Below are 72,089 nucleotides of genomic sequence, written 5' to 3'. Positions count from 1 at the left end.
TCATTCTGGGTCACTTTTCCTGAAATGTCAAGTCCGGAAAAGGTGAATTTTTGAACCTGGATTTCAGTCCGAGCCGGTGACATTGTAATTGAAGTCAGGATATCCCCCGCCGGTTGCCTTTCTCTTCTAATGATGACTTTTGGGATTCGGAATCGAAAACTCATCCGGGTGTTCCATGAACCTCAAACTGAAACTCAAACAGTTTATTTTACACTTGAATTTATACTAGCAAGCATCTACCTCGAAACTACTCGTCAACCACACTTAAAGCCAACAACCCATTTCCAAGTGGAATTGATGACACGGATGTCAATTTCTGGCTAATCTGTGAAGACGGACAAGGATAGATTTTCCCAAATACTAGAATGTCCATTGAACTTCTTTTAAAAGCATGCTTGCAGACACAAATTTCAATACTCTTTTCACTTTAGCTTCTTCCAACGAGCCCTTTGTGAAAAATTCTAGTGACAAGATATCATTCATATTTTCTATGAATGCATAGATACGATTGCTTAACAAAATTTCATTTATATTTTTATGAAAGATAGGTTTTCCCAAACGCTAAGAAGAAAGCTACGCTTTTTCACAGAATGTCTTGCGAACTGCTTCAAATGCATGCTTGGAGACGCAATTTACAGTAGATTTTTCACTTTATCTTTTTCAAACAAACCTTTTGTGAAAATTTCAAGTGACAAAATTTCATTTATTTTTGAATCGGTTTCACAACTTTAATAGTAATTGGATCAAGAATTTATACACAGCGAAAATAGTACGCTGTCAAACAAACCATACCAATGCGTGTGATCGCCAAGGTTTATCTTTCGGACTTATAATATATGCAATAATTTTTTGTCCAGAGTAACTTTTGACTTAAATATGGAATGTCAATCATAAATTTTAAACTGAATTATAGACACGCCAATTAAAACCAGTTTTGTCTTCGAAATATTACAGTCACGCCAAACGTTAAAAGCAAAACTGCAGAGGCCTAAAGGTGCCCCTAGTTTTTCAGAATAAATATGTCATATGTTATATAATTCTAGTATAAACAGAAACTACACTTCAATAAAATTTGGTCGTATTTATGGAATACAGCTTAATGAATAACGTGCAAAATCTAAAAGCGATTTTGATTTATTGTCATAGTATAAAAAGCAAATAAGCTTACCATTGTCATAAAGTTGAGAGAGAGAGAGAGAGAGAGAGAGAGAGAGAGAGAGAGAGAGAGAGAGAGAGAGAGAGAGAGAGAGAGAGAGAGAGAGAGAGAGAGAGAGAGAGAGAGAGAGAGAGAGAGAGAGTCTTAAGTACAGAAAGGGAGACACAGAAACAGGGTCAATCTTATTGGTTTGAATGACTCATGTGATGAAATATTGATCACTCTCATATGCATTCTGTTAAAATCAGTATAACAGAGAATACGTTCACACGTCAAAACTGGTGTACTGATAGTCAATCATGTGACAATGTGAGGAATTTTGTCAATATTGACACAAAACAGTCGTCCGCTGTGATCCTCAATCTAGTGAGCTGTTTGATTTTTTTACTCAAGATAACAACACACACTTCAAATCACCTTTCTTTTCTGTAAGGGAATTCAGCCTTTACGTCTTTGAGTGCTTTTTTCACTGAAGCATGGTCAACGGAAACAAATTCGAAAAACGAACTTTGCATATTGTTTTTACTCTCCGCGACAGAATTTCGATGCCCCCAAGATGCAGTCATTAACTGGCAGGAAATCGATTATACGATGGTGTTTTCTCTGCGACACGGTCATGATGACGTCAATATCTACCTTAACGTGTCAGCCTTCAATAGATATTCAAAGGCAGGCATTAAAGTGAAATACCATGCGACAAGGAGTCTCTTTTCCGGGGTCTTTCTGTACTTTCACGAATGCCAATTATATCGCGACAATTAGTTTCAGCAAAGTATCTTGTGTTTTGTACTCAGAAGTTAAGCGGAACTTAAGATCAAAATGACTTCACGAGTAGCAAGGTTAACGAGATACAAGTCTTGTTTGCCGTACATAGTTATAACTTCATCAAATCTAAAATTTTACGTGGTTGAAATCACTACATACATGGCATATACTTCCTTCCGAGGATATCTAAAAGTAGGCCTAAGGCTGCATTTACAAACTGCTCTGGATGGCTCAGGAGATTCGAAAGAGTTCTCAGATTTTTTCAAATACCCGTAACGAACTCACAATGCGCTCAAATTTCCCCTTCTGACTTGTTAAAGTTTTGAAGCCTACAAAGGAAGGCAAAATGTGGATGATATAGTGCTTCGTCCAAAAGTATCACATTATAATACATGGGAGTCTATTAGGCAAACTACTAACATATTCCCATAGAAACAACTATATTTCTACATTTATATGTATGTGATAATTCATGTAAATGAATTTCGCTTGTAGTAGCAGGTAAAAAGTGCTTGTGTTTACAAAAAAATTGATTTTGGAATTTCACTAAAGATGTTCATTCACTATACATTGGTGTCTGAATATTTTTTGCAATACTAAACTATTAACTAAATCTGTGCTTTTAGAAGTGTTTGATAATTGATACAAATGTAATTGATTCAAATAGGGTGATTTAAAATTCAGATGTGGACAACAAATATGATTTGGAATTTTATTCAAATTAGTATTTCACTTCTCATGCTGGTCTACTAGTAGACTATTAACTATTCCCCTGACAAAACTTGCTGTACCTGTAATATGCGAAAAGACTTTGTTATTGTTATTGAGGACACATGAATTCTAGTCTTGACTTGAATTCAATTTCAAACAATAACAATGCTGGCTGTACACATATGGCTGTGCTGGATTTTTCATCATGCTTGAGAATACAACAAAAACCTGCAGAGAATAAAAAAAACAAAACCACCAAAAATTAGCCAACGTTAGTTTGAATTGACAACCCAACACATATCACCGATGATCCCTTATGTATAGAACTGTCCATATGCTTTAGAGACCCATAAATCATAAGATCATCTGAAAACATATTTATAATTAAATATTAAAACTCGTAAATTAAAGTTATATGGCCATCTCTAACACCAAAAGATCAACATCATGGGTTCTTGTCTCAATTATTCATGCGCAAGTTTTCTGCTTAATTTTCAATGATTGTTTATTAATGATGAAGAAGTGTCCCTAATGTCTCGTCGTAGTCGTTCAACAGATGGTGAGGAACTGGGATAAAATATCAGCGATATGAAACCGATTCTGATAATATTTCTAGTGGTGTTATACCTGTCACACTTGCTACTATTTTCATAAATACCATAACCATTAACACAATTATTATTGTCATTTTAATATAACATGTATACTAGAATTATACTCAGAACGCAACCCTTAACCAGTGAATTTGAGCTGCCATAGGCAGCGTGATAAATCCAATAGATTTCGTTGCTAAACCGTCACACGTCATTTCTGACGTTTATGTGAAGTCGGGTTATTTAATTGCTGCTAATTTCTGGATTTAGTAAGTAATAACGCCTACGCCTATAACAACTGCGACAGTGACAATAAAATATGACAAGTTCCCTGGGTGACTAATTAATTCTGAAAAAAGGGGAAATTCGACTGCCATTTACGAAACAAAATCATCACAGCGGTAATGATGTCGTTATATTACTTATCTTTTTAAAATGACAACCTTTTACAATGGAGAATTTGGTGAATTCAGAATGACTAGTATCTCGACAGCACATAAGACAGTTGAGTTATTTATGCTGACAGCGCATAGAACGCTCAATATTCTATGGTGCCTTACATCGGCGGCCATTTTGGGGACCGCAAATATTGTATTTACATATATATTGCTTGTATGTGTGAAATAAGCGTGGATTCACAACTCCCACTGAGTAATATAGTGTGGCATACGCTTGGTTTGAAATTAAATTGATTTAACCTATGCGCAGAGACGAAGTGAACAGGTTAGAAAAAATATAATGGTCCCTCAGGGTACCGACTCTCTGTATTGGTATATAATGTTCATGGGAGAGAGCATCAAATGTAATGTAAGTTTCCTGACGTCATTATTAAACAATCAAAAACTTGCATAAAGCGTGTACATGAGTATTATGTGTTATGGCACTGTTGATTGAACATATATTATCTTGTCCATTTTTTGCTGTAATTCGAAACCTCCCAGAGTAAATTTAATCTGCGACTAGGACGTCAAAGCTTTCGTCGGTGCAAGGAGGTGGTCTCGCACTATAGTCCAGTCAATTTAGGGTTTAACCTAGGACTAATTGCAACAGAAATTATTTCTTCACCATGACCTTTGGAAAGGTCTCACTAATGACATATTAAAAGTATAGGAAAATATAAGAGGTGCAAAATTGGTTAAATTTGCATATATTCAAATTAGCTATATATCGCCTTTAAAATGACTGCTATACTCACATTTTGGGCATGTAAACTGAATTCAAGTGACTTTTTTTCATTGCAACACAATTTAGCAAGGTTCAATGAGTTATTTTCTAAATGTCTTGAACAATAAATATCATGCAAATTAAGTAATTTGCATATATTCGCAGTTTTTCCATTATTTCCGACAAAATGAATATTTAAGCTCATATATAAGCACATTTTTTCTCTATGAGATTGTTAAGGTTTTGCAAGAATTATCAGATCCATCCCAAAATTTGCATGCTAATTTGAATGCTAATAATTTTAAATACAAAAGGCCTAATTTGCATAATTGAAACAAACTGTTTTCTGAATACAATACAATACAAATATAATAACTGCCATTGACATTTTCTGGTTATTCAGAAATGCAGTGAATAGTGAGAAGAGTTTCTTTTACGACGTTAATGTTAATAATGAAAAATCATTGGACTTGTTCAATTTTTTGACATCCATTGTCAATAGTTCAGTCATTTTCTTCTACAATATCTTCGATTGCAGTAAAATTTTAGAAGGTATTTTTATGCTTTTCGTAACTTTTTTCAATGACGATGGAAATATTCAGTTACTAATAAATGGTTCACCACACTTAAAGCCCCCTTCAATTATCATATTTATCTAATATAAATATTATTTACTTGATGACATTTTCGATGGAAAACAAAAGAATGACAAACTGTTAATGGGCTGTTGACACTTGTGCTAATGCGAGAACCTGGGATTGAGAAGGACGCCTTTAACAGTTGTGCCTGTGAATCATCTTTCTCATTATTGAACTATCATTGGTATCAATACGAGCATCATTTGACTCACCATGATGGTGTTGGTGATGATAATTGTTATGATGGTCATTATCATATCATAAATTTCTTCGTCTTCCTCCCTGTTCACATCTTCCTCTAGGAGGTTCATTTGTTTACAGCCAAAATCCTTTCGTTGACAACAGAAAGTCTAGACTTTGCTTATTGCCGGGGTTATTGAGGCTGCTGCAGTTCATCGTAGAACCCATAAGAATGGGGAAGGGTAACTCAATGAAAGTTGTGAAGCAAGGGATAATATAATTGTACTGCTTATCACATCAGATCTTAGATATGCAAGTATCACTCATGGGGCTGTTTATGTAATGGACTTTCCATTTACAGATTATTAGACTTTTGTATCATTACCAATAAGATCGGTCATTCAAGGAATTGACAGTCTAGACAATCTGAGGTGAGACTTCCATAGGGTTCAAAATACAGGATGACCAATTATATGATAATTATTTGATGTCAAAAATTTGACATCTTAATTAATAAACTCGTTAACGGCAACTTCTGTGATGCAAATCCCTTCACATTTTGGTTTTCTTGTTTCACGGTTATAAAATTAGAAAGAGCAGCTAAACCATGTAACATTATGAAAAGTATCCATATTTGTTTTACCAGTTATTTATATTATCATGATTCAGTCCAACAGAATTTTTTTTCAGTTTTTCCTTGAATTCTATGGCTGTGAACTGTAAGATTAAACCGGAAATCTCTCTCTTTAGTCCATTATATGACTTTATATTAATTTTCAATTGTTGTCTTTAAGAAATTTCAAAATTTTGAGAAATGCAGTGTCCTTTGATTATCGTAATATCTTTCAGCTGTTTAAGGAACAGCTTTGCTCATTACATATTTCATGATAGTTGTTAAATTGTCGGTATAGTATAATAATTGTACCTCTATATTATCATGATCATTACAATTGTATTTCTTTATAAATATTATCATAAATTTCTGTACGTAGCATTAACAGGCAAGTTGCACACAGTCAAAAGTATATCTGATTTACCATTGATCACATAACCTGGTCTTTAATTACATTTTACCAACACTTAATCTATATTAATAATACCGGTAAGGGTAAAAATAAAAGAAACCATTAGAGCTGAAACACAAATTTTCTTCAGCCTCCCTTAGTACAAAGCGTTGGTTATTTGGCCAAGCATTTTGGTATGCATTAACCGCCAGGAAGTTCCAAATATTATTGGCAGGTATAAGGATTACATTGTCTTGACATTATGCAAATTCTCTAGATAATTGAAACGAATTATACGAATCAATCATTGTTTAATTTCTCAGGGCTTTTCTTTCTGTACGCCTTATTAGTATACCATCATTACAATGAGTTAAAATTCACAGAAAATAAATAATCATGTCAATTCCTTGTACTGAGCAAAATGTTCATTCAAGTCATAAAATGATCATCTTTCGATAGGAAGTACTTAAAGTAATAAATAACTTAAACAAGTAGTTTTTCTTAATGTAACTTCTCATTTTAATGATAATATAATTAATTAAAATAAGTTGACGTCAAATTGAACAATACATGAAAACTATTTTAATGATCATCATATAGGATTTATGCACATGAGGAATCGTTGAAAAATAGGTAAAATATATTTAGCAATTTAGTAAAAAATTCCAATCTCTCTTTACGATATTGTATAACATTTCAAGTTTCAAGTATTACTTTTAATAGAATGTAGGCATTTCGTATAAAATCTTTTACAATAAGCCCTGTTGCAAAATGTAGATTGTATTAGACTTTGAATATACCTTTTCTTGGGCCTTTTAAATATTTAAGGTGAAGAAATAATTGATGTTCCAATTAAAAAAGGAAGTGATATGGTTGACTTATTGAACTTATGCAAATAAGAACTTTTTTATTGCTGTAAGATATATTTGAAAACATTGCCTAAATTAAAAACACAAAAATGATCTTACATAGTCATTACAATGTCAGCTGATCTCTTAAATGACTTTCGTAAATAGATTATCAGCACCAGGTTTGTATAGATCTATGACCCGTTTAGCCTTTGGGTAAATTAGCTGTCTTATGCACAACTTCATTAAACTTACGGTATGTAATTTTCATGACCCTACTAAAACTTACAATGAAGAAATAGTTCTAATGATCTCTGTTGTTTTTTAACATTATATATAGTCATCTATAGGTCAAAGAAAGGGAAAGTAAAGTGGTAGGAGGGGCACATTGTAGTTATGTAAAATAAGGAATCTTTAATTATATGATGCATTGCCTACACACACAAAAATACATTAAATAATCAAATTGCTTGAATAAAATGTCAATTGGTTCAATATATTTTTAAGAAATCTATTTACAGCAACGATTTTGTTCCCATTTCTGAGTTTTACATTTATTCAAATTATGCACTGTCTCACCTATCCCTGTTAGAGTTAACTAGTCATTTTATTTTTCGTTCTGGGACCCTTCCGAAATACAGAGTGGAAACATAAACTACTTTTTGTGTAGATTAATATAATTTTTATGTGAAATGCAGTGAAAAAGTGAAATACAGTGGCAGCCATACTTGATTTACGCAAATTAGGAATATTTCTCGGGAGATAAAATATATTCAAAAATATTGCCTGGACAAAAAATAAGATAAATGCATACAATGCTTGAACATAATGATGCGTTTTCCTCAATTCAATTTGCATATTTCATTTATCACAGAATGTAGTGCACCCATTATTCGTTTACATCTATACAGATTAGGTAATATTATACCTCTTAGATTTTATTGGACTTTTAGTATGTCATTCTAGGACCTCTCTAAGATACACAGAGAAAAAAATAATTCTATTGCTGTCAGAAGTAGCTTGAAATAGTTATTAATTAGGGATATTCAAAGAAAAACGAAGTGTTGTGGCGGCCATATTGGATTTATGGAAATGAGGAATATTTCTATGACGACAAAATATTCCCATCAACATCACCTTAACCAAAAAAACAAGGCAAATAAGCCGAAAACTTGTATATATCATGTTTCTACAAAATGTTTTTAGGAGAAACATTCTATCAGCACGACAGTTTGTAACCATTATCTTTTTACATTTATGCAAATTATGCATTCTTTACATTTCTAGATTGTACTCGGCTTTGAGTATGTCATTGTAGGACTTCTCTGAAATACACAGTGAATAAATTATTCTATTGCTGTCAGAAGTAGCTTATAGCTTAAACATAGTCATGAATTGGGAAAAATACAAAGAAAAATGAAAGTTGTGGCGGCCATATTTGATTTATGCAAATGAGGAATATTTCTATGACGACAAAGTATTTCCATCAACATGAACTAAACCAAAAACAAGGCAAATAAGCCAAAAACCTGCATAACATATCATGTTTAGCCAAATATTTTTAGCAGAAACATTCTATCAACACCAAGTTTGTAACCATAATCTTTTTACATCTATGCAAATTAGGCACTGTTTACAATTCTAGATTGCACTAGGCTTTTAGTATGTTATTCTAGGATTTCTCCAAAATACAAAGTGAAAAGAATTATTCTATTGCTGTTAGTAGTAGCTTGAAATAGTATTAATTAGAGAAAAACAAAGAAAAGTGAAGTGTTGTGGTGGCCATACTGGATTTATGCAAATGAGGAATATTTCAATGACGACAAAATATGTCCATCAACATTGCCTAATCCAAAAATGAGGCAAATAAGCGAAAAAAACTGTATCAAAATCATGTTGAGCCACATATTTTAAGTAGAAACCATCTATCAGCTACAATTTTATACCCATGAGCCCCCCTTTACATTTATGCAAATTAGGCACTGTTGCACCCCTTAGATTTTAATATACTTTTAGTATGTTATTACAAGGACCTTTCTAAAATGCACGGTGAAGAAATAATTTCTGTTGCAATTAGTCCTAGGTTGACCCCTTTTTTGGCCTAGATAGACTGGACTACTAGGGTCGAGTTCGAGAAGGCTACTTTTGCCCCGTGTCTCGAAAGCAATGGGTGCATTCGGTTTTTCACTCAGATTCCATTTACATTGACCTTCAATTACCCCAGTATTGTGGTGAACTCAAAAGGAAAAGACAGTCTATTCAAAAGGTAACACATTGAAGCGCATCAACAAAATGTTTTTACTCTCCCTTAGAAAGTGACGAAAGTCCAAAAATGTACCATCGTAGTAAACCACGCGCCTCTTTACGGCAACAGCTCAGCGCTACCCGTCAAGAGACCGTGGTTGATTACGCAGAGATTCGCGGATCTATCGCTGGTTTCCAGCGCTGGCTGAACGGAGCCAATCAGAAAGTAGGTCTTATAAACGCACATAAATTATTGTAATGAGCAATGCACAACGACATGGGCTGATCTTGGTGCTCAGCACGACACAGCGTTCACTGTCGACGAAGAGCGCACAATGTGTAAATGTTTAATGTTTTTGGACACAACCGCTCTATTCACACCAAAAAGACGCCATTGATGATTATTTTACAAGGAAAAGATGGGTTTCTTGCATGAGGACCAGCGGTGCCAAGTCTGTATGCTACCAGGCATGGCAGGCCGTCCCGGCCCATCGTGTTTCACGAGCGTTGTTTTTATATCGAAGGGTATCGCATAACTGGAGCATCTGGCCCCACGCCTCGGTAGTGCACAGTGTCCGACCCAGGCGTAGAACAACACCGCTGTGTAAAACCCGTTAGTCAAAACTATTGATCATAAATTTACTTTACCACAAGTTATGTATAAACGTTTATGCATCGATCTCTTCATTTAGTTTCACACTGAAAGCTTTCTTGTCATGCTATGGGTATACATGGAGCCAGACATATGAATGGTATATTGGGCCCTTTCATTCGAGCGTGGAGGTAGTCGAGCTGGTGCTCCGCGATACAAATCACAAATGTAGGCTAGGCTCCCGATCGTCTCAACACTGCCGAAATCACAGATCTGGGAAAATTGCGTAGTTGTTCAAGTCCGATTATGTTTCATTAATTCTTCACAAAAGTTACGCTAACAACGGAATCAAACCAAGAGAAGTTTAGTTTGTTGCATGGGTTTGCAGTTCAGCCGGGTGCGAACAGGTATATGCATACACTCGCTCAGTGTGACCTGGTGACAGTTTTCGGACAGGGTATAGTGAATTTCGCCCAAAGCCGTTTCACAAATGACGAGCAGCAGTACGAAATCTTGTTACCATACCCTTCGAAACTTTATTGTGTTTATCCTACACAGAAGTGGTATTTAGGGGGTCAAAGTTGCCAAATTGTTGACTCCATAGTGAGTGCGTAGTAATCGGACTGCTATCGCAGTAATCGGACGTCGTATTTAGAATGTGATTAAAGGGGCTAAATATGGATATTTTGAAACTTCAAACCCTCGATTTTCAATTTCGACGTGTTTAGAAAACTGTTTGTAAAAATTTTGTGATAAATAAGTTCCGTTCAATCCATTACTTACATCGGACATGGGCTGTCTCTTTGTGTTGCTTTCGACACCTTGTTGTATCGTACGGTGTGTTAACTTCGCGAAGTTTTATAGCGCCCGAAATAGCTTCTACCGAAAAAACTAACTATTCAAAACGGGACTGCAGCGTCACCTGACCTAATATGCGGTATCATGACTTGTAAAACGCTATCAATACGGAGCGAAGTGAGTACAACGAACAGCATGTCTTTAAATGTCCTAACTGAGATCGTCCGAAAATAGTCACACTGAGTGTACGGGGCCAGGACGACCTTGCAGTGGGACCGGCGGGCCGGGTTCGTTGCTGGCCGTAGTCTGTGTACATACCGAAGCCATAGTATTCACATGGTGTCGCCGTTGCTCTCGATCATGACAGAAAAACTGTCAAAATTTTGAAAGCTGTCGGATTTAATGCAACATATATCGGAAGAGATGCAACGGAACCAGAGGATCTCAGGCCCTGAAAGCTCGATTGTGTACACACAGACAATGAGGAGCTTGTCTGTTGTGTACGACCCGACATGACTTTGTAAAACAGATTCGTGATTGGCTAATTCTGATGATATGTTCTCATGAATAATTAATTAACCCCCATTCATACTTCCGCAGTTTCCCGGCGTAATCTGCCAGAGCTTGATTTTTGCGTAGGTCAGCGGAGCGGAAATTATTGCTCTGGCTTGCGAGAATGAAAATGTACATTACAACTAAACGGCCATATGCCGTTTGCAGTGTTTATGGTCACTCAATACACACAAGCAAATATATCGGGAAATATGTCTATGATAGCCAAAACGATGGTTTTAAAAGTCTCTGTGAAGGAAATGTCTACGAGAGCGGGATATTGGTAAATATTAACAAGACGTCTTATATACTGCCAGTAACAGTATCCTTTTTCTGATTGAGTACAAAATGCTATACCTGTCATACTTTATACGTAGTGTAAAATGAAATCAAAATCGAAAAAATGCCTCGAGCATTTTACAGTCTGTTGGTTTCGGTATGCGTGGATGTGCACTGTTTTGATTAACAACCATTTAACCGAAACCATTGACCTAATGACATTCCTGAAGCGCTATACATGAACTTCTGAACATAATTATTCTCTGCCTTTTGCCTTTAGGTGATTACACTTCTACCGTAGATCGACCTATATCTTTCAGTACATGTGTCGCCGCCCGCATGGATATTATGAAAATTCATCCAAGACCGATGATATTCTACTAGGATAAATCCAGTACAGTCATATGTCTTCAGTGATCTCTAGCAACAGGAACTAAATAATGAAACAAGCAGTAAATTCATGAAATACTGTAGTATGTCTGTCTTTTTGCTAGTCTAACTATCTATCTGCCTCTCTGTTTGCATGTTTTTATTTCTATCTGTCTATCTGTCTATAAGTGTCTTTCTGTCTATAAGTGTCTGGCTGTATGTATGTATGTATGTATGTATGTATGTATGTATGTATGTATGTATGTATGTATGTATGTATGTATGTATGTATGTGCTTGTGTGTGATAGGTAGGTAGGTAGGTAGGTAGGTAGGTAGGTATGGAGGTAGGTATGAAGGTATGTATTGAGCTATGTATGCATGGAGGCACGGTTACTCTACCCCGCACGGTTACATAGATGTAAGGACGCGTGATTTCGTGTTTTTGACATCTTTTTATTTGTAAGTGAAATCTTCATGGTCTCTACGCAAAAGGAAAGCAACAAATCAGATAAAGTACCGTTTGTAAAGCCTTAATTTCTATGTTGTAAGTGCATGGGAGGTGTGATTATAGGTAACAATTATCTTTAGCATACCGTTCTTTGCTGTTTCACATATTTGTGAAACGACAATTCTACAAAAGCGTGCTAATCTCTCTAATATACATCTATTTGCAAAATAATTAATTCTTATTTTATATGTTTCTTTTAAGGTCCCTCTTTCTTATCAGATTTGTCTAACATGCAAATTATTTTTTGGCAAAAATCTCAATGCAGAACAAAAGATTGACAAAACCTTAACAAACACTTCACACATCCATAAATGCGAGATTAAGGGATTGAGGTAAGATTCTTATGTTCCAGTTGAGACCCTTTCTCGGTTATCCCACAATACATTGCAGTGGCGGTATCAAACACCGTATACACACTCAAAACAACAAACACATACTGATTTTCGTGTACAACGGATTGTTATACAAGAATGACACAAATTTGCCATGCCAAAAATGTCTTGTGTATTTTGTATCCATCGCAAGGAAAATGTAGGTTAGAGTGTAACCTGCCATACTGCCATACTGAGTGACAATGCCCTACTACTGAAAATTTCTTCGAGTAATGTACGTTTTGTATAAACTATCGCGCCTTGCATCATGGAACCGGTAAAAGAATCATATAAACGATAGAGATGTTCGAACTAACAACTACTCGACCAATATTTAATTCTGATATTTCAATCATTTATTTTGATATTTGAAGGCTATCTCTGGTCATCTTAAGAAGCAATACATAATTTATTCTACTTTGGTAAAGTCGCACAAACATGACACGTTATATTACAAAAATATGAATCATTCATAAACAGATCATGTTTGTACTAGAGTTACAGAGCTGTTTATTTTCCCCTGCATTTTTACTGTTGATCAGAGTTGAGTGCATTGCACGAAAAGTCGTCGTTTTACAACAAAAAATGCCAATGAACGCGCACCGCAACTGTCGATAAATCTCTAGGCAACATATTGAAGAGAAACGTGTTTTACGAGAAAGTATTGCTCTGTTTGAGCGTTAAGCGAAACCAGCAACCTGAGCTCATAAATCGAACTTGGTGCTTGCGTTCACACATGCAGCTTAACACTGACCTATTGTCACTCTTAAGGCCAGATGGAATTCAAGTCGGCATCAGTATTATGTTGCATGTTAATAATTTAGAAATATAGATTTTTCGGCTTTTTACGTCTTAAACCCGTCATGTAGTCAGGTTTAAATCTTGCTTTGGAAATCCCTTTCCTTAAAGGGTACTTCTCTATCCCTAAAAAGGTCACATTAAATTGTAATTTCTATGGGCTTCAAATTTCATTAATTATTCTCACTTCAAGAATAAAATGATAACTGTATTCACCTGAGGAACATCAAAATGCAATATCGCTGACGATGATATGCGGATTGTTGAGTGATCGTGTTTGCAAACGAGTTGGCAGATGCGCGATGGTCGATTGGAGGTCGCATTTTAGAAATTTTCCGTCTCATGCTGTCTTGAAACTCAGTATGAGAGTTTTGTATTTGATATGTGATGAAGCTGCCTCGTGTTGTGGTTACATTGTATTTCAAACGAGGGAAACTTTATCTTGGAGGAGCCTATTGCAGGATTTTGAACAACCTTGCAAAATTGATCAACTGTAGGCGTCAGGTATTGAACAGACGAAATCATTTGCAGAGAAGTTGAAAATAATCCGAAAATGCGGTGAAGGTAATACGCGCTAACTTGTGATGTTTTCCAATATTTTTTTTTATCTGACAATATTTTTGTCTTAACTCGATTATTTGTTTTAAATTGCTTCGTCTTTAATTTGTCAACGAGGCTTGTACGTTGTGTATTGAATTTTCGTGCGGATTCGAATTCATTTGTCAACAACAATTTTAATACTGAAAGCTGATGTAAAAGCTATTACTTGTACTGCAGCATACCGTAGGCAGAATTGTAGATCAAAAATATAATAAATTGAAAATACATTCAAGTTACAGTCAGCTGAGCTTTACAGGAGCATAGTGACTTTTATAGACGTTCGTTAATATGTTTGTAAATATTTTGGATGTTACACGATTGGGACTAATTTGAGGGAATAGGATCTTTTAATTGTTCAAAATTTATCAAAAGTGTTAGGTGCCCCATTACTGAAAGTTGCAATATTACAAATTATCAAAAAAAACAAAACGAAAAGTAGATGAGCTTAAAATCGCTCAGTTCCGCACGTGTTATGTGCGCGTTAGTTCCATAATTACGTCGAAACACCTAATGTTAAACTTGTCAACACAACTTGTCTGGGTATTATCTCTATTGTCATTTCTAAACCATACATTTTTATGCAGTCTAGCATATTTATTTTTCAACAAAACAATTTTATATAAATAGTTTATCTATGTGAGGCTCAAATTTTATATTTCAATGCACCAAAAGAAGAAGAATAATAAAATTTATTTGTCGTACATAAAATAAAAAGTGAAATATTACCAAAAGTTAAGTATACAATGTATTTCCCTATTTCAACCCAGCCGGCGGTGGACAATGGTTCTTCCTTCATTCACAATCTTGTAAATCGACCAAACATGAATTTTAAATATAAGCTATGCTATATCGTGACCATTAAGCTGAAAGTTACCATATGAACACATGTGAACTACTGCAATAATAATGTAACTGTCAAAATCGCGTCTCCGACGAACTTTGAGATTAGGTCCTTGGGAAAAGTCGCGTAAGGGATCTTTCAAATTGTTGCGACTCGATTGATCGTTAAGTGTTTTAGACTTCGGCAAAACTTAGATCGCGGCGTTTGAATACCTCACTGTCGCACTGCAGTGTCGGCTTAGGTCCATATGGTCATGCGCTTTACCAGAAGTACAAGAGAGGGATAGCTTTAGAATGATGGTCCTCGCATACAACCATTCCACGTCAATACTCTCCATAGGAACTAAGGGTCTTTAAGTGCCAACTTCTTAAACAGATTGCGGGATTGGTTTCCGTGGCAACGTCCTCTAAAAGCGATAAAATGTCCCTTTTCAGAATTTGATATCCGGCTTGCTTACTGCGCTGGCTGTATCTGGTTTCAATTAATTTCGTTTCCTATCTTATAACGATTTGAGAGAACAACGCGTTAACGATCAGTAACGTCATTGACATCTCGGCAGACTTTTCCATCAGGTAAAATGGAATTTTCAGACAATCATTAAAGGTATACTGTCACCTGTTCCAATTTTGCCACAGTTACCATGGAAAGTGAAAGTCTATCCAATCACAGATTTTAAGCGGGTGGCCGCTTTTAAAAACAGCGCCTCACATGGGCATTTTGAATACCAAGGAACGCCCCTTTGACCATATATGGGCATATTTAGATTACAACTGACTGTATACCTTTAAAGTGCATTGGCTACACCAACACATTACAGACAACATCTTGGGTGACAAACGCCATTGTAAAACTAAGACACTGAAATAGTCTGGGAAACGAAACAAGTTAACATTTCAAATTCTAGTAACACGGGCATGACTTTTACGAGGCATGACTACCAGACATTTGTTTAGGACACAAGCCAAATCAAAGGCGACAATTCACTGGGTGAAAATTAATTATTTCTGAACTTATTTTAAGAAAACGATCTACAAAAATACCCAGCAAATATTAGTTGGGAAAAAAACATTGGCTAAATCGAAAATTTGTTGATTTTATAGCAATCTATTCTATAGAAATCTCTCACAGAACTAGTAGTTTGCTGTTTTAGCTACATACCCTATTCAAAGGTTTCGCCTTGTATAAAACAGAAACGGCTCTGAAAATATTATATCTAAAACGACTGAACTTTAAACCTGTGTAAAATTGGAAAAGATGGTACCTTCACGAATCATGTTGATGGTTGTTCAGTGTTACTGTTCTTTGTGGTCGTCTGCTTCACCTAGAATTCAATTTGCTATGGCGTCATGACGACATGTCATTTTCATGATACTTTATTTGTCGTCTTTTCACATGTATCGCGTTAATAAAAGTAAAAAAGAGCGATACCGACTAACCTATTATGTTCCTCGAACTCGAACACTTATATTTATCTTCCTCAACGAAACTTTAAATGATTCTCTTCAAAAACCAAAACTAAAAATTATGGTCACCGTGCAACTTTTGGTATTATGGGAACAAATTATCATAGTTATTACATTCACCGATATTTGAAATTCAAAATGGCCGCCATCGGGAAATTACATCAGATTTTTACAAAAAAAGAGCGGATGAAAAGAGCCCGAGAAGTAGTAGACCAGAAAAGTATTGCAAAAGTTTGAAAGTCCAAATATCTGACCTAAGTGGAAAGCTGCTACTGAAGATCTAATCAAAAGATATATTAATTTATTAATCTATTTCTCTTTTTCAAATGATGCATAAAGAATGGCACGCGCCCGGAACTATAGATTTGATATACGTAGAATTACTCAGAATAACACATTTGCAGACGTGTAAAACGACTTCCCTATACAGCAGAGACTTCAAATTAAAAATGATGTCGTTGCATTTTTGATGAAATTTCCCATTTCAAAATTGTCAAAAATAGACATAAACATACGTGTCTTTTTGAAATTCTGTAATTGTCTTTATTACAATATAGAGATCGATGAAGTAAAGCATTTATTAGTCCATAACATCTGTATAATATATCTTTAGATAGGGTTCTTCTAGACAGCAGACAATTTCAACTAGACCGAAAATTTAAGAGGCTACTTACTCTGATACCCCATGTGCTTGAGGACCTTCTGAATTGGTGCTTGTTTTACTAAGTATATCAGGAAATATCGTTCATAGGCAACGCGGAATCTTTCAGTGGTCGTTGAGACGTCATTGGCATAGCCTTTCTGGAGATGTAGCATCGAAAATGCAACCCTCATGATAGCAATGATACCACAAGTACACGCTAACATTAAGTGTTCATAGCCTTGACTAATCCACTCACCTCTATGCTACATTTGGATGACGACGGTAGAATTTCACATCGGAACACAATGGCAAATGAATACTTTAGGTTGTCTTCTGAATAAATTAATATGCAATGGCTCAACGACTGAAATAATGTGAGTTTAGAGCTCTTGTAATTAAGTACAAAACATAAGCAATCCTAAAAGTAATAATCTGGACCGGACACCCAGCAGATGTAGGGTTTATGAAATTTGATACGGATTATTAAAGACGCTAAAATGCGTCGATCGTTAATGCCATGGTGCATCAGGGGCAAAGCTTAATTCAGACCTAAAGTAAACTGGGTTACACCCTGCTTGTGGTAGAAATACGGTAAGGTTTGATTGCACTATATATAAGTATAGGCAGGTATTTATATGGCTTTTTTGCAAGTATAACAATCTTATTATCCGGGATCAACTTACAAACATCTTACAGGTGCAGGCAGGCTCGCTGGTTCACGCACACACATTTTATTCGACTAGAATGAACTGTATTTTGCGAAGAACTTCTTCGTGATTTTCACTTTATAGTCAGTCACAACTTAAAAACTTAATAAAAATGCTACGAGCATGATAGGTATTGCAAATTAACCAGACCGGGCCATAAATTTCTTATCGTATTAATTGTACATGTTCGTTTTGGCATAATTTCGATTTGATATTTTCACGGGCGAGACCACAGTGGCAAATTATTATGTATTACATTGTGTGTCAGTCGGCTGATAAATCAGTAAGAGCTTTTTGGTTTGTAAAAGGTCAGACGCTATAACTTAAACCCTTCACCACCGTTTTTTTTATTATAAATAACAGTATTCAAAAACGAATATACTCAGTTAGTCATTCATATCTCGGACGAGCGATGGATAATTCTGATTAAATATCAAAAATGGGAAAACGTACGTCTAACCTGGTAAATATTTTTTTAATTATATTCTTCAACTGTCTTCATATCATCCTGGCGAAGGTTTTTATATTTACTTGATTCGCAAGCTTTGCTGTGCCTGTTTTAATGAATGTGTATGATTGCATAATAAATATCACTCCTCTGTGTCTTTCTGTATTTGTATCTTTCCATCTGTATCTATCTGCCTGTGTCTCAAGCAAAACTCACAAAAACACTTCTCCATAAACTATCCATATTGTGAATCGTCTCATATAAATAAAAGTGCAATATCACAAGTAGTTGAATATTTAAGGGAAATCAATCGCGAGCGGTTTTCGATTTGCGCACTGAAGACAACTGGAACTATAATCCCTACAAGCTTACAATTCACAAGAGGGCCAAGGACATTTCACGACTTTGTATTTAATTTGTTGTCGACAGAGGTAGATAGTGGTTGGGAGAGTCCGGACTGCCTACAGAGACTATCAATGTGTGATGAGGCATTTCTCCGATTGGACCTTGATTGCAACAAAGGATTTTCTCCATCCGGGATTTTGCCTCCGAGCTGTGAATCGTACCAATGTTAAATAGTTCCACAGAAGAACGATGTATGAAATATTTACTACACGGCGTTCTTTACGTCAATGGCATGTATTAGTTTCAAAACCTCGTGACAAGAGGTGACGCGGTATTTCCCTCTTACATTTCCAGATGTGCATGGCCAAACAATAATGCTGCGTTCACAAAAAGTTATGTGAGGCTGGGGAATCCAGGGGTGGGGGGATTCAGAAATTCTTGGGGTTGTCGAAGGGTGTGACTTTAAAGTTTTGCTCTGCCTACAGGGAGGAACCTGAAAATATTTTGGTTCCTAACATTTTGATATCATCTAATGGTTCTAATGTTCGTAATAATTGAACAAAATCTAGAACCGTTTTGTCGCATTTTATGATTTTAATCTCGAAATGTGAGGCTATATGTAATGGGGGAATTAAACCTGGTTGCTTCTTCAGGGCAGTGTCTAGAACCTGGACTGGACTCATAGATACAACTTGTGAGCTGACTCATCTCATGGACTGGACTCAACCAGTTTAATAATTACATTAATTAATACTGTTGTTGTTGTGTTGGTAGATATAATAGTTGGTGTGAAATGATGAGTGTGCCGAAACCGAAATCGGTTTTTGGACTGCAGTATCTTGCATGTAATGTTAATTTTTTCTTAGCAACAATGGATACTATTGCACACTGGTGTGCACGACCAACTCGGCAGTGTCTAAAAATCTCCCATTGTAGTTACATACACCTGAGCACTTCAAAGCTGTTACCCTTTGAATTCGGTAAAACCTAGGATATTGGAAGAAAAGGAATGGAAATGTAGAAAGGAGAAGGCCATTTTCCTATGGTAGAATTGGCAGCTTATTCAGCACTATTATACATCATTTGACTTTGTACTTTCAACGTCACCGCAGATACCTCTCTTTTCATTTGATAAGTTCAAATGATCCATGAGATCCTAAAGATTTATCCTACATTGAGGGGAAAGCCAAACACTCCAAATCAGAGATAGTTCACTTAAGCTGAAGTACACCTGTTGTCATAGAGTTTTACATCAACTTACGTCATACGCGTCACTGTGCAATAGTATGTCTATTGTTGCTAACAAAAAATCAATAATACATTCAAGATTCTGAGTCTGAAAACCAATTTTGATACTCACCATTTCCAACGAACAACTATATCTACCACAACAATGCAACAACAACAACAACAACAACAACAACAAAGTATGAATTAATGTTTTTCTTAAACTGATTGAGTCCAGTCCACGAGTCCATTCTATGACTCCAGTCCAAGTTTTAGACACTGCCCTCCTTAAGCTATATGTTCTGAACATCAGTTTCCACATTTTGTTTGATTTTTGACTGGCTTGTATTTTTGCCGTACTTCTGATATACGTTGGTTCAAGATGGTTCTTTCTGAAATCGTCATGTTTGTGTTCATGCGACCTGGTAAATTTGTTACCTTCAATAATTTGGATTATTGGGTTTGTTTTGACGTCATATTGCAAGTGAACGGTCATATCGAAAATAAATATTTTCACTTGAACAACTGGACGTGCCTTTATATCATCTGAAGGCCAATTTGAGGTATCTTTGTCCATGTCATACTAATGGGGTTTATAGACTCGACGTGGATTTTTATTGATATCACGCACCTTTAACAAGCCTGTCTAATGTGATATTACGTTGTGATATGCCACTTTTACTTGTCAAGTATAAACTATTTATCTTAGACGTTAAACAGCACATTAGCAGGAAAGAATTACGTTGACCTTTTGATTACGTCTTCATTCGTCACGCAGTCATCGTCATGCAGTCTAAGTAGAATGCTGGTTTATCAGTTTATCATTCTGAGCGCCAATCATTCCTTGATGTGACAGCTTCATCGGTAGATAAAGCTTTTTCCTTGGTATGCTGGGAGTGTCACGTGAGGGATCAATTTGTTCTCACATTCCTGGCCACTGGGAGTGTGGGATCGACGGTATGGGGAAACTCGACCCCCAGACTCTCAAAAATCGCCCCTCACTGTGCAATATATATTACACGAGTACTAATTGGATTATAAACAGCCTTGTGTTGAACGCGCAAAATATTATCCAATGGCACGCTGAGTAACACGCGGACCCAAACTACAAAGTAAACAGATCAGATTACAGTGGCAGACGACAGCAATGTCACAATTTTTGATAATTTTGTACGTCGTTGGTGGCATTCTCACAAACGACGGCCCAATTTTCCAAATAAATGGTGAACATAGGACACTTGGAACATACAGCCAATGTTTTTCTGTTGGACTTCTTATCCATAATAGTAGTTAAAATATTGGCAGTGGAACTAACCATGCCTTTATATCGTCTGAAGACCAATTTTAGCTATTTCTGTCCATGTCCAGCCAATGCATATTCAGAAAAATGCGACATAGGTTTTATTGACTAGACGTGGATTTTTATTGATATCACGTACCTTTAACAAGCCTGTCTAATGTGATATTACGTTATGATATGCTACTTTTACACGTATAAACTATTGATTTTAGACGTTATACAACACATTAGTAGGAAAGAACGGCAATGACTTCTTGATTATGTCTTCATTCTTCAGGCAGTCATCGTCATGCAGTCTGAGTAGAGAGCATTTAGTAATCGGCGCAATCTGCGCAATACGCAACATTTCGCCACGGACGCAATAATTTTGCTACATGCCACAGCGCCAAATGGAGTTGGGTGATACTATGAATGATGGAGTTGGCAGCTTGGCATTTCATGGCGTATTTTTCGATGTAGAGCACAATAACAACCAAATTACTCATCACTTTGACAGAAAAAGGTGTGATGTAGGCTTAATGTTAAATAAGTTCAAATTATGAATAGAAATGAAGTTCATGGAATCGCATTAGGACGATCGGTGCTTGATGGTCTCCGTGGCTCGTAGCAAAATTATTGCATCCGTTGGCGCAATGTTGTGTATTGCGCAGAATGCGCCGATAGCTAAATGCCCTGTAATCTGACCTGTTTATTTTGTAATTCCGATGCGTGTGTTTCTGATCGTGCCATTGGATAATACTTTGCGCATGGAACGAAAGGCTGTGTATAATCCAATCAGAGCACGTGTAATATATACTGCAGAGTGTTGGACCGATTTTTCCAACAGCGTCAATCCAACACTCTTATCGGCCAAGAATATTAGAAAAAAATGATCAAGCACGTGACACTGCCAGTGTAAGAAGAAAGCTATGTCACTATGTTCGAACGTTCTGATACAAAGCGATCGGAACTAATTTGGGATAATTGGATGGTGAAGTAATGTCGATTTATTGTACAAATGTTATCTCATCTGCTTTTCTTTTTATATTACACACTTGTTTTTATGAGTAATTTGCGATATTGCAACATTCAGGTATATGGTACCTAACACTTTTGAGAAATTTGCAAAATATGAAAATCCAATTATCCCAAATTAGTTCCAATCATGTTATACATAGACTACGTATCAGAACGTCAAAACATAGCATATAAACTCTTAAAGTTCACATCATGCGGTATGATTCACGTCTGTGGTATAATGTACAATGATAACGATAAATTGAGTTTAGAGCGATAGGATATACTATTGAAAGGCTGTTGAAAGTTGCAGGTGCACAGGACTGCGATTGTCAGATGTTGCTTCTCGGTCATCACTGAACGCAGGGCACACCAGAAATGGTTAAATTTAAAAACGAATACCGCCAAGCACCGATCGTCTTAAATTCAATTTCATAAACTTCATTTCTATTCATACTCTGAAGTTGTTTAACATTCAGCCTACATTACACATTTTTCTGTCAAGTTGACAAGTAATTTGGTTGTTATTCTGCGCTACATTGAAACAATACGCCATGGACTGCAAAGCTGCTAACCCCATCATTCATAGTATTACCCAACTCCGTTTGGCGCCGTGGCACGTAGCAAAATTATTGCGTCCGTTGGTGCAATGTTGCGTATTGCGCAGATTGCGCCGATTACTCAATGTCCATTAGTAGTGTTGAATTCTATAAGTCCGCCAATGGCCTGAAGCTCAAGTGAGACAAATATATCCCTTATTCATGTGAGAAATCTTATCACAGATCCTTAGGGTGTGAGATCATGTTTGTGACACGTTATTGACACTTCATGTGAACAACAGAAAAAACATGTCTGCCAGGCTGCCAGTAAAATCTCATCCGGAGGCGGTAGTATAATTGTTGTTTGTCACACAGGTATTTCGATCGGATAAAGTAAGTTACAACAGTAAAAATAATGTTTTATCTAGTTCGAACTCCTCTTCGCAACCTACCATGCGACACAACTATCACGGAAATAAGAGCCGTAAATCATTTTACTATACATGTATTTCTACTGCCGAAATATATTCAAGAAATATTATAGTATAGCAAGTCTATTCACTAGGCCTACACAGAACACTACGGTGATGTTTTTTTTTTCAGAAATTGGTTTAACAGGAATCTACGTTTAAGCAGATGATATTCTATGGCTGATTCAGTCTCCAAATTTACAATTTGAAAAGCATAGCATGAACCGTATGCTCAAATAGAGATTTCCCGTGCAATTTTCGTTCGACTCATATTTCAAATTGTATTCACTGGATCCATGTACAGTGACAATACCACGTGCTGTGTGCTGTCGTGTGGATCCATTTCCTCGTCATTTGCATGCCATGATGTATCTTTTCTTGAAAGTGTCAACATTCTCATGTAAAGTCTCACATCTATTCATGTTTTTAGACGAACAGACAAAGATAGCATTGCTAAGGGTAAGACGGTGACGTATGGACTTGGGCTCGTCCAACACGTCACGCAAAGATGTGGTGAATGCATAACCGCATTCTGAAAAAAAAACTCTCATAAATGTTATTGTAGCTGTCTGAATTGTTCGCAGCGATCGTAAAACGGGTGGCCTCTTCGCCGGAAAGATTGAAAATAGCCAATCCGGCGAAATGAAATATCAACGTCAACAGATCATAACATGTTTTCAGGGATACTTGCATATCCCTAGTTCCCGCGAAACATCACGAACAGTTGTTGTGATGGTGTTTTGTCTTCATTGGACTAGACTCCACTATACATGAAATCTGCCGATGTTGAACGTCAGAAATTTGTGGCGGGCTGAAAATTACATATTATCAAAATTAACAGATAATCGCACTGTTTTAACACGCGAAGATATGTTTAGTTGCCGAACCATTACCTGATTGTTGAAATCTATAATAGTACTGCATCTAAGCAGGATCATTTTTCCTTTTCCAGTAAAAAGTTATTATGCTTGTCAGAAAACTTGCTTCGGCATCATTTTCCTAAGCAGAGACTGTCAAACCTTTTTAAACTGATATGCTTTTGATAGAGGACAATATTACACAAACACCCAAGCAGTACAAATCGTTTCTTAAGCATAAATGCAATATAGCAATTTGAACTGTACCTTTCTGTATAAAGTCCCTTTCCCTCGCAGACAAAAGTACAGTAACATTCATTATCGGCCGTTGTCCTAAAACTCGAATGGCAACGAACGCTATCAATATGGACAATTGACATTGCATGATAACTACATTTCAGCCACAGTATTACAAGACTACTTGGGCAAATGACTGATGAAAGTCCTTTTGATGTGACGTGTAATTTATCGTCTCAAATTTATACCTTGCATTACTTTGAGCGTCTAGCAAATAATGAAAACAGCAAAAAAGCCTCATTTATCTGCACAGTATCAACATTGAAAGCAAGAGTTCAAATCATGGCATGCAGCACATAACGACTTAGTGGCTTTTACTATGATCCGACCACGACAAACACAAGCTAAGCGCCGCGTAGCTAATGGAAGTAGCTGTACAACATTGAAGTGATACTCTCCCTTTGTCATAAACATATGATTTTAGAGAGCCCTTAGTTCAGTTAAAATGAGGGATAGGGTATCCGCTTAGGTTAATTACTTCCCTGGAGGACCTCTGCGTAGGTGGTCGTATAATTGCGACTAGGCATCCAACGCCTCAGCATTAACTACAAAATGGTGGGTCGGTTCTTTCAGTGAACATTCTTTATATTGATAGTAGATCGACATGTAACAAACTTGTACTTGTATTTTCATATTATGGATGGTGCACATAACTGGACGCATATGTTACATTCACGTAGCTTTTCATAATTTTCGAAACCTGAACCATGTCTCCTCTGATTTTTCTCTCAACTAATCGTCTTAACGACCGACTGATTTAGCTTCTGTAATCTTGATTGCACAGTTACGGGACACAAGGAGACAGAGCTTGTATTGTACATTTCAAGAATTGTCTGGCAAGTTGCATGTATTATCTGAACGTTAATGTCTCCTTTTATTAGGCTAAAGATACGTTTCTCTCTTTGCAGTTTCGCAGGGCCGTAGCCTGCCCCGAGGAAATTTTCCACAATGTCAATATGTAAATTTATGTAAATTACCAAAATCCTAGTCAAGCTAGGTTCTGTCCCTTGACGATACGGTCTACACTCTTGGTTTGAATGCGCTCTTGTGACCGTTTTTGCTAATTAAGCTGTACAAATGGTCGTAAATCTTCTTACATTGCCACATACATTTCTAAAATAGTGCATCGTCTACATTACTAAATCACGTTGCACCGTAGGTGGCGCTATACCGTTCGTTCCTGATCTTACAAATAAGTTATATATATTGCCTTCTTCGGTGCGATCTAATACTAGGCAGACAGTGTGAACATATGACCTCTGTGACCTTATTACAGTAAATAATCAAACATTTAAAAGAACTTATAAGCTTCATGCCATTTATATTAAAAGCCACCATAAATACAACAAAGTATAATCTAATTCATCTATTGTATCCAATTTGATGACATTAGCATTGAAATTATTGACATTTTTCTAAAGCTAAGTTATCTTGCAAATTATGCTTGATTATGAAATTAATGCCAATCAGAAAAAGGAAATTATAATCTAGAAACATGTCAATGACTTCAATGACTTTTAGCCTTACGTTTTTACAGATGTCACTAGAATAAATGTGTTTATGGTCGCCGGACGGACATGCGATGCATGTTTGTGTCACCGACACATAACTCTCAAAAGTCTACGTACTTTTCCTCAAAACATAGTTCGTTTTGTGAGAAATATTTATGTATTAATTAGGAAGCACTTGTATCCTAGTTCGAACATCCCTGACACAAAGTAAAAAAGAAACGACAGAGACTCTTCATTATGTTTTGTCTGAGACAATAAGAGGTCAAAGAGTATGATCACCTATTGTTCGTACTTACCAGGAACAACTTACTTCAAATACCAAAAAAGTGGGCCTCACTCCAACTCCATGCCTATCATTACCAATAATAGTATTCTAATAGTTGTCCTTCTGGAGTTTGCTGTACAAAGCATCGTGGTTGAAGAATGTCAAAGTCGTCATGGGTTATTAGATATACATACCACCATCGCAAAATAACGAGGTCTCGTAAAATGGTTAATGTGAGGCACAAAACATCTGGCGTTTTGTAACTCAGAATTATTCGTTTGGGAGAAGATCATCATCGTCGTGAAATACTCCTTTTAATGTTTGAATCGAGTATGAAAGGACACAAAATGGAGATTACACTTATTATTCAACACCTTTTCGACCGGGAAACGCACGAAGCTGTTTATGAAAATGTAGTTTTTTTGTTCAGATTCTAAACCGTCAGTTCTTGGCCATCGGACTCAAACACTGACGTCAGTCGCTTCTTTGCATTCGTCATGCTCAAAGTGAAACGACTCTCTCGATTACTAACTTACTAACTTAAGTTTGGGTTTAGACGAGCGATGGTAAATTGTTCATGCATAGAATCGAATGCAACAAATCTGTTGACTTTTGTAAGAATCTACGAAGCTGAGTGTGAGGTTCTTCAGACAGCTGCTGACGAAGGAGAAATCGCATACTGTAGGATTAATGCACCATAGTTGTTGGCAAATTGAGGGCGATGTTTACGAGTCATGACTTAAGTCTGTTGTTATATTACAAAGGAATCTTTTCCTCTCACTTTTTTCACTTTCGTCGCTGAATAAATCGATCAATTTTTCTACCTAATTATATTCTTCTCAAACTTAAACACATAATTATTTGTTGCCCTAAGAAACATTTGTGAAGTGTGATTCACCTTCAAAGGGAACATGAATATTCCTTGCAACTATATAAAGGCATAAAAACATGTGCACACTCGGGGGACCTTTCGCGTTACCACAGAGTAACATCATAGACAGAGTGGCAACAGCTATTGTTTAAGGCGTGAAGCGGTTACGTAAGCAATCCATGTTTGCCTCGCCTCACGAAGCTCTTGGCTCTCTTTTCCGAAGAGTGCCGACCATGCACCTTTCGGTAATTTTCGGATTTTCACCAATTGTTAAGCCAAAGTATGTTCGACAAAGTTTGTGTTATTGTTGTTGTGTGGCGCTGATCGGAATTGATGTGCCGGCAAAAACGGGAGTGTTTTTGAGCTTCAGGAAAGTGGGTTTTACCGTTTTGAAAATTCCTCTCATATTTTTATGAATATATAATGAGTGTGTTTGAACCAAATTTGAAAGTCTTTTATCGATACTGTCTGGTTTTACTCAATGGTTTACGGTCAGTCATACCGTCTTTTACACGTGCGTCAAGAAAGGACATGTTTATGAAACTGCTGGCGTGTTATGTTTTGATTGGCGTGAAGCAGTGTTTCTGGCCTGAGAGCTCACAAAGTAACTATGGTTGCTACGCGACTGGAAGTACGATGCCATCTCGTCGTATGTTTCGCATAATCTCGTGTAATTATCAACCACAAACAAAGTCTCCAAAAAGTTTAACACCTTTGAAGCTCATTTTAATATGAAAAGCCAATAGTCTACCGAGACGACCATGGAACAAAAGGCATGCAAGTGTTGCCACTCTGTCCATGTTACCCTGTGGCGTTACATAACATGGTACCACACGTCCTTTTGTGTTCGTTTCGTATGAGGCGATAGTGATTGACCGACACAAAAAGACAGACTATAACGCAGAGACCAGAGTTACCGCGGTATAAACAAAATTCCCACCAAGACACAATAACTATTTAAGAATGAGCACACTTTAATTGACGCCTAGGTGGGATAGGTGATTGCGTCCAGTCGTTGGAAATTTTAATTAAGGAGGCAGAATCGGTGCTTGGCATACTAAAATGTATGCCTGTAGCCTTGACTCAACTATTAACAGCATATGTAATACATAAAGAAGGACTGTTATGAGGAAGGTCATAGTTTATTGGATACATCGGGGTCAGAACTGTATAACCTTTAATGCCATGCGATCTCTCAACTCTAGTTTGTCCATAGTCTTGCAAAGAATAAGATAAATATGTAAAATCTGCTATGACATAAGGCACCATTTTACAAGTGGTATAGCCACAAACTGATGACGTCAAAATCGCCGTACACAAAACACAGACGCCCAGTAATTGCGGCACCGACTAACTAATAAGGTTAAAATAATATAAATTTGCACTTTCTTCAAATCACTGTCACTGTCTCCGACTGCTTAGTTTTTGTATTCGGTGAAGTACAGTGGGGCCAGGAATTGGGGTTAGCTGACCAAATTGTCGGAACGGAGCGAGCGAAGCGAGCGGAGTTCCGACAATTTGGTCAGCTAACCCCAATTCCTGGCTCCCACTGTACTTCACCCAACACAAAATCAAGCAAATGAAGATCATCACAGACTTTTTAGGGTTAGGGTTAGTTAGTTCTTGTGATCGCGGCAATAATTCCGTCTCATTCCGAGTACAATATGTCCCCTCTCACGTTGTATTCATCAAATTTGTTGTCATGTACAAACTGACCCCGACGGCAATGGCCATATTGACCTCTTTTCAATATAGCCGTTGCCAAAGACGGCACATAGTTACATAACAGAATTCAGAGTTCATTCAAATGCAAATAATAGTCAATATGACGGCCAAAAAATCTTTGTATGTTTTCATTTGCATTACTTTTTCTACAGACCGAAAATCACACCTGTACATTAGTTCAAACTCTGTTATTGATTGGTTTCATGTTTTGTCCACAAATTTGTTGCCTTTATCTTTGCGATATGCCTCCCAATAGATTTTTAGCCAGGCTGTATTATGGAAATTTATGAATACACGGATGCAAACAAAAAAAAACATCTATAATGAATTCAAGTTCCAGAAGTCCAAATACAGCTTGAGTCGACACAGTGACAGATATTTGGTGATTGGAGTCATTGGTCGCGATATTTGTGCTTGCTTTTTAATTTCTGTTGACCGGCGTACGTAATGCCAATAGTTTATAGATTTGTTCCTACAGGTTCCAATATTATTCCGATAAAAGTAGGGGGTTATTCTTTGTTGTCCGAGTCTCCTCAGTGCTCTCATTTCACCGCTAATCATTGTCTTCATTTTGTGGATCCTCAAATCTCGCCCACACCAACACCTTTGAAGGCATGTGGATGCATGCCATGCGAACTTGGATTGGCTTCACACCTTCAGACTTATTTCCAACTTGTCTTTATAGACTATTATGAGTTCATGTAGCGGAGGCGTTTCGGCGATAAAGCTATAAGGCGTGGATTTTACTTGCTCAACATATTTCAATTCCCTGTCCTTCAAGTTTACAGTCCCCTTCGTAGATTCATTGAAACTCTGCACATAACACCATATTATGCCAAATGTTTTGAGACGGTGTAAAAACTAACATCACGCCTAAGTTTACAACTCATGAGGCCACTGCCGCTGATGTGTGACACTGGGAATGCATAAACCAGACGAAGTTCTTGCTAGTGACAGTGTATGGACCCTAAATCATTATATTGGCAGCGAATTTCGTTTGCTTCTGTACTTAATTCACTTCGTCGATGGGTGGAATTTTTATGTTATTTCCGTGGCATATCCAACGAATTGTTGTTCACGTTTTCATCTACAATAGCATTTCATACATGTTGAGTGATGAACCACTTTTATATCAAAGTGTATCCTGTCAAAAACGGAACACACACCTTTCGTATTGTAAAAAAGGCAGCAAATGACAAATTCAATAATGAATGTCAAACACAAAGTTTTCAACATATAAAACATCCTAAACAAGTGACAATTTTATACTTTAACTGTGCAAATACAACAAATAATATGAAAATTGTTCAAACAATAACAAATCTGCACAACAAACACGACAATGCAGAGAAAAAGATAAGCAATAAAGCAATCAATGCAGAGGCATAAATTCAATAAAAGAAGGAAAATATGTAAAAGACTTTCAAATCATTACAAGTGAACATTATAAATTAATCAGTTCCTGCTTAGCATTATCATCCTAACGTTAATATAAAACATAGTATCCCTTTCTCGCAACTTGTTCTCGTGGAGTACAGGTTATAGGTAGAGATTCACATGCTGGAGGTTCTGGGTTCGACCCCCGGCAGCGGTACTTGTTGTTGTGTAAAAAAAAGTAACTAAAAACTAACGTTTCTCTCTCCATTGACATTAACCAACCGTTGCTTCCACAAAGGTATCACGCTGGCTGAAGAAGACGTGGATAGAGTAATAGGATACTACAAAATGAGGGAAAGGAATGAAGATGATAAAAAATTGGGACCCTTCTTTTCAGTCATTTCCCCCTAAGTTTCCAAGCCCCCATTCCTAACTCTTACCCCAAAAATAATTTATCGCCCCTTTTAGAACGTAACCTTTGACCTCATTTCCATAAGTACGCACATCTTTGATGTCATCAGTTTGTGGCTATACCACTTGTAAAATGGTGCCTGACAATAATTGTTTTACCTATAAAAATTTTGATCATACAAAAAGATTCATGTTAGTGCTGGACTTTTCTGAATCTCAAAACCTATCATCTTCTTGTCCCTTAATTTCTCCAACTATCCTTCAACCATCTACCAACGGTCTTAGTAGTCTACTTGTAGCAAGTCAAACGCAAGTCCAATCTCGAGAAAGAATTGCAAAAGGACATAGAGTAAAATGCTAGAGACAATTATCGAAAACTCAAAAGTACAGTGGAGTGGCACATTGTAACCTTTCACAGACATAAAAAACAAACTTTGTGTTAAAATAGATTGGAAACTTTTATTTCTTCTGTATATGATAGAAAGAAAAAAAAGAAAGCGATGGATCGTGAATAACTCAAAGGGAATGTATAGAAGTAACAAAATAGCGTGTTATACACATGACGAAAAACAGGTTGGTAAAAGTCTCGATTATCGTCAAATCGAATAACAATCTTGAAGCTAAACAACTAATTGGAAAAAGTGAAACGTATGACAAAATACAGTTCTTTTCATACAAAATGTTAAGAGGATTTGTAAGGAAGGTATAATGGTACCCCTTATTAGTTAAAAACTGGTGGCCTCTTGTATATGAGTATATGCAAAACTGTACAGAAAGAGTCGTAAATACGTTTCATTTTACTCATGAAGGTTACTCAGGTTGCGAAAATTACTTCTTAAAACATAACACTGTACTGACGTATATTATTCGTTCTGTTCTGCATATTGATATTATTTTGACAATCCTAGGAATACATGTATAGGGATAGGGAGCTAGACGGTAAATAATGTACTGCGTATTCATTTATTCATTCATTAAATGGCAAACAACCGTATTGAAATCATTTCGACAAGTTAGTGTCAATGTAATATAAAATTTATTTCCAGATATTATGTTATTTCTCCTAGTCAACTACTTGACCAATTATGTCAAGCAGTCCCAATAACTTTCAACACATTAGACCGGGAACATAGCTTAATCCGCCTTATCAAGGAACCGATCCATTGTCATTTCCCAACTCCTCTTTTCCTTCTGCATCCACTTCATCCTCTTCAACAGGAGGTTTCCAGGTAAAATGTACCTCCTTGGTCAAGAAGGACATAATGCAAGGAATTTGCTTTTTCTTATGATATCCTGGTTGGGGAGGGTTGGGGAGGGATGGGTATTATGTGCAACGGTTTACTTTATTTGATTTTGTTAATTTTGACAGTGATATTTCAAATAAAGATTTCGACTCCACATCGTCTGACTGCTTAATTTATAAGTACAAGTCCATATCTCCTCTCTTATTTTACTACGTATGTGGCGGCTGTGGTGTTGACTTAATCGATTAATCTGCTGATACGGACAGCGGATTAGCCAGTTGGCAATGTTTGCGGAGCAATTACAGTGGTGTATACACGGCCAGACCTGAGCTGGTTTAGGAATTAACTCTATCTTCAACTCGCTGTGTGAAGGGACTGAGCCGCTTCAGAAGCGTCTCAAACGCCCTCACACGACAGGTATTTGTAACATATAACAAAGAACAGTCAATATTCATGGCTGCTGACCAAAGCACAGAAAGTATATGTGTGTGTGAACCGCACAAAGTGAGAACAAGACTCACATGACTGATTTAATTACCTAATAAGGTCAGTACGGCAGCTCATTAGACAGTGTTTATCTTTTGAAATGTAATACATGCAAATTAAACGAAAAGTGGCCCTTGAGGGATTCTAACCCACATCCCCCGAATACATTTCGGATGCTCTACCAACTGAGCTAACAGATCTGTCGGGATTACTGTGGTTGGTTCTGTCACTTGGATATGTGCGTGTACAGTGAGTTTGGGCTAAAATCATCACCTAATCTTTCTGCCTAAGGATCCTATGGATTCCACAGGGACTCGCACAGAAGTCACCAACTTAGGAATTGATTTTTGGTAAATGAGGAAATGATTTTTTGTAAATCGAGTGAATTTGATCAGACATCTACAGTATAAAAAAATTATATTAACCTTGAGTCGTACTTGAAGTTCATGGGCATGAATACATGTGTATTTGATCCGATTTCCAAGGTACATATCAAAGCTGAATACTCTGAGATTCGAACAAGTACAACATTGGTGGATGTTTGATTGATTTATTGATAATATACAATTCTGAGGATTATATGGTTGTAATGCTATATGAAACTACGTCTATGCAACGCAATTGAAAACATTAATATGACTTCAAAATGTGCCAGGTGACTTGAAAAGGGTGAGTTACTGAGGGGTTTATTGTACACGTACCTCTACTTTGTCTAACATTTAGTATTGTATTGAAAAGAATACATATGACCATATGAAGTGTCCCTATGACCTCAAAATTGACCCCGGATAATTTTGATGGTTATATGCTTCCACTGCTATATCCAAGTACTGTTATGTTATTGAAGGAATTAATTTGACTTCAAAAATGTGCCAGGTGTGTCACTCACCATGGCTTCGTACAGCGTTTAGTATTGAATTTAAAAGATATATTTGATACAAAAAGTGTCCGTATGACTCAAAAACTGTTCGTGGATAATTCTGATGATTATACTAGTATGCTCCCACTGCTATAACCAACTACGTTTGCCTAATTGAAGCAAATTGTTTCATTCTAAATGTAACTTTAATCTTTAATGTTATATCTTACTTGAATTATTCAATAGCAATTATAGCTATGACCTCATGGTTGTACTTATCAACTGAAGCGTTCCTCTGTAGGCAATTTCTGTTTGGGAAAAACACAATCCATAAGCAAGCTATAATTTTATGCCGCTTAAGGTGTTAAAGATCAGCAAATACTATGATTTCAAAGTCGCCCATGTGTACTGTAGGTACATCCTTGAAAAGCACTAGCCCTGGCTTTTGGTAATTCTGTTCCAGGCCTTAGTAACTTGAAGTACTGAATAAAAGCAATCCGTATGACTTCAAATTATCGATATTAGGTATCAAATCTTTCCCTTAATCTTAGGAAAGGTAATATGTTTTCCAGAACAATAGCCCCCTTAACAATTCTTTTAGTGCCCTTAATTTTTATTTTATTTTTAAATCTAACTGGAATAACTAAATAGCGTCAACTAGTATGACTTCAATTCTCTGCACGATCAATCCATATCTTCATTGGGTAGGTATATGTTTAAAATAATAGCCCTCCCCCTTGATAATTCTATGTCGAGCCCTATTCATGTGTTATTCATATCCATTCGTATATTTAAACGAGTGATTAGTATGACTTCAAAAATGTCCATATGACTTCAAATGCATCATTGTATAGAGTATGCATATTTTATGTAGAGACTAGCCATCCCAATTGTTAGTGTCGTTCTTAGCCTTATTTTTTATATTATTAAACAGCAGCAAAATTACTTCGAAAATGTCGATTTGACTACAAAAGCTTCGCATTGTGCGGTGGGTATTGTCATATTTGAGTTTAACCCCTATCTTACAGCATATTTAACATGGGGAGACATTTGAGGTCAGGGACACCTTTGAGGTCAGACGTGGGCGGACTCGAGTAAAACTGAATGGCACTGCAACAATAGATCTAGCTTGTTGACGCCACATCAGGAAACTCAACATTTTGTCTTCAAATTTCAACCCTGTACCTAATATCTGTAAGCAGCCTATCTTCCAGTCCTTAATGCCACTTCTTGTGATATTCGTAGTTTCTTTCATTATTGTCTTCACTGCAAAGAACACACAACCGAAGCATACGCCTTCATCATACATGATCAAGTCAAGAAAATGCTTGCTTTACCTTGAGATACAAAGGGTAACAACCTCAGGTTTCAAACAAAAGTACATGTCAATACGTTTTACAGAAAGAAGTCGGTCAGTTGAAAATTCTGCCTTGGGCAGTCGTTGGAAGGTAAAAAGGCTCATGGTGGAGGTATTTTACAAAGGGGAAGTTGCGAAAATGTTCTATTACGCCTCATGTGTTAAATTTCTTCTTTACTGATGCTTGTTTGTTCATATAACTGCCTTTCCTTCTGTAATTGTGTAATTTTTATATTTGACTGACGATCTGTATCCTATTTTGCCTACAACAGTGTTAATATTAGCGGAGGCCCGGTTACAACTACTCAAAAAAGTCAACTGAATTGAAATGTGTTCGAACTAAGTGGAACCCTGACCTTGCATGTAAAACCACCAAAGAGTATACTGTAGCAGAATTGTCAGCTTGGTTCCCCCTCGGCCCAAAAATAGTTTATGTTACTTAAGATATTTACCTCTTCCAATCTTTGGACAGATCATGCTTTTCCTTATGCCGCTTCACTCATTATTAAGGGTTAGACATATCATTATACTACGGTCTCGGGTGCTGCTAAAATTCGATATTTTTGGCTGAGGCATATTGAAACCAACTCAGAGCGTTTGTTTAACATCGTTGATTTATAAGCATTGGTTACGTTGAAGGGACAAAGTCGGCCATTTTTCATGAATTTTGTTTGATACGAGATAGTACTTATATTGTTTGACAAGTTGAAAGATAATGAATGGGTGACCATGCATATATTCAACAACGGTTTTAGACAAAATAAATGAAACCATCGCGAAAAAGAATTGATGGTCATGAGCATTAATTCATTCTTGCGATGGTTTATCTACCGTGTCTAAAACCGTTGTCAAATATATGCATGGTCACAAATTTATTCAGTATCTTTCAACATGTCAAACAATATAAGTTCTATCTCGTTTCAAACAAAATTCATGAAAAATGGCCGACTTTGCCCGTTTAAGCTTTTAGACAGACAAAGATTACATTGTTTGTTTATGTTAGAGTAAACTCGATGCCTTGGCAAAGTTTAACCTGCAAATTATTTTTTTCATTTATACGGCGTGAATAGTTTTAAAACTCAAACATTGACACTCAAGAAACTGACTGTGTACTTAAGTTTGACAAGTTAAGGTTCATGAGATATACATTTTCGTAGCTCAAAAGCAAGCATTGCTTTAATTATGGTAGTGTCTATGATAGTAAAGTCAGGCATGATAATTTATATGATATTTTGCAAGCCATGAAAATCTTAAACTATTTTTCCGTGGGAGTGGTTTTAGGCGTAAACAACAAGTCCTTTGTCAACATTGACACAGTGCAGGGAATTTGTTTCTTCTTGTCGTTACTGGGAGAGTTGGCACTCGATTCAAAACTGTACGCCACAATCCTGCTGACTTTGGTCATCATCTGAAGCACGTCCATGTCCTGACCATAGCGGTCAAAAACTTTGCAGATGGCTTGAATAAACCAGGATCCGTTTTCAGTATTTCGCCATGAATAATAACCTGAATAAGATATAGTGAGAGGCATTGAAGATTTTGCCAAATAGTCTCGAATGAGTATTAATCTAAGTAGCGGATCTACATACTGTATGTAGACCCGCTACTCAGATATACTGGTTGAAACAGCAGTTTTGTTATTTATACATGTTAAAAGATTCAGACAGATAGGTACTTGTTAATGGTCTGGTAACGATAAAGTACCTATCAATATAAACTACCGAAGCTGTAGTGCAAGCAAGGATGTCCACTTTGTTACCTTTTCCCTGTTCTTACGGAATTTCGGGGCTGATTATACCAGTAACTTAAAGTTGACAAACAATCAGAAAAATCCAAACAGTTATGTGACAGGCAAAGGAATAGACCGCCAACTTAATGTGAATGGAACATTGCATAGGCTGATATCTAACTTTGTCTGAAAATATGGACATTTTCTGTCCGTCTAAATGTATCTGTAAATTGGAACATTTACTAGGTATGTGACAGATTTTAACATGATGATGCTGTTTAACCGACGCTGCAATTTTCAACAATCACACAAGGTGCCGGTGATGACTCAAGTTATCAGTCACTTATAATCTCCGGTATGTTTGTATAATTCAAAAACGTTCTCACTCAAATCCTCGGTGGTAAGTATATGCTATTTGACTACTTCGTCTTCTTTGTGCAAGACTAACCATACTGTGCAGTATCTTGTCGTGACATTGGTTGACCCTTTCCAATAAACATATTCAAGTTTAGCTGCATTGCTTTCAGTGCTGTAGTCTTAACTATACGCAGTGTCACTTAATAATGGGTGTCGAGGTTAAATGTAAGGCAAAAATTGATAAATGCCCATACCAGGTACAGTCGAGTAACAAATGAGGAAGTCAGCCTGCACTGGCAGACGCTGGGCGACAGGAGCGGCATCTGTTTGGTCAATGCCAGATTTAAGCACAACACCGTCGTCAAATTCCTTACCTCGACATGCCTATGATGGAAGAACATGGAAATGGTAAACATGTCAATAATTTGATCAACTCAGTAAGCATCGAAGTAGGCTGCCTAATTTGCCGGAAAACTTTTAATGTCTTGCTCACATTAGTGTGCCCTCAATGGTCTGTTCATTAGCAAGGCTGAACTGTACACTACAAAGCCTGAATTGTTTACAAGGTCACATTGACCTTGGCTGCCACATGTTGCTCTGTAGTTTTCTCAATTTTTATTACATGAATCTGTTGCATGTTTTTATTTCCAATTTTCATTTGCACGATGGAGGAAGAACCACTTTCAACCTTTTATTTAATTTCGTTTGATTTGAGAGTATAAGACCTTTTTGTTCAGAAGAATAAACAGCACTCTTTTTGCGCAACTGAACTGGATCTGAACATATGAAAGCGGAAGTCGCAGTAAACAATTAAAGTAATCGTACAGTATTATAAAAATAAATTTTAAAGTAAAATCTATAAAAATAAATTTTAAAGTAAAATCTATGCATTTCATCATAATTTAGAATATATAAGAGATTATCCTTTAATCTAATACTCACCTGGAGGAAGAAAAGTTTTGGTTTTCCAACGAGTGTTTCACAATTTTCCCCAGAGAAGTACTTTGTGAGTTCTTCAACCGGTGTCGTACCGTCTGTACCATAAATGATGCCATCATCTCCGTGGCTAAGGATAACCACCGCTACACAATCAGAATCGGTGTGATTTTCCTTTGATACTAGTAGCACGGACAGAGAAGCACAAACTTACAACTTTTGCAGCAAAGTTAGCTCTTGGACTGTTTATATGAACTAGTTTTTTATCAAATCTTTGGGTTACTTTTAAAAATAGATCATACAATTTTCTAAAACTCACTGCTTCAATCTTGCTTTTCATACTTGGCTTTCAATATTAAAAACTGAGAACTTAAACAGATTCATTTTGTTATTAATGCCAGAAACTTGTTTTCTCATTCGCCAACAACTTGGAATTTTGCCAATTACCTGTCTGTGTTTTAGTCATGAGTGTGTATTTTCTTTAGACAATTCAGTCATGCCTTTTTAGCTCGCTGGTCTTACACTGGCATGTGTGTTTGATGACGAACATAGCTCGTGGTACAGATGATTGTGCACTTGACTACATTTAACAAAGAGCGAAAATCAACTCCTTATAGGTAATTGAATAATGGTAAAAATCACCTAGAAACTCAAATTAACACCCTATATCATCACATTACAAACCAAAAGATACAATAAAAAGTGGCCAGCACTGGTTTACTCAAGCTTACCAAATATCAATTACAAAAACAACACGTACGCTCTATCAATTCGCCATGCATTTCACGAACTTTCAAGTTATCAGATGTCGTGACATTAAACCCAAGTCCGCTAAAAGTTCTTCTTATGTTATCTCTGTCTATGTCTGTCCCATTTCGTCTATTCATCCTAGTTTTTGGTTCAAAGTCCCTGTTATTGATGATAAGAGCCCGTCCCCTTTTCACATGTGATGTACTGTACACGTTATCTCGTTCTAAAATGTCATCAATAGATGAAGCCTTCACTGTTTTACTCTTTTTGTCTTCACTGTAAAGAAAGAACCAAAGCTACAGTTTGTTGGACAATCTTGAAGTAGACTATATGGAGTTGTTTATTACACGTTCTTTGTTGCGCATTATTGTGATCAAATGAGAGTGAATGATCGGCTGCATTGGAACATAATGCCAAAGGTTTGCACATTGCATTTGATAACGTATAAAAACTTTTCATTTGACACTTGGTAATTGTTGAACAGATTTTCAAATTCAAGTCAGCTTTGAAAGTGGTTCTGGCAGCTTGCTGTGTCATCAAGCTGGTAGCGATATCGCAACCGGTCAATTACAAAATGCTTGAAGACCTCGACAGGAAATCCTGTCACAACAGAGCACCATTCACGCTCCCTCTTGAGAGCGCCCTCGAGTGACAGATCTTTCAATCAACAAAAATGCTCAATAATTCCGTTCCACGAATTGACATTATTTGTCCTGCAAGATATCTAATGAAATTATTAAGCTACTGTATCTCAAAGGCATGAACTTGTCAGATCAAAAATGGCAATACATTCTACAATGTGTACATGATTTTCTCTCTGTTTCCGATGAAAACAGGTTATCATTCCATTCTTTAGATCTATGAAATACATTTGTAAATGAATAGACATCAGGTGAATGTCATGCGGAAAATGGAGAAAGTTGAACTCTTTTTGATTATTACATCGGATGCTAGGTTTTCTATGGGAAGCTAGAGTACAGATGGACTTGGTGAAGAAAAGATAAAATTGACACTCATTGATCGATCTGACAGATATGATACAAAATAAACCAAAAATAAACATCATTAAGATCTCTGTAGGTTTCTTCATGAAGAAGTGATCCAACATAATTGAAATCATATTTCTAATGGATTGCACGTAAGATCTGAAGGAAATTTGCCAAATTTAATACTTGCACAGGTAAGCTGAAAAACACAATATAACATCAAAGTGTTAACATCTTTTTCCTGTCCTACCACGAATATGTTCCTTCTGCCTTGTTTTGTGACTCATCAGGGCTGCTTTCTTGGATCTTTAGTTGACCAAAGGAACTTGTGACATCTGCAAAGAGAAACGAAACATGCGTAATTCGGCTGATTTTCCAAGGACTACTCAAGATTTTCACTCTGACCGGTCGTCATGCGATGTCCTTATCAGCATATCAATAGAAGTCAAAGTACTCTGTTGGAGTGAAAATCTTGAGTACTCCTTGGAAATCAGCCGCATTATGTAAACGAACCAGAGACTTTGTTCACAAAAGGAGTGAGGGAATGATCAATAATCAGAGTTCAGGCAGGTATAGGTCATTTTATTGAATTACACTCACTTCGGTTTATTTTGCCGTTCAAAGCCCCAACACAAGTTGTCTGAGGTAAATTTCTAGCCCTACGCTATCTTTGAAATAGTGTATAACTTTGTGGAAGGTATTGGTAGACAGAAAGACCGTCTGGCATTTTGCTCCGTATACTGACGTTTTCTTCAGTCACGCGACAAACGACTCGAAACGATTGACAACTCGCCCACGGCGTATCGATATTATTCCTTAAGTAGTTCAAAAGTTTAAACTCGGAATCGTTATGAAAAACTTCTTGCACTTTGCAAAAATAAAGAAATCTTGGCTTGTGCATGTGATAAGTGTATTATTCCCTAATATTTTCCTTCGTTCAGCGAAGGAAAATACGAGTGACGTAAACCTTGTAACCACTCGTCTTCGACTAGTGGTAACACGGTCATTAAATCACTCCTATTTTCCTTCGCTGAACGAAGAAAATATTAGGGAATAATATCTAAATACCACCCTGTTAAACTGAATCGTAATACCACTTCAGTCAACACATCAACTTCTATCTATCTGTCTGTCTATCTATCTAATCTATCTATCTATCTATCTATCTATCTATCTATCTATCTATCTATCTATCTATCTATCTATCTATCTATCTATCAACAATAACTGATGAGGAACCTGTTGATGGAACTGATCCCGTAGGAGATCCGAATAAATAAATAAATAAATAAATATGTTGTGTCTGTATCGGAAAGCAAACGACCAAACAATGCACGTCAACAAGCATTCTAATCACCCGCCAACTATAATTAAACATCCGTGACGCAATAAGCAAACACATCTTAACAAGATCCAGTGATGAGGGCATCTTTGATAAATACAAAGTTAAGTCCACCGACCAAATTCAATGGCCAACCTATCATCGACCAGTTTGTAATTGCTGGGACAAGTCACTAAGCCCGTTTAATGGTCACTGTGAAGCCAGAAGTGTCGTCTACAAGGCCAAATAGGTTAAAAATACGTTTTGGGTACGCTAGACAATTATCTCGACGCATTTCAATTTATGAGCAACTTACAAGTAACTGAGTGAAAATGTGTCAACGAGCGCATAACCTGCCTATAACTTACGGCTCGCGTGTGCGGGAAGTATGATCCATACGTGGCATACGTCGAAAAGTTTGTGCATGCACATAAGTTTTCGACGACCTTGACGTACTACGACGTATATCAACGTGCTTCAGCGTGCTCTTCACTTATACTAAACTTACCAATAACTTATACGACGTAAACCAGCATATTTGTCAAATTTCTCATACGTTGGCATTCGATAGCTAAAATCGTCAAGGTGTGACAGCTAGGTCCCTAAGGTCTATTGCTGCAATAAACTTTGACCTCCTTTTCGAATCTATACCCATGACACTTTGACCTGGTACTAGCAATACTACTGTTGCCATTGATCATTTTAGTGTCAAACTTAATGCTATGGCAGTCTGCTACCTTAGAGAAACAATTAGTGAATATGTTCTGCCCCTTAAATGAAAGAGTTTTCCCAATTCCTGGTGATATGCTATAGTGTTGATTAGTTCAGTATTTTCAAAACAGCCGACAGATGCTCTTTGAGATATTATAGTCATAAAAACTATTCACAGCGGCTCCCTTCATTTCCTATTGAGAGCACTTCCCCATTAAGCAGTTTCACAACCTACCCATGTTTTATGAAGCAATGCGAAGCACAGTAATTGAATACAATATCAGTCGACGCGAACAAGTGAGCACTTGCCTAATTTGCTTGACTTCTTGGTTTCCCAACGAAAGATTCCCAGAAAGCCAGCATCTTCGGAATCGCCTTCGGGGGACATATCGGACTGGTTTGACGCCATTTTGCGGATCGTTTGCTCTCTGCGGCGTTGGTATTACCGGATACGGCAAAACGTCCTGTGTATGTAGTGGTTGTCTTAGTGAGAACTGACCGCGGTTTGACCTTTGCTGGGTTTGATTTTTAATCGTAAGCTGACTAGTACCGGTTACTGGTATGACACGCGTTAAGTTGCATGTCACCATTGTACGGAAACAAAGTCTTTGTTGGACATTGACGAGTCCACAGCAAATCAATACTATAATTTGTCGTTTATATTTCCTCGATGAACAAGATTTGAACTAATTTGGGATCAATGGATCTGCATATTTTTCAAGTTCCCAAACGTGTTGGGTGCCATACAGCTGAATGTTACAAGAGTACAAGTAACTCATGAAAGCAAGAGTATAACTTAAAAAAAAAGTAGACGAGCTTGCATTTGCAGATTTAAACGACTTTACTTCACCATCCAATTATCCCAAACATAATGTGTTCATGGTAATCAATCAATGAGGATATGACTTTTATGTTTATCGTTTCTATGTCTATTTGCGGGAGGGGTTGTCAGTCTCAGGGAGTATCTACAAGCTGCGATCTAAACTGTTTAATAAGTAACTTCCTGCGAAAATCTAACCCCTTAACCTTGGTTATCTTTACTGTCATTAGCTTAAATATCCGTACATACCGTTTCCGGTATTGAGTGAACAGTCACCAACAGTTAGGCAATGCGTGTAGCGTTAAGTTGGTAAACATGGAGCATGGATAAAAGAGCTGACCGTTTTGAAAGTTGTGACATAGGCGGACTCGAGTAAACTCAATAGAACAGCAATAATAGAGCTAGCTTATTTGACACTACGTCACGAAACTCAGCATCGTATTTCTATGATCGATCACTGAACAGAATCATTTGTGAGTGCACGCTGAACTCCAGTAGCTAATTCCACTTTCTAGTGAGTAGGCTTGGTGTATCAGTAGCTGTTTCTTCCGCAAGTGTGTACATTATACAGAGTGCAAACCTGGTGGACAAACAGGCGCCTTTGTTAGGTTGCATTCACAAACACCTTTAGAGGGGAGGGGGCGGGAGGTTCTAAAAAAGTTCCCTGACTTCTTTCAAACGACCCCCTGACAAACTCACAATGCGCTCGAGTCCTCCTCCTGACTTGCCATAATTTTAAAGCCCCCCTCCCTCAAAGGAGAGCAAAATGTGGCCGATATAGTACGTCGTCCAAAAATATCAAATCACCTTCTTTAGAGTGTGTTGGCAAACTATTAACATTATCTCTACATTTATAGGTGTTTGATAATTCGTGTTAATGTACTTTGCTGGTGAAAAGTGCATTTGTGTACAAAAAATTAAATTTTTTATTTCATTGATAATGTTGATTTACTATACATGGTAGTCTATGAGAAAACTATTACTATCAATATCTCTGCATTTATAGACGTCTCATAATTGAGATAGATGTGCTTGATTGGAATAGGTGGTTACAAGTGCATATCTAAGATAAAAACCAGCCCGAGCTGCTGTTACGTACAAATGTTTCACTAAACGCTCAATCGTTGCTTAATATTCAAAATACTTTTAAAACTATTATAAACGCAATACGAGGTCAAAGGGTACGATCACCTATCGTTCGTCGCCAACTTACTAGGAACAAACCTCCTTCAAATACCAAAAAAGTGGACGTCGACCTTACTCCAACTCCATGATTATTATCACTATTAATAACGTAACGTAGGATGCGGGGTTTTGTGCTGATCAACGTAAACGACGTCACCAGGCATCATTTGTCGGAACTGTTGTCTGCCAGACATCGGTGCCGAAAAATGATGCTCGCCGACTTTCAAAATGACATTTGCGCATGCACGAACTAGAATGTAAACAAAGATGTCGTCTGCCATCGATGGCCGAGCAATTTCTTGGTGTACCCTACCAGAAATATTGCAACGCTGTCGGGAAAAAACTTTCTTGCAGAACCACTTCCAACATATTACATGCGACAAGTTTTGTGTATGGTACGTTCTTATGCATTGCTACGGATGAGGTGTGTTGTAAAACACATGTTGACTGTCCATGAGGGCAACAGCATACATCTTTAACCCCTTGGGCATGAGTCACCCACAAAAACCGACTTTCCCTCTGCTGAAATATTGTTAAGGACGATACATGTATTCTACGGCTGAACTGGCTCGCACTATATTCTACGAGTGGAACAGTCCGGCCAACTGTTAAACCAAATCAGCAAACTACTCCGATGAATAGCACAAATTTTTCGACCATGCTGGTTGTTAAGCTAACATTTTGTATTAGCTACTTATTTTAGATAAGTTTGGTTCAAAGGGACAATATCCAATGCTATATCACGTCCTTCTCTACATTTTCGATAGATATGGAATGTATATTCCTGGCTGTTTAGCTAGTAAATCATCTTTCATATCAAATTATTCTTTTGGTGATATGTGTGATATTTCCGGTAAAAGCCAACAAAATCAGCTTTATTGATTACTGAATGAGTTGAAGCTTCACTAATTATTACGTGACACATTAGCAATTTTACATATTGCTATGTAAATGGGTAATTTTACAATTCATGTCAAGGGAAAGCCGAAATCTTGAACCCTCACACGTATCAAAAGGTATTAAAATCGGTCTAAGAGATGCACATTAATGTAAGATCTGGCTAAATATTTGTCGCGGCAAGCATTTTGGCGGCAATAGAAGATACATGTAGTTTGCCTCAATTTAAGATATCCATGGCTGACTTTTATAGTTCAGATTGCAAGAAATGCTAGTTGCTTTAAGATACGACTCGAAATTATTTGTGTCTGCCATTTTTGCAGCCATCTTTGATATTTGGCGTCCGTTTTGCATTTCCACTAATGATTTTGCAGTATACTAGATACAAAAATAATCGCAATCATACCAATCCACAATCCAATAACACTAGGTCAAAATTTGTAAGACAATAGTTGTAAACATAGACACAAAACAGCACAGAACAGACAGTAAATAGACGGTACACAAACAAAGTCAAATTCATGAAAGAAAGATATATGGACCTCTGGCCAAAAGACCAAGAAGTGATGTCAGGTGTTTCGACATATATACCTATATATAAATATATACCTGACTAAAGATTCGAACAAAATGTATTTAAGATGCACTTTAGGTAAGGATATACCTCGATATTTGTTGGGTAACCATTTTGGATTTGATGGTTGCTTACAGTTCATATAACAAAAAGTCCCCTAACATCTGTCCCAAGATACAAAACCCTTCGTAAAGCTGCTCAGTTAATTAAGATGTGACTCAATGTACACTAACACAACAATTTTGGCAGCGATCTCGGTTTGTGGCGTCCACTCTGCATTTCCATGAATAATTTTACAGTTTATGTAAATTAAAGATACGAATTCCTCGACCCGCGGCCACTTTGGCCGCAATCTTGAAAATGCCAAAGTGCACATGAGTGCCAGTATAGGGCGACATCATACAGATCCTGATTCAGTAGACTTTGAAAATACAGAAATCACAAAAAACGGTGTCGAAATTCTTGTGGCATGAACATTTATGTGTGAAGCAAAATCGACAAATCTGTCGTTGAATTTCAAATATTAAATTTGTGACCTCTCAAAATACACAATCGTGGTGCCAGCATGCCGAGTTCTAAGTTTGTGAGAAAAAAATGATAAAAGGCACGACATGTGCAAGCTGTCTCAGCTCGGCACACTGAAATTGCATGCATGCTCTTCTATACCAGGACAAAAGCATCAGCCTGCACGGTCTGATACGGGTCATGGTTCAGGGGTCACCAGGTTGTAATGACGAAACTGTTACTGAACTAATACCAGTCATGCAAATTATACCATTAATCATTTCAGGCAAAAAATTCACAACCACTGATTAAACGTAGCAGTCTTTTACCTTCGAGGGGCAATAAATTCATTAATTGTGTCTCTTTAAAATCCGAAATGTTTCCCCGTTTCCCTTAATTTCTACCACAGTGTTGACTTGTCCTATTTTCTTGTACATTTAACTAGTTGTTTTTGTAGAGTTCCAATAAACGTGAATTATTTTCTTTATGCTCCAAATGAGAGCACTTCAGCATAAAGCAGCTTTACAGCCTGTATTATTGTTTTGTGTAACCGAGGAAAGTATTGAATTGTGACCGTGAGTCAGTCTGCTTGACCGAGTCGATACTTGCCTTCGTCGCTTGCTTTCGCGGTTTTCAGGTCGCCTTTTCCTAAAATGCCAGCGTCAACGGAGTCGCCTTTATCGGATATATCCTGCTTGTCTGACGCCATTTTGAGAGCTGCGTAGGAGTTGTGTTGGTGTGACTGGAGGTGGCAGTGTTATGACCCACGCATGCTGCATGACAAAGAACATACCATTACAGGTATGTCATGCTTTAGTGTCATTGTACCGAAACCGAAAACTCGTTGCGTGCATACATGTTTATACAACAGTAGCTCATAAATGTTTATAACTCCTATAAAGTATACAGTTTTATGTCTACTTATGTCTAATTTGGAGCTTTCCATTCGTATCGGTCTAATATTATTGCTGGGACGCAGGACTTAATAATGAGGAACAACTTCCGCAAAACTTTGGCCTATTATACCTTGCACCCATACCCTCGACGTCATTACCTAAAATAACCGGTGAACTACGGTCCCTGACGATGAGCATTGAGGTGAACTATGCTATGAGCAACAGCGGTAAACAACAGATGTGAAAGAATATGGTGTTCGGTTAGTTATCAAGACGTGGGTGGTCTCGATAAAGAAATTGAATTGCCTAACGATATAGATTTAGCTTTATTGACGCCAAGTCAGGAAACTCAACATCATACAATTCAAAATTCGTCTATTACCTTCACGGCCTAACCTCCAATGCTCACTTCAACACCTCATCATGTTTGACATTTCCTCCATGATTGTCTACGTTATAAGGGCGCAAACCGAGTGAACAAGCAAAGCGCCTTTGTCATACATTATCAAGACAGGGAGGTGACTGCTTTACCTTCACTTGGAAGCTGGTAGGGAATGAAAACAAATGAAGATTGCAATTGCAATTCCTCCAGTTACCAGCCAACCCCCACCCAGTATTGTTAATGTAGCCTAATCGCCTACTGTGTTTACCTTTTGAGAGGATTAAATCAGTTGGTCAGCATCTCATGATATACTTATGACTTGAAGTCACGTCGTTGTAGCGAGATTTTCAACGACTGATTTAATTACCTGATAAGGGCAGTACGCTAGTGTCTATCGACTGACAGCAGTGTGTGGTGACGTAATCAGAGGTTGCAATTAAAGTGTCAAGTAAAGGAAGAGGAGATTTTTTCAGAAAATACAGCTCTTTATCAGAAATATCACACATATCATTAAAAGGATAAGAGATATTCGTGTTTCCCTGCGCTTTGTTTATTTATTAATGCGCTCCTTCACAATTCTAATGGCTCATCAAAAAAGAACAATACAGTAAGTTAAATTCAATTCAATTCAATTCAATAGAACTTTATTTATCCCAAACACGGGCAATTAAAAAGCGTGGGTCAAATACAACATCAAAAATATAAAATACAAATTTACAAAATGGTAGGAGACGCAGGACTATACACAAAACAGTTTAGGGATCATTTAAAAGCCGCAGCGGTTGGAATGAATGACAACTTGCGCCGGTTTGACCTGCAAGCCGGGTATCTAAAACGCCGACCAGAGGGAAGTGTATCGAACTCTGCTGATAAAATGTGATCACTAGACAAAAGAATTGAGCGGGCTTTCCTGAGTACTTGCTGATTATGAAACGTAGAAAGACTTCTCTGGGGTATACCAATAGTTTTGAGCTAAGTGAAACAATTCTATCAAGTGAAGTTTTGTTTATAACAGACAGATTTTGATACCAACAAATGAATGAAAATGAGATAACGCTTTCAATATAAGATTTATAAAAAAGAGATAACGCTTTCAATATAAGATTTATGAAAAAGAGATAAAATTTGTCTATCAACCATGAATGAACGCAGTTTCCTTAAAAAGTACAATCTTTGCTGCCCCTTCTTCAGTATAGCATCGGTGTTATGATCCCATTTCAATTTGTTGTCAAATATTGAACCAAGGTATGTATACTTCGAAACAATCTCGACTTCGTGATCGTGAACAATGGACGTAGGAGGGTTGCGTTCTTGCCTCCTAAAATCAATTATCATTTCCTTAGTTTTCTTAACATTTAAGTTTAGATACGAATTATCACACCACTCAACAAACTGACTAAGAGCGGGACCGTGATGACATTCTGATCCCTGTAGAAGTGTAAGCAGAGCACTATCGTCAGCAAACTTAACAAGATGGCTACATTCATGTGTACTTCTACAATCGTCAGTATAAAGGATGTACAACAGAGGAGACAGAACGCAACCCTGAGGAGAAACTGTATTTGTTTGAATGATACTTGACAAAATACCATTGACAAACACCCTTTGTGATCTATTTGTAAGAAAGTCAATAATCCAAAGAATAAGTCGATTGCTAAAATTAAATTTTAAGAGTTTTTCTGCAAGGATGTGGGATTGGATTGTGTTGAAAGCACTGGAGAAATCTGCGAAAAGGATTCTTGCATGAGCACCTTTTTTTTCTAAGTGCTTGTACAGTGTATTGAGAATGAAAAGCTTAGCATCTTCAACACCTTTTCCCGGTCGATATGCAAATTGTAGGGGGTCTAGTTTGTTGCCAACCTTTGTCAGAATAATGGACTTAATTATTTTCTCAAATGTTTTCATTACCAGGGAAGTTAGAGCAACAGGTCGAAAATCATTGGGTTCTTTAGGGCTAGCTTTCTTTGGGACTGGTACTACTATAGAATTTTTCCATATGGCAGGAATACTAACTGTATCAAGAGAAAGTTGGAAAAGGTGTTGTAAGACTACACTAAGCTGATCAGCAAAGAACTTCAGGGTGCGACCACAAATACAATCAGGACCTGGACTTTTGTTCACATTTAATGATTTTAAAGTTCTAGCTACTTTCTCTGTCTCAATAGACATCCCTAACTCAGGAGATAATGACTGTTTTAGATTTGAGATTTGAGATGAAAAATCCTCAGTTTCAAAACGAGTGAAGAATGTGTTTAGGGCCTTTGGCAGCGCCGCTGAGTCTAAGTTATTTAGTGTAACTTTTGACTCTGAAGGAGTAACCTTATTTACTGCTGCCATATGCTTGATACCTTGCCAAGTAGAACGAAAGTTACCAGAAAGAAACTTTGATTGAATTTTATTTTTATAATCTAACTTTGCCTGCCTAATCGCTCTCTTGACTTCTTTGTTTATCAACTGCTTCTCGCCTGCTGTACCCTGAAAAAAGATTCTCTTCTTCTGGTTGAGAATAGACTTTAATTTTTTGGTCACCAATGGCTTGTTATAAAGTATTATCTTATACCGCTACATGCATTTTCCCGTTCGATAGATCGATCGATAGATAACTTGGTAACGCAGATGTCAACGTACACCTATCAAGGAAAAACAATGAAACCTGCAAGATAACGGAGCCGGAGAGATTTGCCCATTCTGTTGTCATGATTGCTTGAAATACGGATCTATCTTTGGTCCTTTCTTAAAGCAGAGGAAGTAGACCAATCTGCTTTATATAACCCTGATCCATTCGGTTTCCGCATTTGGACCAACTGTAATGCTTTCAAATGGTGCCTGTTTGTCGAATATCATACCTATTTGCAAATGGGATATATTATACTGAAAACAGCACTCAAACTCTAAGGTAAGCACACACTGATATTGACATCTATGCTCTTATCTACACTGGTAGAAACGTTCGCATTGATAGCAAGAAAATATTTACAGTTGGTTCAACTACGAGGTATCGAACTATTAGCATGACATCATATTAGTGGCGCCAGTTTAACTATGAATCACAAACGAATTCAGTCTCCTACCTTTGAGGGATGACAAGTAAATATCCACCATTCCTTCAAACTAGAGACAGTTGCATCTCCTTTGAGTTCTACCAGAATGTTTAACATTAAATCCCGTTTCAAATGCTTTTTTGAAATTATTGTAGAGATGGTTCGCTTGTTTTACCGATGAGAACTCGTCCGCATAGAACAGCTTCACAGTTGTCACGATTGGAAATATTTTGGGTTTATAGGGTTTTGAAACGTTTGTCAAAAATTATTGAAAAATATGGTAACAGACCATAATTTGTTGCTACAGACTTAAGTAAATGTCTTAATTTTGTTTAATCTACTTGGCAACAAAGTTAAGTCAACTGTGTTTTACTAATTCTAGTCAAATTAGTTGGTTTGCAAATGGAAATGCAGTGTAATAAACACAAATTTTGCAAACCTCTACTTATCATGTAATTCAAACTGTTATAATCACTACTTTGTTTGACTGCTTATGGTACATTGTAAACTCTCCTATTTTGCCAAACTGTGATGTTCAGGAAACTAAGGTATTTCATACTTTTGAAGTTAGTACCTCAATAAGGCAAAGAAAAATAGTTAAAATTATATTTTTTTATTCTATCTAATTAAAAAGTACAAGGAGTTCAAGTAGCTGGTGAAATATTTGTATTAAAATGATATTTTGAAGTTGAAAATTTGAAAATGTCTAAAAACTGTTCATGACAACACTATCTTATATGATAAAATATCCCTGAAAAATTACGAAGGCAAAAAATCTACATGAATTCATAATCTGTCATCCTTTGTTTTTAAAATGCTCTGATGATTCCTACCTTGTATTTTCAAGGCCACCTTGGACATGACCCTCTTTTTTTCAGGGCCACCTTGGACATGACCCTCTATTTTTCAAGGCCACCTTGGACATGACCCTCTATTTTTCAGGGCCACCTTGGACATGACTCTCTATTTTTCAAGGCCACCTTGGACATGACCCTTTATTTTTCAGGGCCACCTTGGACATGACTCTCTATTTTTCAAGGCCACCTTGGACATGACCCTCTATTTTTCAAGGCCATTTTGGACATGACCCTTTATTTTTCAGGGCCACCTTGAACACAACCCTCTATTTTTCAAGGCCATCTTGGAACTTAACCCTCTATTTTTCAAGGCCACCTTCAACATGACCCTTTATTTTTCAAGGCCACCTTGGACATTACCCTCTATTTTTCAAGGCCACCTTAGACATGACCCTTTATTTTTCAGGGCAACCTTGGACATAACCCTCTATTTGTCAAGGCCACCTCGGAACATAACCCTTTATTTTTCAGGGCCACCTTGGGCATGACTCTCTATTTTTCAAGGCCGTCTTGGACATGACCCTCTTTTTTTTAAGGCCACCTTGGACATGACCCTTTATTTTCCAGGGCCACCTTGGACATAACCCTCTATTTGTCAAGGCCACCTCGGAACATAACCCTTTATTTTTCAGGGCCACCTTGGACATGACCCTCTATTTTTCAAGGCCACCTTGGACATGACCCTCTACTTTTCAAGGCCACTTTGAACATGACCCTCTGTTTTTCAAGGTCGGGCCAAGATAAATCGCGTCCACTAATTTTAAAGGCCATGTTGATTAACAATTGTTTAGAAAGCCATGATAGTTATCATCGTAAATTGATGAATACCACAATTTCAGAGGATCACGATTGCACGTGGGGTTAAAACATTAAGATATGCTCACTTTGGAAAGCATGATTGTAATCCTTTTTTGTTAATGTTTTGTTCATGAAAAAATAATCAAACCTTATAAATACCTGTTTGAAATGTTCAATGTGTGACCTCAATTTTTTATATTTAAACATAGTTGGGAATTCTAGGAAGAGACTGAAGAGACTGAATAATTCCGGATGTCAACAATTTGTGATTTTAAACTACCTTTAAATTATTACAACAAAATACTCAAATGACCACATCTCAAATTTTTCAGTAAACAAATTAAATGGTATTATATACAACTGAATATATAGATTAAAATATTACCGTAATATGTACAATTTTGGAAAGCAACATACAAGGGAATAGCTTGTAAACGATTATGTTCAAAACAGTGGTAAATAATTTCTATTTAATTCATGCAATGAATACAACAATACCTCCATAAACATAACTTTGTACTTTGCCGGGTGCATATTATTCATTCATTTTTGTAATAATATTATTCTAAAAATTGTAAGAATATAGGGATCCAGGCGTTGGACAATGTATTGTTTATTCAGTTGTTGAACTTATTCAACGGCAGAGAACTATACCGAGATCACTTCGGCTTATCGGTGTCAATGTAATTTACAGTTTCTTCCCGGTCATTTTCTTCTTTTATCCAATCTCCCCCAGTTTACTAGTAGACCAATTACGTCAAGCAGCCTTTTAACACCTGTCTCAATACCTTTCTAATTTTCATATTAGTATGGGTACATGGCTTGATTCGCCTTATCAAAAGCCGATCCATTGTGTTACTTCCCAACTCCTCTTTTACTTCTCCATCTACTTCATCCTCTTCAACAGGAGGTTTCCAGGTGAAGTAAACTTACTTGGTTAACATGGACATTATGCAAGGAATTTGCTTTTTCTTATCATACATTGGTTTTCTGTCGCTGTGAGACTCAAATTTAAGCGCTACTTTCCTGCTGACCCGCGTCATCATGCGTAGCAGATCCACACTCTCGGCATCTCGTTGAAACACTTCATACATTGCTTGAATAAACCATGATCCCTTCTCAGTGTTCCTAAATGCGTAGTAACCTTTGGAAAAAAATATTAATTTGATAATGTTTACATCATTTTGGTTTCTAACTAGACATTTCGTTTATGGTTTCCTAAATCAAGAATAAGGATTACTTTAAGACTGTTCGATGTAATGTGAGAACAGAAGGGATGATATTCACTTTTTGAAAATGCAGAAATGATCATGGTATTCTTATCTTAATACGTAAATACACTCAGTCAGTATTTGCACGCGTTGACATATGTATACAGTGACAAATATCGATTTCATGTTTACAGATAAACAAGATAGCCGTACCGTGCATTGTTGAAAGACAGATGAGAAAGTCCGCCCATACGGGAAGACGTAGAGTTGGTACATCAATTTCTGGAGGAGAAGCATCAACTTGATCAACACCAGGATCAGTGTTTGTTCCTTGGCAAGCCTGGAATGGAATTTATTGTTTAATCTCCAGGGGTGACTCTGGTCAAAGGTATGGCAAACAAATAAGACAATAACTTAAGAGAAATTATTACTTTGTACATGAAGAAATGTGTGTTAGTATTTGTAACGCTCTGCTTTTAGCATCGACACTGTAATTTTCCACGAGGACATCTGTACATATCTGTATGTATGTATATATATATATATATATATATATATATATATATATATATATATATATATATATATATATATATATATATATATATATATATATATATATATATATATATTTGCATATATATATATGTACAGATATGTACAGATGTGAACCGTACTCTCTGTGACCAAGTTCAGAGGTTGCCATAAAGCCATTATGGTGATAAGCGGGAGGGCACATTGTATACATTTTGTGTATATTTGTATATATATATATATATATATATATATATATATATATATATATATATATATATATATATATGGTGTGAGAATATTTACATACACATATGTGTGTGTTGTGAAACTAAGTATTAAATGATTCTTGATCCAACCCTTACCTGTACGAAGAAAAGTTTTGGTTTCCCCACAAGCGAGTCATAATTATCTCCACGAAAATATTCTGCGACTTCCAGAATTGGGATAGTTTTATCGTCACTACCGTGGATGCCATTTTCACCCCATGACTTTGAATGGCGATAGCCAAACAGTCATAGTTACTGTGATCCTCTTTTGATACTGGAAAAAATGCAATACGCTTTAGAATTGGGCACTCGTCAAATGAATGAATATCGTTGGCGTACGGGTAAATGTTATGTGAACCAAATGATAATTACACAATTAAAATCTTCTGTACAATATATATAATCAAGTGATAATACTTCACAATACATCTCCTTCTCCTTATTTACCACTTATAAAAAACCTCCTTCATATTCCATAAAAAAAATTTGCACAGCAATGTTTTAATGGAATTCAATGCGCATTTTTGTAGTTCATAAATTAAAGGTTACTTTTGAAAAATATACCTTGTCTTAGACTTGAACAATATTTTTCATTGAAAACTAAAATACTACAGATTTTTACGCCATTTTGAAAATATTACTAGAATGGATATGAATGGACTTAAACTAAATTTCAAAAATTAGCGTCAGATTAATCTCTTGATACAAATTTGCCATCTACTTGATCGAGGAATGCTAATGGCACTTTTGTAGCACGTAATTTTTGAAGTTTAAAAATAATCCTTTATAAAATACAAATATGTGGCATTAATTATGATTACACATTGTTGTCAGTGTTTCTGTAAATATTAACGTGAAAAAGGAAAAAGCAAATACCATTAATATTTTTAATGTTTTTATAAAGCCTTTGAGACCTCATCTCAGCCGAATGACCTTTGATCCTCTGCTGAATGTCCGGTAGAGAAAGAAGTTGTCAACTGTCCAACTCCGAATGCACTCAAAAGGCTTAGAGAGCACTCCCTCCTGCTTGCTAGGCTTGCAAACGTTTTTCTCTTTCTGTCTTTTTGCAGCTTGGTTCACAATCTTTGCAATTACTTTGATTGATTCACTCAAACTTACAGAACCTTTAGTCATGCTGAAAATGTAGCTTCACTTAGTTGCCATTGATTTTGACACTTCGGGGCTATGCTTGACGGGTGTAGCATGCTAGGAGGGTACGCTTACTTATTCCGGACACCTGGTACCCCTACTTACGATCAAGATGGTCCTTTATTAGCTTGTATTTTTTTTTCTTTTTAATATTTTGTACTAAAGGACCTGGTAATTCATTACCTTGTGTATATTGAGTTGCCTTGACGTCATCATAATATACTTACTGTCTTGGAAAACTTTCTCTATCTTACTGACAGTAGCATCATTGTATATTATGACAGAAAACGCGAGTTTTCTGAACATTTCTTTTAATTTTCCACAGTCAACATCCGACTCTTTACGTTCTCCAAGGTTCTGAAATCTCTGATTATTGATGATAACAGCTTTCCTACGTTTTGCATACGTCATTTTATAGTTATCTTCCATACCATTTTCAGCACCTGCATCGGTCATAACCATTGCTTCACTCCTTTCATCGAATTTTATCTTAGAGAGGGTTCTTTCAACATCTGCTGAACATCAGTCAAACAGAAATTAATAAATTGCTTTCTTAAAGTCGCAGAATAGTGGCGATCATACAATAATAATTTTGTCCTCTAAACAATATGCCCTTTTCCAGGCAGTAATTTAAAATTTATAGTAAAAATTTTAAGATGTCGATGATTTAGCAGAGAGTATTCATTTTCTTTGGTTATTTAGCTTTCTAAATGCGGTTATTTTAATAGCAGTCTTCCCATTCGTGAATCAGACTAACGCCTACACACTGGCATACGTTTACAGACTTAAGTGCACTAACAAGCACCTTTGCAATCATTGTGAGCAAAATTCCATAAAAATGCGATCAAAAGCAAACAAAACAGACAAATTATGGATTCGTGACCTATGTAATAAATCATTGTATCTTCAAGAGTGGGGTGAATGAACATTTGCATCACTTCATTGGCATCAGCTATGTTGTAAGAAATTTTGATATCATCGTTTCCCTTTTCCATTTCTTTGTCCAAATTCTACCTTTGCATAAAAACCCTATAATACTTACTGTATTAACATGAATTATTGCCTGTATTTTAGCTGAAGAGTGCATATACAGATGAATACATTCATGAATCCATTTTTTGTATCAGCAAGCCTGTATTCATGTGGATTCATATGAATTCACGTGTATTATTCTATAATACAGGCAACTCATTAATGTGAATTTATCTGAATTATTGGGTTTTCATGCAGTGTACCTTTGTGCCATCTTTCATTGCATCTCTTGACCACAATCCCTGAAGATATAATGGTTCATCCCAAGAACATATACACTAAATAACGGTATTGTAATGACGCTGGCATTCATTGTGGCAAAGTGGTGGAGGGGGCAGAGGGCAGAGCCGCCTAAGAGGGGCGTATGTCAGTTTGTTAATCTCAATGTCTGTCTGCCTGTCTGTCTGTTTGTCTGTTTGTCTGTCCGTATACTGAATCTTCATCTTACTAGATTTGTAAAGCTGTTTAAGTACATGGGTTATATAATCAAGCTGAACAATTTCTGAAGTAATATTTTAACTTATTTGTGCTTTTTTGCATAGCAAGGGACGATGCATTAAATTATAAGTTAGGTTGCCCAGAGGATTTGAATAAATGACCAGGATTTTGTAAATGCCGTAAAAAGAATACTGTGAATATGTCAACGTGTCTGGCAAAGATCATCATACACAATACCTTTACAAAATTTGGCTGGTTTTCTAATGGCCAGCTTTCTAATTTCTTCTTTCTACTTTCTACAACCGCTTTTGCTTGTAAATTTTCAAATCACAAGTCTTTTTAGGATACCAAATGTTGCCAAAAACCCTTTTGTAAAAGGTCTTTTCTCATTCGGGACCTAAAACTTGGAACGATCTGCCTGTTAACTTACGCCATATAAATTCACACATTTCATTCTGCCATGCCCTTGATAAACATTTTAGAGAGTTGTGTATGTTTTTCCTGCACCTAGGGCTTTATTATGAGGTTATCCCACGATATCAGCGCTTGGTTGGGACGTATTGCCACGAGTGAGGGTGCGAGCCGCATCACACGAGTCGAAGACGAGTGTGATGCGGCGCGCACCCTCACTCGTGGCAATACGTCCCAACCAAGCGCTGATATCGTGGGATAACCGATTTATCATATGCCCATGACCGTATATTTATGTAAAAGGTAACAAAAAATAAAGAAATTGTATTAGTTTTTGTCAGTCTTTCGAAGGGACTATGTTTTTATTTATGCCGCTGGTCTGAGCGCATTGATACATGTTTGTTTACAACAGCTGATCAAGTCGTCGATCGCATCGTGTCGAGTGCATACAGTCTAAACAGGATTATTTCAGCGCAATTTACCGCAGTTCAGAAAAGGAATGGAGCCAATTTACTTATTCTGGTCACCGTCCCGGTGTTCTGGTGGATAATTATTACACGGACGATATTGTAAGTTTGAATTCACTTTAATAACTCTTGCTGAAACATGGCTGACGTGAACAGGAACGACGAAGTAGCGCGGAATACAACAGATTGTAAACATCAACTTTTAATTTTCTACAACAACCTGTCCTGTAACTTTCTTTAGATCTGAAATAAAGGAACGTTAAATTCATATGCACTAGTAATATGTTTCGTTTTATATCGGTAAATTTTGATTGAAGTGAAAGATGGATTTGATCGTTAAATGCAAGATGAACATAACATCAAAATCGGAAATAAACAACAATTGATGACGTATAACGTGCCGTATCAGACTGATGTTTTACGTTCCACGTCACGACGCGTCAGAGGAGACACGGATACGGTCATGGGTATATGATTAATTGAGATTACACGAATTATAAATATTCTGTATTATCATTATCCCTGAATCCATTGTGGATGAAAGTACAGCCGAAACCATAACCTTTGTTGCAGCATGATATGGTAGAAAAACTACAGGTACAAAGTCTAAGGGATGACATGACACTTGGGTGTCAAAGTTGCGAAGCAACTATCTTCATTGTCAGAACAGAAAAACTTGCCCAAACAAAAAGGGCATTCAAAGAAACAATTAAGCATATTACCCATTTGCAGACATACATTATTTTTTGAGAGAGGGGATTTAGTCGTGCGGCTCTGTCTGCTGCCTCTCCGCTAGGCGACTGATGCCGTATGTTGTGGGTTCGAACCCGATTGAAAACTAGCCGTATTTAATAGGAAGGAATAAAAAAAGAAGAAGATCCTTCTGGCATCTTAGCGTGACGATGAACCAGGCATGACGTAGTTTTAATCAATCACGAACTACACAAATCCATTACACCCGTGAGAGTGCAAAGTCATGTTCAACCAACTCCCTTAGAAAAGCTTAGGCTCATCCACCGTGATTTTGAAGGTAATCATCTGTGCAGTACAGGAAAATACAGGTTTTCTACTACCCAACTGACTCGCACAATTTTCTACGAGTGGAACATAACGGGCAACAGTAAAAACAAATAAAAAACCGTGACAATGAATCTCACATATTTTGAAATTATCTGGTTGTTAAGCAAACATTGTGTATTTTGGCTACATATATCACATAAGTCGTGTCAAAAAGATCAATATCAACCACTGTATCACGTCCTTCTCTACATTCTGTGATAGACACTGCAATTTGGAATGGAACGCTCGTTCCTGGCTGTTTGGATAGTAAATCATGTTTCATGTCAAGTGATGAAGCAGGAAAAAAATCAAGAATTTGGTCAGCGCCATAAAAATCATCTTTAGTAACTGCTGAAAGAGTTGACATTTTACTACTTGCTATATGACGTTGCAGCAATCAGTTATATATCGTTTGATGTAAATTGGGAGTTTTACAATTTATGTAAGGGGAAAGGATATAATACACCGTCACACGTATCAAAAGACACTAGAGCTGGTCCTAAAAATGCACAATCATTTAAAAAATATCTTGAAAAATGTCGCGGTAACCATAACAGCTGCAATTGAGGATAGCTTGCCTCAATTTAATATATTCATGGTAGTCCTTTATGGTTCAGATAACATGAGATACAAATTCCTTCAGGAATTTAACCTGACTAAAACACTTGATTTTGTCTCAAAATGCAAATTAGAGGAATGAATTTCTCGACACCATTCACCCGGCAACGGAAACCACAATCATTGTCAAAGCATTACATTGAACGGAGATATGAACTTGCGGTCATCTTGAATATTTCAAAGTAGCCACTTGTGCAAGGGTGACATAACGCACATCCTGAACACAGAAACTACCGAGAACCATTGCAAGGCCAAAATTTTTGGCAATAAATTTATTATTGTGTTTATTCAAAATCTGCGAAGACGTCTTCTCGGCTCCATTGATTTTGATCAAACTGTTGCCTAATCCTATTTTCTAATGTATTTTGACCATTTATTGTTTTCGTAAAGGTGGTCCTATAAACGTTAACGATTTTTATGTTCCGAATGAAGCACTTCAGCATAAAGCAGCTTTACAGCCTGCATTATTATTTTATGCAACCGAGTAAATTAATTGAACTGTGAGTCTGCCTGCTTGAACGAGTTGTTACTTGCCTTTGTCGCTTACTTTCAGGGTTTTCCCATCGCTTTTCCGAAAAGCATTGCCGGAGTCAATGGAGTCGCCTTTGCCGGACATATCCGGCTTGTCTGATGCCATTTTATAGGATGTGTAGGTGCTGTGTTGATGTGACCAGAACTGACAGTGCCGTAATCCGTACAAGGTACATTTATACTGGTAATCATGTGACACCGAACATACCATTACAGGCATGTTATACTTATTGTTTTTTGCTAACATGGTACCAAGACCGAAAATTTGTCGGGTACATGATAACACAACAGCATTCCATAAACGTTTAATCTATTATAGAGTATACAGTTCTAGGTCTATTTATGATGAATTTCTAGCTTTTCAGTAGAGTTTGTCCATTGTATTTGCTGTTTGAGCAACAACAGTAAAAACAGATAGGCAACAAGTATGGTGTTTAGTTGGAGTTCAGGACGTGGATGGTCTCGAGTAAAATTTGAATAGCCCCCAAAAAAGCTTAGCTTTATTGACGCCACGTCAGGAAACTCAACATCATACATTCAAAATAGAACCCTATGTTGAATATTTGTGATTCGGCCTACCCTCCAGTCCATAATTCCAAATCTAATGATGTTTGACATGTCTTCCTTAATTGTCTACATTACCAAGAGTGCAAACCGATTGAACGAGCAAGAGCCTTTGTCACACATGATAAAGTCAAGGAGGTGACTGCTTTACCCTTACTTGGAAGCTGGTATTAAGGATAGGGAGAGTTAAAACAAATTAATATTGCAATCGAGATTCCTCCAGTCCCCCCTTCCAGTATTGTGAATGCAGCCTAATCGCCTGCAGTGTTTACCTTATTAGAAGATTAAATCTGTAGGTCAACATCTCATGATATACTTTTGGCTTGAAGTCACGTTAGGCAAGATGTTCAATGACCAATTTAATTGCCTGATAAGGTCAGTAGAGTAGCTTATTAGGCAGTGTTTATCGAATGACAGCGGTGTGATGACGTAATCAGAGGTTGCAAATAAAGCGTCAAGTAAAGGAAGAGGAAACCGTTTTCATAAAATACAATTCTTTATTGAAAATATCACACATAAACACGATTGGAACTAATTTGGGATAATAGGATTTTCATAATCTTTAAATTTCTCAAAGGTTTTAGGTGCCAGATAGTTTATTGTTGCGATAATACAAATTACTCACAAAAACCAGTGTGTAATGTAAAAAGAAAGCAGATGAGATCACATTTGTAGATTAAATCGACATTAGTTCATCATCCAATTATTCAAAAATACGGTTGTTCCAATCGTCTTCATTATAAAAAGGATAAATGAAATTCGTGTTTTCCCTGTGCTTTGTTTATTAGTTCGTTCCTTCACAATTTACACTTCATTTTTACATATTCACGAACTTTGATACTGAGGCAGTCACATGTTTCCGATCGGTAGAAAACTTGATAACACATGTGTCAAAGTACATCTATCAAGGGAAAAACGATGAAACTTACAAGATAATGGAGCCGAAGAGATGTGCCTATTCTATTGTCATGATTGTTACAATACGGATGTATCTTTAATTCTTTCTTAAAGCATAGAAAGTAGACTAGTCTGCTTTACATAACCCTGATCCCTTCGGTTTCCGCATTTGCACCAACTGTAATGCTCTTCAATGTGCCTGATTTGTCGAATGTCATACTTATTTGAAAGGGATACAGAAAACAACTTTCAGGCTGTCTGAGCTAAGAACACTGAGATTCGCATCTATGCTTTGCTATATACACTGGTTGAAACGCCCTCATTGTAAACAAGACAATATTCACAATTGGTACAACTACAGATATCGAACTAATAACATGACCTAATACTAGGCGCCAGCTTCACCATGAATCACAAACGAAATCAGTCTTTTACCTTTGAGGGATGACAAGTAAATATCATCCATTTCTTCTTCTAGAGACAGCTGCATCTCCTTTGAGTTCTATCAGAATGTTTACCATTAAATCCAGTTTCAAATGCTTTTTCAAAAAGGTTTAAATTACTGTAGAGATGGTTATGAAAATATTCGCTTATTTTACTGATGACAGCACGTCAGCATAGTACAGCTTCAAAGTTTTACATCAGGTTTTATGACAAAAAGAAATTGAATTGTATGTCAGTCAGTCAGCAGGAACACGCGAATACTTAGGGCTTGATTTTCGAATCACTGTTCTAGTATTGTTGGCGTCTACTCGGTCTCCTTTGGTCGGACATATCCGGTTTGTATGACGCACTTTCGTGAGCTGTGTGTGCGATGTGTTATTGTCACCAGTCTGTTATGACCTTACACTATGCTCAGGTACTATTTCACACTTGGTCAAGTTATCGCGAGATAGTTTACATACTCGTACAGATATGTTATGCTTCAACTATGATGTAATCGTTGTGCAGAAAGCTAGACTTTGTTGGAAACAGGTCTGCTGCAAAGGTAAATCATTATACAGGAAATTCAGTTTATATATATCACGTTGAATTTGTTATCTTTTTTCTAATGGTTCCTCCTTGGGTGAAGCCATCCCGGTTAGTTATAAAGGACAGCTCAGCGCTAAAAATGTAACCTATTGATCCGGCCCCCACAGATGAGTTATCATTAACTAAATAACCCAGTAACTATGGTTTAGGAGGAGTACACTATAAACACCAACAGATCAATGCATGCTGTGTTCAGTTGGTGACCATGGGCGAAACTTCAATTTAAAAGAACTTACATAGGATGTTGACGGATTCGAATCGAACTGAATGGCACTGCAACAATAGACTGAGCTTGCTGTCACCACATCAGGAGACTCAATATTTTATTTTCAAATCATCGGACCCTATATCCAGTATTTGTGCGCAGCCTAACCCCAAGGGCTTAATTCCACTTCCCATGACGTCTTTCGTCACTCAGTGTAAAGGACACAAACTGTGCCACGCATCTTTGTCAGACATGATCAAATCAAGGAGGTGCTTGATATACATTTTAATGGAAAAGATAAGAACCTCAGATTTCAACTAAAGTATATATTAAGACATTTTGTAGAAAGTTGGTCTCTTGAAAATTTTGCCTTGACCAGTCGGGGAAAAGTAAGACTAGTGGTCGAGGGGTTCTTTAAAAAAAGGAAAGTTGCGTCTAAGTGTTAAACTTCTACTTGACTAACGCTTATTTGTTTGAATAACTGTCTTTACTTCCAGGTTTCTAGGTATAATTTTTATATTTGACAAACGATCTGTATCCTATTTTATCTACAACAGTCTGTATATTTTGGCCGGCGTCCACGCTACAACACCTGAAATAAACTCAACTGAAATGAAATCTTTTTCAAACTACTTTGAACCGTGAACTTGCATATAAAAGCCTCTGAAAGTACTCTATGGCTTAACTGCCTGCCTGGTTCCCCTTGCCCCGACAATGGTAATGAACTGTAGCTTTATTTTTTTAAACCTCATTTCGTGTGCTTTCCCCCAATAAAGACAATGATTACTTTGTTTGGATATTGATAATTTTTTTTTCATTTGTCCATGGTTTATGTTTTAAAACTCAAATACGAGATACTCAAGAGACTGAATGTACTTAATTTTGACAGGGTTCGTAAGATCGGCATTTTTCTTAGCTCAAAAGCCAACATTGCTTTAATTGCTGTATTATCTATGATTGTGAAGTTAGCTATGATAAGTTACATGTTTTGCAAGCCCGGACAATTTCAAACTATTTTTCCATGGGAGTGGTTTTAGGCTTAAAATACAAGTCCTTTGTCAACATTGACACAGTACACGGAATTTGTTTCTTCTGATGCATCCTGATAGAGGTGGTACTCGATTCAAAACTGTAAGCTACCGTCTTGCTTACTATGGTCATCATCTGAAGCACGTCCATGCTTTGTCCATAGCGATCAAAAACTTGACATATGGCTTGAATAAACCAGGATCCGTTTTTAGGATTTCGCCATGAGTAATAACCTGAATAAGATAGTGAGAGGCACTTAAGATTTGGCACAATTCTCTTCCATGAGTGTTAATCTAAGTAGAGGGTCTACAAACTAGGTGAAACTTCTTTTATTGTCATTCCCACATGATAAAATTTTCATGCCAATATCAACTTGTCGTGAAATCTAACGGTAGCCAAAATAGAAGCTACCAAAGCTGTAGTGCAGGCAGGAATGTCCGCCTTTCTACTTTCTACCCCTTCTTAGGATTTCGAGACTACTAGTTAAGTGGACAATCAGAGAATCCCAAACAGGTCTGTGACAGGCAAAGGTGTGGAGTACTTAATCTTTGCTGATAGAGAACATTTTAAATGCTTATATCTAACTTTGTCTGAAAATATGGTCTGTGTCTAAATGTATCTGTAAATTCAAACATTTACTAGGTATGTGACAGATCTGAACGTAATTCATGCTGTTTTACTCACGCTGCCATTTTTAAAAAAATCATAGCTGTTCTTATCTCACAATAATCGTTACCTGAGCGTTTGAAAAACACATTCAAGAAAATTCTAAATCATATCCTAGGTGTCAACACATGCCATATGACTGCTTCTTCTTCGTGATGCAAAACTGGCCTGATTGTGTAACATATATACGACTCCAAATTATATATATATATATATATATATATATATATATATATATATATATATATATATATATATATATATGCAAGATAGTGTATATTGGTGTAACATTGATTGATCCTTTCAACCAACATATTCAAGTCAGTGGCGCTGTTTTCAGTGCTGTTGTCTGAACTCCACACACTTAATGAGGGTTTCATGCCAGGGTTAAATCACAGTCACTCGTGATCTGTTCAGCTCTGGGACTATTCGCACCATAGACGCTTATATACACACGTCTATGGGCGAATAGTCCCAGAGCTGAATAGATCACGAGTGACTGTGGTTAAATGTAAAGCAGAGATCAATAGGTGCACATACCTGGCACTGTTGAATAACAGATGAGGAAGTCAATCTCCACTGGCAGACGCTGGGGAACAGGAGCAGCATCTGTTTGGTCGCTGCTAGATTTCAACAGAACACCGTCGTCAAATTCAGTACCTCGACATGCCTATATGGAAGAACATAGAGAATGATAAACAAACATGTCAGGACAATGCTCAACTCAGTGAGCACCAAAATGGACTCCCTAACTTGCTTGACAACCTTTAATCTCTGGCTCACATTAGTGTACCCTCAATTTCCTGTTCACTAGCAAGGCTGAACTGTACACTAATAAACCTGAATTGTCAAGTTGACAAGGTCACATTGACCTTCGTTGCCACAGGCTGCTCTGTAGTTTGCTCAATTTTTATTACGACAAGAGAAAACATGAATTCGTTGCAGTCTTTTTATTTCTGATTTTCAAGCGCATATTGGAAGATGAACTGCTCACAATCTACTTTGAATTATTTCGTTTGATTCGAGAGTATGTGGACGTTCTTTTTAGAAGAATAAACAAAAATCTTTTTGAACAACTGAACTGGATCTGAACGCATGAAAGTGGAATTCAGTCAACAATTCAGTAAATATACTTTATTATAAAAATATAAAATGTATTTTATGTATAAGAGATTATCCGCAAATCCAAATGTAATGCTCACCTGGAGGAAGAAAAGTTTTGGTTTTCCAGCGAGTGTTTTACAGTTTTCCTCAGAGAAGTACTCTGTGAGTTCTTCAACCCGTGTCGTACCGTCTGTACCATAAATGATGCCATCATCTCCGTGGCTAAGGATAGCCACCGCTACACAATCAGAATCTGAGTGATCCTTACTTGATACTGGTCGCAAGGAGAGAGAAGCATAGAATTTGAACTATTGCCGTAAAATGAGATCTTGGGTGGTTTATATGATCTGCTGTTTTATGAACTCTTTCTACTGTTCTTAAAAATAGATTACGAAATTTTCAAACTCTCACTGCTTCAATGTCGTTTTCATATTTTTGATATACAATATTAAAAAAAACTTAAATAGCTCCAATTTGAAATATATGCCTGAAACTGTTTTTTTCAACTGCTGACATTTGAAATTTTGCCAATCATCTGTCTCCGTTTTTAGTCATGTGTAATACAATTCAGTCATGCCCTTCCAATTCGCTGCTGTTGCACTGTCACGTGCATGACGAACAAAGCCCATCATGGTACAGGTGATTGGTGCACTTGACCAACTCAACGAAGGCAAACATCATGTCTTAATAGGTAATTGAATGCTGGCAATCAAACACTTGGCAACTCATATTAACAATCTCTATCATCACATTATAGAACAAAAATAAAAGCGGCCAGCACTAGTATACTCAGGTACACAATTTACCAATTACAATTACTTACACTTTTGCAATTTCTCATGCATTTCACGAACTTTCAAGTTATCAGATGTCGTGACATTAAACCCAAGTCCGCTGAAAGTTCTTTTTATGTTATCTCTGTCTATGTCTGTCCCATTTCGTCTATTCATCCTAGTTTTTGGTTCAAAGTCCCTGTTATTGATAATGAGAGCCCGTCCTCTTTTAGGATATGACGTACTGTACACGTTATCTCGCTCCAGAATGTCATCAAGAGATTGGGCCTCGACTATTTCACTCTTTTTGCCTTCACTGCGAAGAAAGAAGCAAAGCTAATATCTTGTTAGACAATCTTGAAGTAATCTACATAGAGTTATTTATTACGCAGGTTATGAAGTTTAATGCGCATAGTTGTGATCAAATGAGAGTGAATGATCTGCTACATGGGAACATAATGCCAAAGGTCTGCACATTACATTTGATAACGTACAAAAAAACTTGTTATTTGAAACTTCGTAATTGTTGAACGGAGTTTTCATTTTCAAGTCATTTTCAAAATTGGTTCAGGCAGTGCACTGTCTCATCAAGCTGTGAGAGATATCACAACCGGTCAATTTCAAAATGCTTGAAGACCTCGACACGAAATTCTGTCACAAGAGAGCAACATTAACGTTCCCTTTTGAGAGCGCCCTCGAGTGACAGGTATTTCAATCAACGAAAATGCTGCAATTCCGTTCAACGAATAAATACTATGTGCCCGGCAAAATATCTAATTAAATTATTCAGCTACTGTGTCTAAAAGCGTGAACTTCGGCAGATCAAGATGCATTCTACTATGTGTCCATGATTTTCTCTGTTTCAGAGGAAAATATGTTGACATTCGATTCTATACATCTTTGTAAGAAAGGAATATATTTCAGGTGGATGCAATGCAGAAAATGAGCAAAACGAACAAAGTTGAACTCTTTTGGATAATTATATGGGATGCTAGGTATTATTCGGGAAGCTAACATAGAGATGAGTTTGGTGAAGAAAAGATAAAATGGACACCTATAGACCATTTTCTCAATATGACAAATATGAAACAATAACTTAAGTTCTGAAGGAATTTTTCCACTTTAATACATACACATGTAAGCCGTAAATATACAATATAACATCAAAGTGTTAAAATCATTTTTTCTGTCCTACCACGAATATGCTCCTTCAGACTGTTTTTCTGCCTTGTCTTGTGACTCATTAGGGCTGCTTTCTTGAACCTTTAGTTGATCAAGGGAACTTGTGACATCTGCCAAGAGAAACGAAACATGTCATTATAGAGATATGGTCAGAGGTACGTGAATATTCCTCATTGATAATAATATATGAATGCTAGAGTGCTGCATCTCGAGCACCAGATGTAGCCCACATGTGATGTTGACTTTCCCTCTGCTATCATTAATAGTAGAAGGACAGTTTGGCCCACAGAAACGCATATAAATATTGCAAGATAAACCTGTCAGTATATCTTAGCATGTAACGTGCTTTCGCGTACATATTCATGGAACACCATAAACAGTTGAAATGTATTTCTCAAGCATTATAGAGCAATACATAGTTTTAAAGTACCGTGTACATCAACTGGACAAAGCAGTGCATACCAGGCTTTTATTAGATTATTTCGCCAGATCTACGGAGAAGAAGGAGAAGAAAAACTTACCTGTTTCACAAAACAAAATATTGAATATGTTATCACAACTTATGGCTAATATATCTAAGGGCCTTGTCACACCTTTACGATACTTTTCAATTATGGGCGTATACATAGCGTATTCATAACGTACTCATAGGTTAGAAATACGTTTATGGTACTCTAGATAATTATCTCGACGCATTTTGACTTATACCTTACAACTTACAAGTTACTTGTATGAATGTATGTCAACGAGCGCCTAACCTACCTTTAACTTACAGCTTGCGTGTCGGGGATGTATGAGCCATACCCTGGCATATGTCGAAATTTTTTGCGCATGCACAAACGTTTTCGCCGACCTCGCCGTACTACGCGACGTATACCAGCGGGATTTAGCCTGCTCTAAACTTATGCAAAACTTAGTACCCATTACAAACGACGTACGCCAGTGTAATAGCAAATTTTTCCATACGTTGGCATACGCTGGCTAAATCGTCAAGTTATTACAGGGCCATTAAGGGAGAAAAACGTTCTTTCGGTCAATGCAAGGGTATGATTAAGCAATCAATTTCCACAGTGTACCCATTATCCCTGTCTGCATTGACTATGGTATCCAATCTATTCCAAAATTACTATTTATTTTTTATTTTGTTCTAAATGAAATTTGGCAAAGCCTAATAGAAATTGATAATTGTGACATGGATTGGATACCATATCTCGGACTCTTTGACAGATGATTGTTTATTTACTGGGTCATTTTCAATGTTTATGTTCTTCTTAAACATGCCTGTCGTTCTTCTAAGTGTCCCTTCAGTTAACAAGTCATCGTGACGACGTATATGCAGTCCCCCCTGGATCACTTGTTGTTGAGAACTTTTTGTCGGTCTATTTTTGTTGATGACTAGTATGTAGCATAATGGTGACCTTATGACCGAATTGGCTGAATACGGATGCAACGCATCACTTAACAGCTAAAACTGACTGAATTGATCGAATGGCATTGGTTTAGACATGGCCCTTGACATGAAGTAGTAACTGTTTCTAAGGTCTATTGCTTTAACCACTTTAACCTACTTTTCAAATCTAGTGTCCTTGACACTTTTACATGATATCGGTAATACTGGTGTTGCCATTGATCATTAGAGGCTCAAACTCAATTCTATGAAAGTCTGTTACCTCCGAGACACAATTGTGAATATGTTCTGCTCCTTAAGAGAAGAGTCTTCCGATCTTTGGTGATTTTGCGACAATGTTTAAAGTATTTTCGAAAAAGGTGACACATGTTCTTGAAAAAATTTTAGTTATAAAAACTAATCACAACGACTCCCTTTGTTTCCTATTGAGGGCACTTCCGCATCAAGAAGTTTCAAAACCTACACATGGTTTTATGAAGCACAGTAATTGAATACTATGGCAGTCGAAACGAACTAGTGAGCACTTGCCTATTTTGCGTGACTTTTTGGTTTCCCAACGAAAGATTCCCAGAAAGCCAGCATCTGTGGAGTCGTCTTCGGGGGACATATCGGACTGGTTTGATGCCATTTTGCGGCCCGTTTGCTCTCTGCTGCGTTGCTATTACAGATACGACCAACGTCCTGTGCATGTAGTGTTTGTCTGAGCCAGAACTGACCGCGGTATGACCTATGCACGGTTTGATTTTCAATAGTAAGCAAACTAGTATAGGTTACAGGTATGTAAGGCTTTAACCCTTAACCCAACTACTCAACATGTTAGGTTTTTTTTCAGACTGGTGCAGTTCATTTTCTGTGATAAGAAATCCTAACAAACCCATTGTGATTTCTAAAACTCAGAATATGAGAAGCCCTCTAAGACAATGGAAAATTTCAATATACATACTGAGGGTTTAAAATTGGGCTAAAATGCACATTTGTGGTTCAAAATTCAATAAAATGATAAAATGTTTCTAAAAATTTATACAGTTTATCAACAGCCTTCAACCTTGTATTAAATTTGCATGTTATCAAAAGACACGAATTTAGGTACATAATTTCAGCATCATGTAACATCATACGTAAATATAATTAGTGCCTTTCAAAATAATAGAAATGCTCCCTGTGCAAATGCGTGTCCACAAAAACGTAAATAATATTTTAACATTTTAACATGCAGTACACTAAATGTGGACTGACAGCTACTGTGTATGGTGCAATGGCATGACTGTGTTGCCTAAATATTGTCTTTACTTGTCTATTTTATTGGTTGGTTTGTTGTTTGTTTATATATTTTATTTCTTCCCGTGGAAATGATTTTCCAGGGAAAAATTCAGTGAACATTTTCACTACTTTGTAACCAGTTTACCATCTATCACAGGATTCCTTGTTTTTATTTAAAATTTGTCTTCAAAATTAGAAAAAATAATTACAGGATTCTTTGCACGGAAACACAAACAATTAATTTGAATACACAGAGACAACAAGATTCCATTGTAAAATCGGGGAGTGGTAACTATTATGCAATACATGCACACAACTATGGGGCAAAATAACTGGCTTTGTATTATTTGAACTGCCAGTGTGTTTAGAATGAAGAGTTGAAGACAAAAATACATTTACTAACCATTTTATAGATTAACGTTGGTGTTTGTACCAACTAGCATTAGTTTGATTAACGAACGTACAACATATACGCTTTTGATAACCCTCTCTGGTTTATCAAGTCACGAACTCGTACCATATACTAGTTAATCTGTTCGCCAAGTTTGATCACGTACTTTGACAAGCACGCTACAAAATCGGCCATGAAATGGGAAGAAACCACTAAGTATTGTGAAAAAAGTGTCATGCCTGGCTTATTTCAGTTAAAAAATGCTAAACACGTAGGTAACTCTCGCAAGGTCAGCAGTTCGGAACAAGTACAATTGAGTGAACAAACCGGGTTTTGGTCAGCAAATCGCGTCATTTTTCCGTAAAATATTCTCAAAAAACCTGTCAAAATGTATTTCCATCACTCTGAAGGAAAAAGTTGGCGGCGAAGCTACTGACCTTAACAAATAAATATACGTGCAACCTGCTGTCTCTTTACAGAAAGTTCGCATAAATTACTAGAAATTCCGATTGTTAGGCTGCATGATGTCATTATTCTAGTCCTTATATGGTACTATACTGGGGTTCAAAGGATCACGGAAGGCCTTGCTGAGTTCGGCAATGTATAGCTGAGTTAGGCATATCGCCGAGAACCTAACCACTGTCGATTTTTATACCGTCGTGCATGGCGCTGACAGCGAAAATACCGTGTCAGTTTAGTAAACCGACGCGGTGCTTTACTATAAGTGTAAAGTGCCATGTCACCGTTGTACGGAAACAAAATCTTTCTGTGACAATGACGAGTCCACAGAAAGCAATACTATAACATGTCGTATACATATCTAGCATGGTAAGCAATGAATGACGACATGAATTTTATGTTTATCGTGTCTGTGTCTGTTTCCGGGAAGGGGTTGTCAGTCTTAGAGGTTTATAAAAGCTGCGATCTAAGACTGTTTAATAAGTAAAAACTTTCTGTTAAAAATCTAACCCCTTAACCTTGGTTATCTTTGATGTCATTGTGATGATCGAGTAAATACACAGACAACACATAAATAACGCTGATGACTTTTAATATAACATGACTGAACTGCAACTGTCTCTCCATCGACTGTTCGTTGGAGTTTGAAGTCGGTTTTGGTTTGAGGAGGATTTGCTTCACAGGTATGTCATCTCTGTGTCTACGGCTATCTGTGCTGGACTGTATGATAGCCCAACTATGGGTGTATTCCTAGATTTGGGTCGGTAGAATCTTCCAGACATTTGCGAAGCATCGTCTTCACAATGCCAACGTACTTCTCAGCTTCACCATTATTCTTTTGGGTATCTGGGACTGGTCGGAATCTCCACCGAATCCTCTGAATTAAGCTGCTCCAAATTGGATAATGTTGTCAGCTAAAATGGTTTCTGGAATTCCATGGCAAGTAAAGATGAACTCCATTGCTTTCACTACTGAACTAGCTGTTTTTTCTTTAGAGCTTAGCAATTTCAGAATACTAGGAAAAGTAATCAACGAGGATGACATAGTCCTTTCCAGCAAATGTGAAGATGTCTGCACCTAGTTTCTGCCATGGTCCATCAGGGACACCATGCTGTTGAATGTGTTCTCTTCTTTTTCTGCGCTGAAATTTCTGCCATACTTTGCAACTGGATATGGTGCCTTCAATATCCTTGTTTATTCTTGGCCAGTACATAATCTCTCTAGCCAAACTTTTGATATCTTCATTCCTTGGAGTCCTGCATGCAGTCTCTAAAATACAAATTTACATTGTCCTTCTGGAATGATCAATGGGTCTGGTCAGTGGCAGTGCTTTAAGTACAGTCTCTGCTACTCAACTAAGTATCTGTCCGAGTATACAATGTCTGTCTTTGTTTTTGCATTTGATGCAGTGATTACCATAATGAGGTCTGCAAACGTTGCATAACATCTCCTTACAACGTTTTCTAGTCACTTAAAATGTGACCGGTCAAGGTACCATTGTCTTACACAACTTCATAAAAGTCAAAAAATATGCAATAAGTCATGCATACTGCCTTATTCATGTGTCCAGTATTGTCAGATAAATATCGATAAACTTCGAGTCATTGGCAGTCATTGTCAATGCTTGATTTCTTATTTTCTTTGCAAAACTTAAAATCTATAACGCAAGTCATTTGCATATAACAAGTCAGTCTGTCTTCAGAGGTCAATAGCAGGTCAAGTTGATCTGTTATGAAAATACTGAACATCTTCTAGTGGGTTTACTGGGTATCAAACATTGAGTTTATATCTCAATAATTGAAGCAGCATAATTTGCAATCTGGGAGAGACTTTGTGTAGGTCTTTCTTCAACAGGTCTATGATCGGAGTGTACTGTGACTTCAAGCCATAAATATAGTGATGAAACTTTGTTGCGGCAAAAACAATTGTGAGCAGCTCCTTTCCAAAGCGCTGCTCTGTTTCAGTGAGTGGCCAAGACGTTTATGAAACTGGTCGGAAATCTTGAAGAAGGCAGGCTCCCACACCACTCTGGCTTGCATCTGCTTGGATTGTGAGGGGCTTGTATTCATCATAAAATTTCAGCACTATGGGAACTGAGGATTTCCTTTATCCTTCCTATTGCTTTCTCGTGTTGTTTTCCCCATAACCATGGTACTCCGTCCTTTACAAGCTGTCGTAGTGGCTCTGTCAGCTGACCTTTGGGATGAAGGGTGACAGTTCGTTGATCATACCCAGGAATCGCTGCA

The 72,089-nt window shown here is 37.0% G+C and overlaps 2 protein-coding genes across 3 annotated transcripts; both read right to left on the bottom strand.

Moving 5' to 3' along the window:
- Window positions 1-32,728: 32,728 nt before the first annotated feature.
- LOC139123048 (caspase-3-like) lies at window positions 32,729-45,949 on the bottom strand. 2 transcript variants are annotated; one of them, XM_070689017.1, is made up of 6 exons: window positions 45,790-45,949; window positions 39,419-39,503; window positions 38,193-38,458; window positions 37,439-37,614; window positions 36,751-36,880; window positions 32,729-35,916 (listed from the first exon to the last, which is right to left on the bottom strand). In XM_070689017.1, the coding sequence occupies exons 1-6, from the start codon at window positions 45,887-45,889 to the stop codon at window positions 35,666-35,668; spliced, it is 1,008 nt and encodes a 335-aa protein (XP_070545118.1). In that variant the 5' UTR covers window positions 45,890-45,949; the 3' UTR covers window positions 32,729-35,665. The 2 variants fall into 2 exon arrangements, with proteins under 2 accessions (XP_070545118.1, XP_070545117.1); XM_070689016.1 differs by lacking the exon at window positions 45,790-45,949 and adding an exon at window positions 41,510-41,707.
- A 13,960-nt stretch (window positions 45,950-59,909) lies between these two features.
- On the bottom strand, window positions 59,910-68,467 carry LOC139123047 (caspase-3-like). The gene is made up of 6 exons (XM_070689015.1): window positions 68,262-68,467; window positions 66,339-66,435; window positions 65,194-65,459; window positions 64,469-64,644; window positions 63,807-63,936; window positions 59,910-62,833 (listed from the first exon to the last, which is right to left on the bottom strand). Exons 1-6 carry the CDS (start codon window positions 68,359-68,361, stop codon window positions 62,583-62,585), a joined length of 1,020 nt encoding a protein of 339 aa, XP_070545116.1. The 5' UTR covers window positions 68,362-68,467; the 3' UTR covers window positions 59,910-62,582.
- Between the last annotated feature and the right edge of the window lie 3,622 nt (window positions 68,468-72,089).

The sequence above is a fragment of the Ptychodera flava genome, chromosome 22 (genome assembly GCF_041260155.1).
Source record: "Ptychodera flava strain L36383 chromosome 22, AS_Pfla_20210202, whole genome shotgun sequence".
Taxonomy (NCBI): domain Eukaryota; kingdom Metazoa; phylum Hemichordata; class Enteropneusta; family Ptychoderidae; genus Ptychodera; species Ptychodera flava.
This window is presented reverse-complemented; position numbering and strand designations above follow the sequence as displayed.

Bases quoted from the DNA above. Each gene is read 5' to 3' on its own strand.
- LOC139123047 (XM_070689015.1), bottom strand. From the start codon at position 68,361: ATGGCATCAAACCAGTCCGATATGTCCCCCGAAGACGACTCCACAGAT. The intron at 65,460-66,338 runs GTAGGACAGAAA...CTTTCTTCGCAG, and splicing joins TCTGAAGGAGCATATTCGTG to TGAAGGCAAAAAGAGTGAAA. The intron at 64,645-65,193 runs GTAAGTAATTGT...CCTTGCGACCAG, and splicing joins GCATGAGAAATTGCAAAAGT to TATCAAGTAAGGATCACTCA.
- LOC139123048 (XM_070689017.1), bottom strand. From the start codon at position 45,889: ATGGCGTCAGACAAGCAGGATATATCCGATAAAGGCGACTCCGTTGAC. The intron at 37,615-38,192 runs GTACGTGTTGTT...CCGTGCTACTAG, and splicing joins GCATGGCGAATTGATAGAGC to TATCAAAGGAAAATCACACC. The intron at 36,881-37,438 runs GTGAGTATTAGA...CTTCCATCATAG, and splicing joins CAAAACTTTTCTTCCTCCAG to GCATGTCGAGGTAAGGAATT.